Below are 72089 nucleotides of genomic sequence, written 5' to 3'. Positions count from 1 at the left end.
AATTTGGATTTCCAAATCTGATAGTCCGAGTCCGGCTGTACAGCCGCCCAAGTGTCCCGCATGATGGCTTCATAATCGCTCATCATTTGCTTAACAAGAGCCTCTCTCTCTTGATCAGCCACGGACTCAAACTTGGACTTCAGCTGATGCTCCTGGTTGCTGAGGCGCTACTCCAGGCGGCCCACCTTCTGCTTGGCTCTCTCGGCCTCTTCTTTGGCATCTTGAAGAGGCTCGAGCTTCTCCTTAAGAGTTGTAATCTCTTTCTTAAGGGAAGTGATGCGCAGGCGGGCCGAGTCCAGGTCCTTCTTCACCTGCATATTGGCTTCCGCCTGCGAATACATCATATCAAGCGTCAGATACTCATTCTGAGCAATATTAAATTGAGCTCGATCCAAGGCGGACTCGGCCCGAGCTTTAGCGGCTGTTACCTCTTTGGATTTCTCCTTGAGGGATTGCCTGAGCCCTTGGACGCGCAGCATGGCCAGCAAAAGAGCCGAATGGTTAAAACAAGGCGGAAAAAGACAAAAAAAAAATAAAATAAAAATTTGCTTGAGCTAAGACTCATACCTCGCAGAGGTTCCCCAAGATGCCATCCAAGTCAAGGGTGCCGACTCCTCTGACAGACGCATTATCGTCAGGATCAACCGCCCTCAGCATGGACTTGGCCATCTGGAATACAGTCGGCCTTTGCACAGGAACTGAGAAGGAAAGAAAGTTAGAAAAATAACTTAAGTACATCTAAATGGAAGAACAATAGAGGCGAATGGGTTTTACCGTCGTCCTTCTGTTCCTCCTCTCTCCCCAGGCTCCTCTTCTCTCCTGCTTAGCCGACAGCAGTGGTGGGTTGCTTGAAGCCACCCTTCGATGCTCTCTGGGCATCCGGTTTGCTGATCTCCTTTTCAGCTTCGAGAGAAGAGGCGTCTGGGCCCTTCTTGGGCTTATGAGCAACGTGCTTCCGGCCGCCCTTGCCGGATGCGCTCACGTCACCCGCCCTAGTCTTTTGGATTTTAGGGTCGGATGGTTTTGAAGGAGATTTGAAAGGCGCACCCTACAACAGTACAAGACAAGCGCAAGTTAGATATCATTCGGGCAAGTTAAATATTGGCCAAGAATGAAAGTATAACAATTTCCTACCTTGGAGGTGCCGCCAGTTCTCTGCTCATCCACTTTGGTGTGAGTGGTTGCTTCTGCCCTGTTTAGGACATTCGACCTGTATCGAGCAGCAGATACAGCCGGTTTCCTTGTGGCCGAGAGCTTCTCCATTGCTTTGTCTGCAAAAATAAACAAGTGTTAGCACCATTAAACATGTACTGAAAAGCAAAAGTAAATTGCATATAAAACAGACGGCCGACTACCTCTCGGCATTTCAGAACTTAGCCCACAAGCAGCTAAGAATGTCCCTTCTTCAAACCACTTATACAAAGGGAGATAGCATTGAGGGGTGACCTCCTTGTCCCCCTCATCATTCGTCCACACGGACACGGTAAACAACCCCGCGTCCATGATCTCCTCCATTGCCCGCCTGGGAATAGGCGGCAATGCGCTCCTGCCTGCTAGGAGAGGTGGATCCTTATTCCACCTGTTATACTTTTGGTTCAGGCGGCTGTCGGCAGACTTGACTATGTAAAACTTAGTCCTCCAGTCTTTCCACTTGTTCTCTTTGCCAACAGCCATCATGTACCCCTTGCAAGTGGTCAAGGTGTACCAGCCCTCGCCGCCCCTAGCAGGCGCCCTGCTCAGATAATGCATGTGGGCGAACGCTTTAAAGCTCGCCTCCACCTGCAGCATCTCACAGGCGGCAACGTATCCCAGAATATTGATCCAGGAGTTGGGTACAAGTTGCCAGATACCCAGTTGGTATCCGTCCAAGATCCTCTCCACGGCCGGATGGAGAGGGAAGCGGAGGCCAGCCTGGAAGGCCGCTTCATAGCAGCCGAATGCTTTGTCTTGATAGCTGGCCAGGCTCGGCCAGGTTATTGTGTCGCCCTCGTTAGGGACCGACAAAGTGTAGCCATAGCCTAGGACGACCTTGCGCCTAAAATTGGCAAGGCCGGATGCCATGGCGCTCCGCCTGCCTGGCGGAACATGCTGATAGTAGGGGGCTCTCTCCAAGCGCCTGGAAGCGCTCGGCTCGGCCCAGCTTTCCCCTCTATCCACTGCCAGGGACTCTCTGGCATAATCTATTTTTGATCTAGCCTCCTCTGAAGTTACGGAGGCATTCTCAGAAGAAGATGACGAGGCCGACTCGTCATCAGAGCTCTCATCAGAGCTAGGGGACCGCCGACTGGTTCCAGCGGGGTCCTCCCCTAGACTCTCTTCCGGCGCCTGTCTAGAAGGCCCGGGTTGATATTCTTCATCCGCCTCCCCCAGGATTCCATCACTGGGAGTTCCACTAGATGTGGGCGAATGGTAATAGGTGGGGGTTGGAGGAAGATAAGAAGGGCTGTCAGGGTGTTCCGACAGCTCACTTCGAGGCACTCTTATTGAGCCGTCTGATTAAACAGTCAACCCGTCCGAATGGTAGAAAACTCCATCGGAGCTACACTGCCTTGTTGTTCTTTTGGTCCGGGCCATAGTGTCCTGCACAGACACGGAAACGGTCGGATTCGGAGAAGTTCGCAAAGCAGGGTCTTTGGCCAAGCATTCGGCACTGCTAGTTCTAGATTCAGCCGTCCCCGGTGACCGGCTGATCACTATCCTACGCCGTGCCTCATGCAATTGGGGAGCCATTTTTTCGAAAACAAAGAAAAAATGAAGAGTAAAAAGAGAAAAAAACAAGTGTTACCTTAGAAGAAGGGAGAAAGACGCCTGGTTGATTTAAGAGCGGTCGGACTGTTGGCCGAGTGTCGGATGCTTGAAAAACGCTTAGCGAATTTTGAGATTCTTTAAGTCAAAAAGTCCAAGATTCTCCAGAGATTCGCCAAGGTGTGAATCCAAGGGGGGGGGGCTCAAACCTTACTATTTATAGGGGGGTAAAACCTTAATTTTTTCCCTCTAGTAATTTTTGAATCTGACCACACAGATACTGACACCTGTCACAGGAGTCACGTGCAAGGCACGTGACCCCTGTGAGGGGCAAATGATTTGGGTATTTCATACCCGGCTAGGTGGCCCAATCAGAAAGAGCCACGTGTCCTCCGTATAGGTGTCATTTGGACCAATGGAATAATGACACGTGGAGGGTGGGCTCTTCTCCGTCCTACGTGGACTGAAGGTCCAGCAAGGACTATTAAGGTGGCGACACGTGTCATACCAAAAGTGCTTCAAAATCCTTTTGGGCACAGTGACACGTGTCACTCAGGCATTGGCCCTGGGATGGTGGCCTTCTAAGGCCCAAATCCCGAGGCGCCGCAAAACGGCGTGACCTATTTCCTAGGTCACCAGATCCTAGGAAGGCACACTTTTCAAAAGGACCCTATAAATAGGGACATTATGTCATTTATGACAGGGAGAGAATTTTGACACGCAATACGAGACAATACGTCACTTATCACACTTTACTTGAGCTTGGAATCCAAGCAGATAACTTTACTTCCGCACGTTTTTTTTCCGAACGTTTGCTGACTTAATCTTCGGAGGCGGACCCCCAACCATCCGGAGGTCCGTTTGCTTTGCAGGTACAGGCGTCCTCAGTTGAATCCAGTTTCAGTGTTGTAACTCTCCCGAGGGACAAAAACCCCGAAACAAACGAGGTAATATTTTTTTTGATGTTGTGCAAAATAACAAATCTGTATGCGTAATTACTAGCTTAACCCCCGTCCAAAAATTTTTGACCTCTAATTATCTTTGTTTGATCAGATTTCGAAAAAAAGGCAACCATCAAAGAGAAGGAAGGTGGAGAAGCCTGAAAGCGTTGATCAACCTACAAAGAAGATGAGTGAACAAGGGTCGAAGAGTGAACAAGTGTCGAAAAAGAATTCTTCGAAAGGTTCAGCCATGCAACCTACTCCACTTGTCGGAGACAATGTCCTTCAATCGCTCACTAAGGATTTAACTTTTCTACACAATCGTTTTAGTCATTTGCCTAGTGACGATCCCATTGAAATTGCACTTCCTAAGGCAATGTTTTATTATAATGAGGATGCAAGTGCACGGTTAAACAAACAAGATGTGAAGGAATTTTTAAGAGGTTCAATGCTTAACATTTCTCTCATTCTAATATTCATGAGGTACGGGCACATGCCACTTAAATTAATTATGTTATCATATCAGTGTTGTTTATCCTTCATATATATGTCAATTAATTTTTAATTGTCCATGCACGCAGAGCACTACGGGAGCACTAAAGAGACACTAATTCCCCTAGTAAAGTTGGGTGGTTATGCCCCGAACAGACATCCGAGACTAGAATCTTACACAACTCCCCCGAGGTGATGTATTATGTTAATCATAGTATTATGGAATCAATGCGTGAAGGGAGAGAAGTTCATATTTGCCCCATTTTATGAGGAGTACGTTTAACCATGTGTAATTCAATTCTTTCTAAATTTTAATTACATGTTGTACCCTAATTATTGATTTGTATGTGTATTGTGAATTTATGTAGGTCTCATTGGTTCCTCATGGTGATTTGTCTTGCTAATAACACAATCTTTCACCTTGATTCAGCTCGATCAACAAAGAAGTACCTCGTAATGTATGTACTATAAAAGTAAATATATCTACCTAGTGTTGATTATCTTAACCTAACTCATTTAGTAGTCAAACTAATCAAATTTGAATTTACATTCCTATAGTATTATGAAGAAAATACATGGTGGTGCTCCACGGGGTCCTACATGGAAATCACCTATGGTAATGCCACATCATATTGTGATTATCTTAATAAACATTGCTAAAATAATTGTGTATTTTATGTGACGTTTGATTCATTTGATTTGTTCCTATGCTAGTGCCCACAACAAGATAATGGAGTTTATTGTGGATTATACGTGATAAGATTCATGCTTGACATAGCGACTCATTGTACCAACACCATACATCTTGATGAGGTACAACCTTAAACTTAGTAAAATGTTCTTTTTACGTGATTTTAAGGCTTAGCCACCTATAACTAAGTATAATTGACATATTATGAGAAACAACATGGTCATTAGTTAAAAAATGTAGAAAATGGGCAAGTAGAAGTCATTTAGGCCTTATTTAGGATATTTAGGATGAAAATGCGTCCTTAAACTTAGTAAAATGCTCTTTTTCTGTGATTTCAAGGCTTAGCCCCCTATAACTAAGTATAACTGACATATTATGAGAAACAACATGGTCATTAGTTAAAAAATGTAGAAAATGGGCAAGTAGAAGTCATTTAGGCCTTATTTGGATATTTAGGATGAAAATGCGTCCTTAAACTTAGTAAAATGCTCTTTTTCTGTGATTTTAAGGCTTAGCCACTTATAACTAAGTATAATTGACATATTATGAGAAACAACATGGTCATTAGTTAAAAAATGTAGAAAATGGACAAGTAGAAGTCATTTAGGCCTTATTTAGGCTATTTAGGATGAAAATGTGACCTTAAACTTAGTAAAATGCTATTTTTCTGTGATTTCAAGGCTTAGCCACCTATAACTAAGTATAATTGACATTTTATGAGAAAGAACATGCTCATTAGTTAAAAAATGTAGAAAATGGGCAAGTAGAAGTCATTTAGGCCTTATTTAGGATTTTAGGATGTAAATGCGTCCTTAAACTTAGTAAAATGCTCTTTTTCTGTGATTTCAAGGCTTAGACATCTATAACTAAGTATAATTGACATGTTATGAGAAAAAACATGCTCATTAGTTAAAAAATGTAGAAAATGGGCAAGTAGAAGTCATTTAAGCCTTTTTTAGGCTAATTTGGATGAAAATGCGTCTTTAAACTTAGTAAAATTCTCTTTTTCTGTGATTCTTGGTGTTTGTCAAGGTACCATTCCTTTTAGGTATCTTGGGGTCCCTCTCTCTTCCAAGAAGCTTACTATTGCTTAGTGTAGGCCTTTGGTGGATAAGGTGACTGCTAGAATCCAAGGGTGGATGGCTAAACACTTGTCCTATGCTGGGAGGCTTCAGTTGGTGAAGAGTGTGTTGTTTGGTATTCAGACATATTGGGCTCAAATTTTTATCTTGCCAAAGAAAATTCTAAAAGAGATTGAGGCTAGATTTAGGTGCTTTCTTTGGACTGGATCCTCTGCCCCTGCTAAGAAATCTTTGGTTGCTTGGAATTATGTCTGTCTTCCTAAAGTCTGTGGTGGCTAGAACTTGCTTTCTCTTCCTGAGTGGAATAAAGCAGCTGTCACTAAGTTACTTTGGGATATTGCTCACAAGGCTGATAATCTTTGGGTTAAGTGGGTCCATATCTATTATTTCAAGCATAAAGATTGTTGGACCACTCCTACCCTGCCAAATGCTCTTGGTTCTTGAAGAAGATTCTGAGTTGTAGATATGTTGTGAATGATCAAGGGGGATGGGATTGTTTCATACAGGGCAACAAGATGAAAATCAAGAAGCTTTATGCTGCTATTAGGCCTCAAGTTCCTAAGGTTCCTAGGAAGAGGGTCATTTGTCATAATTTAGCAACCCCTTAAAGTGTATTTATCTTGTGGCTAGCTTTGTGGGATAGGCTTGTCACTAAGGATAGGTTGCTACAATGGCACATTTCTTGTGATCCAAGGTGTTTCTTGTGCTTGAATAGCAATGAAAGTGTTCAGCACTTATTCTTTGATTGTGAGTACTCTAGACAGGTTTGGAACAAGGTGTTGGGTATCTTACATGTTTCCAAGCCTGTTCAGCAGTTTGGTGATTAAATTGAATGGTTGAAGAAAATCTGTAGAAGTTTCAGATTGAAAAACAAAGTGATCCATGTAGCCTTCACTGAAAAAGTATATGATATTTGGATTCAGAGGAATGAAGTTTTGTTCACTGGTTGTTGCAAGCCTGTTGATGTCCTAGTTAGGGATATTATCTTCCATTCAGCCTGTAGAATCCCAGCAGGAAGCAAATACTTGATTGCTTAGTTGGTTCAGGGAGCTGCTTCTACTGTTCTGTTTTTCTGTTGCTGTTGCTGATCTTTGTTGCTGGATTTTGATTTCTAATTGCTTTGCTGTTGGTTTCTGAATTCTGGTTTTTAATTTCTGAAGGCTGTTGTTGGTTTGTGTTGTTGTTGCTGTTTTTTGTTGCTATTGCTGGTTTCTGTTCTGCTGCTGGATTGTGCTGTTGTTACTGTTGTCTGTTGATGTTGTTGAAATCAGCTGTTGTTGCTGGTTTCTGTTGCTGTTGTTGCTGGTTTCTGTTGCTGTTGCTGACTGTTGTCCTCCTATGCTGTTGCTGTTCTGTTGCTGTTCAGGTCAGCAAATCAGCTGGTTCTGTGCTGAACCTATTGCTGTTGCTGAAACCAGTTGTTGCCGGTTTCTATTGTTGTTGCTGACTGCTGTTCTGTTGTGCTGTTGCTGTTCTGTTGCTGTTCAGGGCAGCAAGTCAGCTGGTTCTGGTTCTGCTGAACCTGTTGCTGTTTGTGCTGCTGTTGCTAAAATCTGCTGCTTTGGCTGGTTTCTGCTGATGTTGCTGGTTGCTGTTCTGCTGGTCTGTGTTGCAGGTGCTGCAAGCCAACTTTACTGTTGCTGAAGTCTGCTTTTGTTGCTGGTTTCTGTTGCTGTTTCTGGCTGTTGTTCTACTATTGCTGATTTTTGGTGCAGTTGTTGTTTATGCTGGTTTTTGGTCAGCACTTTGTTATGATGTTTAGCTTGGCTGTTTTATCTGAACTGGTGTTATTCCTCCTTTTGTCTAGTCCTGTTGCTTTCGCAGCTGAGTATAGGTGGAGGTTTTCTTTTGCTTGAGTGGTGTCTTTATTGCGTGCAGGTCTGTCCTGCTCTGTGTTTGTTTTGTGTTCCTGGGCTTAGTTTCCAGAACCCTTCCTAGAAGGTGGCTGGAAACTTGAGCTCAGGTTGTTCTTGTCTCTTTCTCCTGAACCCTTCCTAGAAGGTGGCAGAAGATTGAGCTTGAACTGTTCGGTGGTTGGTTGGCCTGTTAATTTAGGTCTTGTGGAGTTTGGTGATTGTTATAACTTAGCTTTTGTAAGTTGTAACTTTTCCTTTTGGTAATAAAATTTCTCTTATTTTACAAAAAAAAAAAAAAAAAAAAAACATGGTCATTAGTTAAAAAAATGTAGAAAATGGGCAAAAAGAAGTCATTTAGGCCTTATTTAGGCTATTTAGGATGAAAATGCGTCCTCAAACTTAGTAGAATGCTCTTTTTCTATGGTTTCAAGGCTTAACCACCTATAACTAAGTATAATTGACATGTTATGAGAAAAAACATGCTCATTAGTTAAAATATGTAGAAAATGGGCAAGTAGAAGTCATTTAAGCCTTATTTAAACTAATTTAGATGAAAATGCGTCTTTAAACTTAGTAAAATGCTATTTTTCTGTGATTTCATGGCTTAGCCACCTATAACTAAGTATAATGGACATGTTACGAGAAAGAACATGGTCATTACTTAAAAAATGTATGAAATGGGCAAGTATAAGTCATTTAGGCCTTATTTAGGCTATTTAGGATGAAAATGCGTCCTTAAACTTAGTACAATGCTCTTTTTCTGTGATTTCAAGGCTTAGCCACCTATAACTAAGTATAATTGACATATTATGAGAAACAACATGGTCATTAGTTAAAAAATGTAGAAAATGGGCAAGTATAAGTCATTTAGGCCTTATTTAGGCTATTTAGAATGAAAATGCGACATTAAACTTAGTAAAATCCTATTTTTTTGGAATTTCAAGGCTTAGCCACCTATGACTAAGTATAATTGACATGTTATGAGAAAGAACATGGTCATTAATTAAAAACTGTAGAAAATGGGCAAGTAGAAGTCATTTAGGCCTTATTTAGGCTATTTAGGATGAAAATGCGTCCTCAAACTTAGTAAAATGCTCTTTTTCTGTGATTTCATGTCTTAGCCACCTATAAATAAGTATAATGGACAATTTATGAGAAAGAACATGGTCAATAGTTAAAAAATGTAGAAAATGGGCAAGTAGAAGTCATTTAGGCCTTTTTTAGGATTTTAGGATGAAAATGCGTCCTTAAACTTAGTAAAATGCTCTTTTTCTGTGATTACAAGGCTTAGACACCTATAACTAAGTATAATTGACATGTTATGAGAAAAAACATGCTCATTAGTTAAAAAATGTAGAAAATGGGCAAGTAGAAGTCATTTAAGCCTTATTTAGGCTAATTTGGATGAAAATGCGTCTTTAACCTTAGTAAAATGCTCTTTTTCTGTTATTTCATGACTTAGCCACCTATAACAAAGTATAATGGACATGTTATGAGAAAGAACATAGTCATTACTTAAAAAATGTAGAAAATGGGCAAGTAGAAGTCATGTAGGCCTTATTTAGGCTATTTAGGATGAAAATGCGTCCTTAAACTTAGTAAAATGCTCTTTTTCTGTGATTTCAAGACTTAGCCACCTATACCTAAGTATAATTGATATATTATGAGAAACAACATGGTCATTAGTTAAAAAATATAGAAAATGGGCAAATAGAAGTCATTTAGGCCTTATTTAGGCTATTTAGGATGAAAATGCGACCTTAAACTTAGTAAAATGCTCTTTTTCTGTGATTTCAAGGCTTAGCCACCTATAACTAAGTATAATTGACATGTTATAAGAAAGAACATGCTCATTAGTTAAAAAATGTAGAAAATGGGCAAGTAGAAGTCATTTAGGCCTTATTCAGGCTATTAAGGATGAAAATGCGTCCTTAAACTTAGGAAAATGCTCTTTTTCTGTGATTTCAAGGCTTAGCCACCTATAACAAAGTATAATTGATATATTATGAGAAACAACATGGTCATTAGTTAAAAATGTAGAAAATGGGCAACTAGAAGTCATTTAGGCCTTATTTAGCCTATTTAGGATGAAAATGCGTCCTTAAACTTAGTATAATGCTCCTTTTTCTGTGATTTCAAGGCTTAGCCACCTTTAAATAAGTAAAATTTACATATTTTGAGAAACAACATGGTCATTAGTTTAAAAATGTAGAAAATGGGCAAGTAGAAGTCATTTAGGCCTTATTTAGGTTATTTAGGATGAGAATGCGACCTTAAACTTAGTAAAATGCTCTTTTTCTATGATTTCAAGGCTTAGACACTCATAAATAAGTATAATTGACATTTAATTAGAAAGAACATGCTCATTAGTTGAATAATGTAGAAAATGGGCAAGTAGAAGTCATTTAGGCTAATTAGGATGAAAATGCGTCTTTAAACTTAGTAAAATGATCTTTTTTCTGTGATTTCATGGCTTAGCCATCTATAACTAAGTATAATGGACATGTTATGAGAAAGAACATGGTCAATAGTTAAAAAATGTAGAAAATGGGCAAGTAGAAGTCATTTAGGCCTTATTTAGGCTATTTCGGATGAAAATGCGTCCTTAAACTTAGTAAAATGTTCTTTTTCTGTGATTTCAAGGCTTAGCCACCTATAACTAAGTATAATTGACATGTTATGAGAAAGAACATGGTCATTAGTTAAAAAATGTAGAAAATGGGCAAGTAGAAGTCATTTAGGCCTTATTTAGGATATTTTGGATGATAATGCGTATTTAAACTTGGTAAAATGCTCTTTTTCTGTGATTTCAAGGCTTAGCCACCTATAAATAAGTATAATTGACATGTTATGAGAAAGAACATAGTCATTTGTTAAAAAATGTAGAAGATGGGCTAGTAGAAGTCATTTAGGCCTTATTTAGGCTAATTAGGATGAAAATGCGACCTTAATTAAACTAGGTAAAATGCTCTTTTTCTGTGATTTCAAGGTTTAGCCACCTATAACTAAGTATAATTAACATTTTATGCGAATGAACATGGTAATTAGTTTAGAAATGTAGAAAATGGGCAAGGAGAAGTCATTTAGGCCTTATTAGGCTATATAGGATGAAAATACGTCTTTAAACTTAGTAAAATGCTCTTTTTCTGTGATGTCAAGGCTTAGCCACCTATAACTAAGTATAATTGACATGTTATGAGAAAGAACATGGTCATTAGTTTTAAAATGTAGAAAATGGGCAAATAGAAGTCATTTCGGCGTTATTCAGGCTATTTAGGATGAAAATACGTCCTTAAACTTAGTAAAATGCTCTTTTTCTATGATTTTAAGGCTTATCCACCTATAACTAAGTATAATTGACATGTTATGAGAAAAAACATGCTCATTAGTTTAATAATGTAGAAAATGGGCAAGTAGAAGTCATTTAGGCCTTATATAGGCTATTTAGGATGAAAATGCGTCCTTAAACTTAGTAAAATGCTCTTTTTCTGTGATTTCAAGGCTTAGCCACCTATAACTAAGTATAATTGACATTTTATGAGAAATAACATGGTCATTAGTTTAAAAATGTAGAAAATGGGCAAATAGAAGTCATTTCGGCGTTATTTAGGCTCTTTAGGATGAAAATACTTCCTTAAACTTTGTAAAATGCTCTTTTTATGTGATTTCAAGGCTTATCCACCTATAACTAATTATAATTGACATGTTTTGAGAAAGAACATGCTCATTAGTTAAAAATTGTAGAAAATGGGCAAGTAGAAGTCATTTAGGCCTTATTTAGGCTATTTAGGATGAAAATGCGTCCTCAAACTTAGTAAAATGCTCTTTTTATGTGATTTCAAGGCTTAGCCACCTATAACTAAGTATAATGGACAATTTATGAGAAACAACATGGTCATTAGTTAAAAAATGTAGAAAATGGGCAAGTAGAAGTCATTTAGGCCTTATTTAGGCTATTTAGGATGAAAATGCGTCCTTAAACTTTGTAAAATGCTCTTTTTCTGTGATTTCAAGGCTTAGCCACCTATAACTAAGTATAGTTGACATATAATGAGAAACAACATGGTCATTAGTTAAAAAATGTAGAAAATGGGCAAGTAGAAGTCATTTAGGCCCTATTTAGGTTATTTAGGATGAAAATGCGACCTTAAACTAGGTAAAATGCTCTTTTTCTGTGATTTCAAGGCTTAGCCACCTATAACTAAGTATAATTGACATTTTATGTGAAAGAACATGGTAATTAGTTTAAAAATGTAGAAAATGGGCAAGTAGAAGTCATTTAGGCCTTATTTAGGCTATTTAGGATGAAAATGCGTCCTTAAACTTAGTAAAATGCTCTTTTTCTGTGATGTCATTGCTTATCCACCTATAACTAATTATAATTGACATGTTATGAGAAAGAACATGGTCATTAGTTTAAAAATGTAGAAAATGGGCAAATAGAAGTCATTTAGGCGTTATTTAGGCTATTTAAGATGAAAATGCGTCCTTAAACTTAGTAAAATGCTCTTTTATGTGATTTCATGGCTTAGCCACCTATAACTAAGTATAATGGACATGTTATGAGAAAGAACATGGTCAATAGTTAAAAAATGTAGAAAATGGGCAAGTAGAAGTCATTTAGGCCTTATTTAGGCTATTTCGGATGAAAATGCGTCCTTAAACTTAGTAAAATGTTCTTTTTCTGTGATTTCAAGGCTTAGCCACCTATAACTAAGTATAATTGACATGTTATGAGAAAGAACATGGTCATTAGTTAAAAAATGTAGAAAATGGGCAAGTAGAAGTCATTTAGGCCTTATTTAGGATATTTTGGATGATAATGCGTATTTAAACTTGGTAAAATGCTCTTTTTCTGTGATTTCAAGGCTTAGCCACCTATAAATAAGTATAATTGACATGTTATGAGAAAGAACATAGTCAGTTGTTAAAAAATGTAGAAGATGGGCTAGTAGAAGTCATTTAGGCCTTATTTAGGCTAATTAGGATGAAAATGCGACCTTAATTAAACTAGGTAAAATGCTCTTTTTCTGTGATTTCAAGGTTTAGCCACCTATAACTAAGTATAATTAACATTTTATGTGAATGAACATGGTAATTAGTTTAGAAATGTAGAAAATGGGCAAGGAGAAGTCATTTAGGCCTTATTAGGCTATATAGGATGAAAATACGTCTTTAAACTTAGTAAAATGCTCTTTTTCTGTGATGTCAAGGCTTAGCCACCTATAACTAAGTATAATTGACATGTTATGAGAAAGAACATGGTCATTAGTTTTAAAATGTAGAAAATGGGCAAATAGAAGTCATTTCGGCGTTATTCAGGCTATTTAGGATGAAAATACGTCCTTAAACATAGTAAAATGCTCTTTTTCTATGATTTCAAGGCTTATCCACCTATAACTAAGTATAATTGACATGTTATGAGAAAGAACATACTCATTAGTTTAATAATGTAGAAAATGGGCAAGTATAAGTCATTTAGGCCTTATATAGGCTATTTAGGATGAAAATGCGTCCTTAAACTTAGTAAAATGCTCTTTTTCTGTGATGTCAAGGCTTAGCCACCTATAACTAAGTATAATTGACATTTTATGAGAAATAACATGGTCATTAGTTTAAAAATGTAGAAAATGGGCAAATAGAAGTCATTTCGGCGTTATTTAGGCTCTTTAGGATGAAAATACTTCCTTAAACTTTGTAAAATGCTCTTTTTATGTGATTTCAAGGCTTATCCACCTATAACTAATTATAATTGACATGTTTTGAGAAAGAACATGCTCATTAGTTAAAAATTGTAGAAAATGGGCAAGTAGAAGTCATTTAGGCCTTATTTAGGCTATTTAGGATGAAAATGCGTCCTCAAACTTAGTAAAATGCTCTTTTTATGTGATTTCAAGGCTTAGCCACCTATAACTAAGTATAATGGACAATTTATGAGAAACAACATGGTCATTAGTTAAAAAATGTAGAAAATGGGCAAGTAGAAGTCATTTAGGCCTTATTTAGGCTATTTAGGATGAAAATGCGTCCTTAAACTTTGTAAAATGCTCTTTTTCTGTGATTTCAAGGCTTAGCCACCTATAACTAAGTATAATTGACATATAATGAGAAACAACATGGTCATTAGTTAAAAAATGTAGAAAATGGGCAAGTAGAAGTCATTTAGGCCCTATTTAGGTTATTTAGGATGAAAATGCGACCTTAAACTAGGTAAAATGCTCTTTTTCTGTGATTTCAAGGCTTAGCCACCTATAACTAAGTATAATTGACATTTTATGTGAAAGAACATGGTAATTAGTTTAAAAATGTAGAAAATGGGCAAGTAGAAGTCATTTAGGCCTTATTTAGGCTATTTAGGATGAAAATGCGTCCTTAAACTTAGTAAAATGCTCTTTTTCTGTGATGTCATTGCTTATCCACCTATAACTAATTATAATTGACATGTTATGAGAAAGAACATGGTCATTAGTTTAAAAATGTAGAAAATGGGCAAATAGAAGTCATTTAGGCGTTATTTAGGCTATTTAAGATGAAAATGCGTCCTTAAACTTAGTAAAATGCTCTTTTATGTGATTTCAAGGCTTAGCCACCTATAACTAAGTATAATTGACATGTTATGAGGAAGAACATGGTCATTAGTTAAAAAATGTAGAAAATGGGCAAAGTAGAAGTCTTTTAGGCCTTCTGTTAGACCGTTTTGACCTAAGTATTTAATTTTTTACATATTTATTACTCACATGTTTAACTTAACTAATTTAATTAATTCTAAAATAATTTATATATATTCCAAGTTTTGCAAGGTGCAAAAGGGAGATCCGTTAACAAGCAAGGACCTTAATGAAGTTCGAGACATGTTGGCATCTTTCATCACCTACAATTTGTAAATGTCACATCATTTTGAATTTATACTTTGTTAATTATTAACTTTTAGACTACAATATTGACTAGTTAGTATTGTTTGTATTTATGTATATCACACTTTATTTGTTGTATTGCATTTGGTTTTTATTTATTAATGTCTAAGTATATTTTTTTAATTCTTGTTAGGATTATTAATAATAATTATATTATGGCAGAATTTATAGCAATAATATGGCAGAATATTATAGCAGGATTAGTTGCAGGAATAATTGCAGGCAAAACGAAAAAAAAAAAGAAAAAAAAAATTATATCCCTATTATTGCCACCGGTTAACCGGTGGCAAAAGTCATTTTTCCACTATAAAAAAAAAGCGCGCATTTAAATTGCCACCGGTTAATCGGTGGCCATAATTATTATCACCACCGGTTAACTGGTGGCAATAAAGCTTTTTGCCACCGGTTTTGAACCGGTGGCCTTGCGTGGCTTTATTGCCACCCCCCAAATGACCACCGGTTCAAAACCGGTGGCTTTGGGGGGGGGGGGGGGTTCCAACCGGTGGCCATTATATATTTTCGCCTAGTGTAGAGCAAATAAAGGAGAAAAGGCTAGAAAACCAACGAAATACACAAAAGCTAAAAAATAATAGAGGAAAGGTAAAACTAAGCAACAAAGCATAAAACTAAGCATTTATTGAGCAAGAAAGCTATGAAAAGAGGATGAAATCAACCTAAATGCTCATCAAATGGGTGCCATTTATGACATCCATCAAATGCCCCTAAGCTTATCTTTTGCTCGTCCTCGAGCAAAACGTAACCAAGGGAGTGAAAATGACGAGCTTATTCAAACAAGCCGAAAAGGAGTAGAGACAAGAATATACACTAACTCACTTTCGTAGGAATCACGGTCAATTTTAGCAACTAAAGACAAGCCATTTAAACCCCTAGATCGCCCTAGAGGACGAGTGATGCTCTCGTAAGGGTATCCTAAGAGTTTAACCCATAACTCTCATAATAATACAAACAAGGAAAAGCATGAAAAGAAATCAATAGAAAAGTAAAGCAAACACATGTTTATGAAAGGAGTTTTCCAAATGTACAAGCACAAGTGAATGGAAATCTTTCTAAACAAATAAGGGAGTGCACGTTCCAAGTTATCCAAGGTTGATTGAAACATAAATATGCTAAGCATAGGAACTAGTTATCACACTTCACTTTCATCCCAAACGGTCTTATCATGTTCCCCCTACTAATCTCATATCTCCCCTTAGTGAGCATCTCATAAGTTCCACGAAGGAACCGGAAAAATATAAAATTTATTGCTACTCGACGTCTTGACTACGCATCCCCTTTACTTAGGCTATAACCCATGATTCCCTCCCCCGAACAGTGACTCAACTTCTGGGTCAAAAGGGCTTTCCCAAAGGTTGTAATGTAAGGGCATAAAGAGTGAAGGTGAGCTAAAATTTCAAAATTATTGGTTTTCCTAATAGTGAAGCAAAAAGAACGGGCCCTTTCTTTACACAAAAACCAAGTAAACACCAAACAAAAACACCAACTTCCCCAAGCTTATTCAAAGCTATAAATCACAAACATATACACAAAAAGCGTGAGAACACTTCCCCCCAAGCTTAAATGGAGCATTGTCCTCAATGCTAAAAAAGGGAGAATACTCACATCAAAATATTTTTTAATTTTTTAATTTTTCACTTTTTTTCCTTTTTCTTGCTTAATAGTGCTTTGTCTTCGCCTCTTTTAACTTTGGACGGCTTTTTACAACTTTGCACTTATTTGTCCTTGCCTTTTTTTTTAACATGGACGACTTTTTCTATTATTCATTTGCCATTATTCGCAAAGAAAACATAACACAATCATGCTTTCATAAGAACCAAACACTCGAACTTCTCCACCACAAACTCCATCAAGTATGATCAATTGCTTCACAAAAACCAAGAAAAGAAAGAAAATGAAACAAAAGGCCAAAGATCTAAATATGTGGCTTGAAAAGAAGGTATAAGGCTCAAATGGTTATACGAAGGCAAATGTAAACCCAAAAATAAATATGAAACGAACTATTCTAAAAAGTAAAAATTACCACCCCGAAAAGATGCCTTTGTTCTCCCTAGATGGTTCAGTCTCGGGTTTAAGAATCATAGATCAAGCTTTCTAGATTAGGTCCGCGATAGTCAAGGATCTACGCCGCTCATTCAAATTAGGTTGAAGGCTTGAAAAACAATGAACCTCACATGGATGTAGCAAAAACTCACTATTGGTGTCAAATCAACTATAGGGAGCAACTACCAAGCATGCCACAAACAAGTAGAATCCGGCTTCATGTTCCCACTAGTTCTAACCAACTACCTTAGCATGCTTTATCCTACAATCAACCGAGCATACTCTCAAACCGTGCACACCGTTACCATTTAGGAAGAAAAGCATTCAATTATACAAGTCCAAATGTTATTATGTCAAAAGCAAGAACAAAACAAAACACATTGCAAATTTGCCTTGAAAGAAACAAAATCTTTTTGGAGTTTTTCAAAATAAAAGAACATGGAAAAGCATATACAAAGGTGCATAACATATATGGATGAACATCCAACCAAACATGATAGAATACCCTCCCCCAAGCTTGAATGAGACAATACACTAAAACATAAATCATATAATCCATTGGAGGGGAAAACAAGGACATCAATCAAACCAACTAACATACGTCCAACAAGTCATCATCGACTAGAGAAAGAACAAGGAAGGATATTACCGGATATTAGGTGGGTGTAAATACCCGCAAATGACCCAATAAAACCTTTCAAAGCTAATTTCTCAAGAATTGAACCTTGTTTCCATATGCCAGCAAAAATAGGAGTCAACCTTCCTTGATTCTTGATCTAAATCGAAGCACCAAAGTATATCAACTCATGCACCTAGCAAACGGCACACAAACATTTCTATGAGAGAAAATCTATTCTAAAAAGAAGAGAAAAATCTAATCTAAAACACGGGTTACTTCCCGAGAATGGCTTGCTTAAGGTCCAAGCTTAACCGCTCTAGTAAAATAATAATTCAACGCACGCAAGAGCTTGTCACATGCACTACTACACATTTCAAAAGAGAGAAGGTAGGCAAATGACGGGAAAAGAACGTGCAACAAGATTGTTGCACGCAAGTGAGGAAAGAGGTGCCAAAAGAAAGAAGAAGAAGGATCAAAAGGAAAAACAAGAAAATAAGAAGAAGAAGAAGAAGGGGGAATAAAAGAATGGAAAGAAAAAGAAAAAGGCAAATCCTCCTTACTAAAATATTTTTGGGTGGCAACATCACCCTTTTCCTCAACAATAGAAGAATGAGGGATATCATGATCATCATAGACAAGGGGGTCCCCAATAGGCTCTTTGCGATAGGAAAAAAAAAGGGCAAGAAGGGAAGTGGTGACAAGAGGAAAATGTATGTCGTTATCTACCCTTCCCCCAAGTCAAACAAAATTTGTAAACACCTAACCAACCTTATATGAATATAGGGCAAGTTAAGGGTCGATCCCTAGGGAATGCAATGATGAAAACTAGAGTCTAAGTCAAGCTACCTCGAAGATGGAGTTGAGATTATGATTGGCACTATGGTAAACTAAAACAAGTCTAATCAAGTAAAACAAAGGTCTAAACACTAGGGATATGGGTTCCACATGCAAGTTTAATGATAATGCTAGTTTAGAGCTCAATCAATTAATTCAAGTATTGCAATGGACAAACAATAGTAGCAATCAAGAGAGTTCAAAAGCTATCTCCTATAAGCCAATCTAGGTGTCACTATGAAAGGCAAATCAAGAAGAATGACAAGCAAACCCAATCAATTAGAGCAACTTTCAATTCAATTGTTTATGTCATTAAGAGTTGCAATGCAATCTAGATTAATCTTATAGGTTGATCACTCCTAGTCCGATCAATCACATGTAAAACTATGTCAACCAATTTAATTGCAACAAATCAATCAATCAAAGAGCATCAACTAGAAATTTCATTAATCAAACATGCTTCCCCCTTTCCCTAGCAACTAATCTACTCACTAATCATTGTGAAATTCAAGAACAAATAACTAGAAATTGCATTAATGTTCATTCTATATTAAAATCTAAGAGAAATCAAAATACTCAACAATATCAAATTCAAATCCAAAGAAAAACAAGCAACAAGCATAAATCAAATAGCAAGTAAGTAAGAAATGAAAGAAGGAAGAGATTCTCACTAATAATTATGATTGAAAATGAAGAAATCCAAACTTGATTGATCAAATGTTGAGTTACAAATCCAAAACCAAGAACTTCTCTCTAAATTCTCTCTCTAAAACTAAGCTAATGAAATATTATCAAAAAGTTCCTTTTCAAAAAGGAAATACAATTCTATTTATAGGTAAAGAAGAAACCGTCAAATCCCGCAGTCTCTCTCGATGAATCCGCGGCCGCGGAGAAATGGGTATGGAACCCTCCGCGGGCTTTCTGGCCAGCACCCGCGCCCGCGGCCAAAGATGCCGCGCCCGCGACTAATCCCCTGCTCCCGAAACTCAATCAAGGGGCCGCTGTCTCTCTGAGATGGAGCGCCCTCTCCAGATTTCCCGCGCCCGCGGAGAGCCCACGGGGCAACCGCGGGAAGCTCCTGCCAACAATCTTGCAATTTACTCTTCTTAAGCCCGCGCCCGCGGCTCCACTGACCCGCGCCCGCGGCCTCCTGGAAATACCTTGGAGACCTCTCCGAGGCCTCTCCAAGGCCTCTCTAAGCCCTCTCTAGCCAAATGCTTCTTCCTTACTTGATCATTAAGGCCCCAACTCGATTCCTTTGCAAAGGTGATTCTCCAAATACCTACACAAGCAAACAAAGAAAGGAAATAAAAGGAAAAAGAGCCAAATAAAAGGAATACACGAGTACCATAAAGAAAAGAGGAGAAAGAGAAACCTAAGGAAAAAGGACCAAAAATAAGAGAAGAAAGCATGAAAAAGGGAAAGAAATAACCCTAAAAGACTACCCTATGAGTGCCATAAATGACACTCATCAAATTCCCCTAAGCTAGAATTTTGCTCGTCCCGAGCAAAACAAAGGCTAAAAAGGAATAATAAGGGCTTATTCGAAGCAAAAAAAAAGAGGGGCGATAATTTACACAAAGACTCACTGTCGTAGGAATCACGGTTGTTTTTAGCTACAACAAGCCATTTAAACCCCTAGATCGCTCTAGAGGATGAGTGATGCTCTCGTAAGGGTATCCTAAGAGTTTACCCATAACTCTCCACCAAACCCCCAAGAGGCAAACCAGAAGAGGAAAAGAAAGAGGAAAAAGGAAACAAAATCTTTACGAAATGGGCTTTACAAAGAGACTATAATTCAAATGAATAACAACCTTTCTAAAGTGAATTATGGTATGCACGTTATAAAACATCCTTTTTGACCCTCCCCCCTCACAAAATGAAGGCATCGACCGCGATGCCTATAAACATGCAAAATAGGGAAAGGGGAGAACAAAACGGGAAACAAACATGCATAAGGGGACTATTGGCCACTAGGGCCGGCACCATCATCACCCGTATCCCAACCTCCGGTGTAACCGGGAGGAAAACCATAGTGACCCCGGAATAGGTCAAGTTGGGATCGGGTTAATTGGTCATAGGGCTCAGGCTGAACAAGGGGCTCGGGGTGATGGGGGTGAACATAGTAGTATGCGGGATCACCCAGATAATCACTCCCCCCCGAGACCCTATAAACATAAGGTGGGAAGTCGCGCCTTGGCACATCGGGGTCCTCCACCCCGGGCCAATATGGGTACGTAGGGAGGTTGTCACCTCCCCATGAAGGTACCGGCCCTAGTTGGGGCGGCACATAAGGGTAGTTGACCGGAGGTGTAACCTCCCCCCTACGCACACTAGCGTCATACAAGGCGCTAGATTGATAAGACAAAGTTTGGTGGTCCGAGTACATACCTTGCATGCTCAATTGCATGCGCTCCATGTTGGCTCTCATGGCCTCCATCTCTCTGAGATAAGCATCTTCTTGGAAATCTTGTTGTTGTCGTTGTCTTTGATGTCTCCTTTCTCTTCTTCTTCTTTGAGCATCATCATGAAAATGCTCATGTTGTTGTTGTACTGGCGGTTGTTGTTGCTCTTCATCATATTCTTCTCCTCTTCCTTCCTCCTCTTTCTCATCATTCCCATCACCCCCATCAATCTCATCATCCTCCTCCATCTTATCATCAATCTTCCCATTGTCCCTAGGGACCATCCAAATGCTTCTAGCCTCACGAAGGATGGAGGTGGTGGCCGGGTTAGGGAGTAGGCAATGGTGGGTATTTCTCACTAGCCAAGAGTAAGTGCCGGCTCTCCTAGTACTAGTTATGAAACGCAAAGTGTTAACTTGCTTCAAACTAATCCACACGTCTTCACTCCTTCTAACCGTAATGCAAGACTTCAAGAACCCTTCTTGCTTGAAATACGACATAAGATGTGTCACCATGCCCCAACAATGAATTTCCCCCGTTTTGACCCCATGCATTATCTCCTTACAACAATTCATGAAGATATAGCCAAAATTAATCCTTGACCCTAACTCCGGCTTGGTAGCCATCCATAACACCATAATCTCCTCCCGAGATAACTTCCCCAAATCTTGCTTATTAAAGACTGAATGCCCAAGAATTCTATGAAGGATCCTAAGGGCCGGATGGATAATTTCACTAGCAAGGGACTTCTTCGAATCAAACTCCCTCCTGTTGGCTATGGTTTTCCACCAAGAAACCTCATTATACTCAGTTTGGACTAAGGAGATAAGGGGCTCGAAGATATCACCATTGGGGTTGAAACCAAGGGCTACATTGAACTCGGCTAGGTTCATGGTGTGTTTGACATTGAAGAGTTGGAAGGAAATAATAAAATCGGTTTCCCCCACCTTATTGAACTCAAATGTGGAGAAAAACTCAATGGAAGGCTCCAAATAGGTTCTAGGGGCCGATTTTAGAAACTCACCCAAGCTTAGGTTATCTAGAAGGATGTCAAGGTCATTTTCAATGCCTAGCTTGGCCATATCCTCACGAAAGTAATGCCGAGAGGGTCTAAACTTCCGGTCTTTCATTTTGTTATAGATGGGGGTTTGTTTAGACCGGTTCCAAAATTTGAGAGGGGGTAAAGGAGGAGGAGGAGCATCATCTTGAGTTGTGGAATGCGGTTGGGGTGGAGGGTTTGAGGATTGGCCTTGAGAAGATTGGCCGGGGGATTAGTTTGAGCGCTTCTTGCTACTTTTGACTCTTCTTATCAAATCCATTTTAACAAAATTCACACAATTCACAAGAACACAACAAACTCCCTCAAACAAAACAACTTCCACCAAAAAATACTCACAAACCTCCTTACAAATCCAACCAAACCACCACAAACTACAAGGTACCTGTTCCAATCAACACAACAACCAAAATCCAACAACAAACAACAATATCAACAATCATTCATCAATATAATCATGAATCAACAAGAAAAAGTAACAATCACCCAAATATACCAACTTTCCCATAAATCAACCATAAAACACAAAAATCATGCTCAAATTCAAGGTAAACAAACCAATGTAAAGAAATCAATTGAAATTGACAAAAATATTACAAAGGTTAGAAGTATACCAAGATTGGAGACTCAAATTAAACTCAAAGCACTTCAAAGACCCGAAATTTCCCGAAAAAGCACGAGAAAGAAGAGTAGGAGTGTTGAAAATGGAGGAATATGGAAGAATTTGTGAAACATTTGGGCAAATGTTGAAGAAATTTGTGAGAAATTGATGTTTTGGGGTTAGGGTTTGAGAGGAGGTAGAGAGAGAAAGGGGAAAAATAAGGAGAAGAGGAGGAACTAAGAAGGAGAGAGAGAGAAGAGGGGCGCGCCCGGGTTATAAACCCAGAACGCCGCGCCCTCTCCCGATAATGTCGCGCCCGCGGCAAATCTCCCGCGCCCGCGGAGAGACCGCGGGGCAACCGCGGGGAACTCCTGGAATTTTTAGAATTTTAATACCTGATGGGGGCCGCGCCCTCTCCGATACCTCCCGCGCCCGCAGAGAGACCGCGGGGAAACCGCGGGAAGTCCCTGGAATGGGGTTCAATGTTGCTCAAATTGAGGCCCGCGCCCTCTCCAATCATGACGCGCCCTCTCCAGAACCTCCCGCGCCCGCGGAGAGACCGCGGGGCAACCGCGGGAAGTCCCTGGAAAGAAATTCAATTATGCTTGATATGAGGGTCGCGCCCTCTCCTACTCTTCCGAGGCCTCTCCAGAACCTCCCGCGCCGGCGGGGCAACCGCGGGAAGTCCCTGGAATGATATTTCAATTTTGTTTCAAAGAGGTGAAAATGGGTGACCCCTGCTTTCCAATAAGTGATGATAATGGGTGACCTACAAGACAAACACAAAACCAACTCAAAAATAAAATTAAAAACCAATCAAGGAAAAATAAAAGAAAAGAAAGGAAAGAGAAATGAGATGAGAATCCGGGTTGCCTCCCGTAAGCGCTTTTGGTTAACGTCGTTGGCTCGACGTGCACCACCATCTCATGGTGGCCTAAAAAGAATCATTTTGTGAACAAGTCCAACAAACACTCCATCATAGTACTTCTTGAGCCGATGACCATTAACTTTGAATGAAGATGAGGAGTTTAAAGGAGAAATCTCCACGGCACCATTATAAAAAACATCTTTCACCAAGAATGGTCCACTCCATCTTGACATGAGCTTTCCGGGGAACAACTTCATCCTTGAATTGTAGAGGAGGACTTTTTCACCTACAAAAAACTCCTTTTTCTTAATCAACTTGTCATGAACCTCCTTGGAGCGAGCCTTGTAGGTGCTAGCACAATCGTAAGCATCAAGTCTAAGTTCTTCTAGCTCACGAAGATCCAACCACCTCTTCTCCCCCGCACTAGCTAAGCCAAAATTTATCTTCTTGATGGCCCATAAGGCACAATGTTCAAGCTCTACCGGGAGATGGCACGATTTGCCATAGACAAGGCGATATGGAGTGGTACCAATAGGCGTCTTAAAAGCCGTCCTATAAGCCCAAAGAGCATCATTTAACTTGTTCGACCAATCCTTTCTATTCCTTGCAACCGTCTTCTCAAGAATGAACTTTATTTGACGATTGGAGACCTCGACTTGGCCACTCGATTGAGGATGATATGGAAGGCCGAACCGTTGATGCACTCCATGTTTCCTCAACATCTTTTGGAAGGCGTTGTGAACAAAATGAGATCCGTTATCGCTTATCACAGCCTTAGGCACGCCAAACCTTGGGAAGATGATTTTGTTGAACAACTTCAACACTACTTTGTGGTCATTAGTAGGGGAGGCAATGGCCTCAACCCATTTAGAAACATAGTCCACAGCCACAAGTATGAATTGATTACCATATGAAGATGGGAATGGTCCCATGAAGTCAATCCCCCAAACATCGAACACCTCTAACTCAAGAATGGGTTGTTGAGGCATCTCATTCCTCTTTGAGATATTCCCAACCCTTTGACATCGGTCACATGACTTCACAAAGCCCCATGAGTCCTTGAAGAGATGCGGCCACCACAAACCACATTGAAGAACCTTGGTAGCGGTCTTAGAAACACCCATATGCCCACCACTAGGGTCCGAGTGGCACATCCTTAAAACACTAGGCACCTCTTCATTTGGAACACAACGCCTAAGTAAGCTATCAACCCCTTGTTTGTATAGGATGGGATCGTCCCACAAGTAATGTCTTGCCTCCCTTTTGATTTTCTTCCTTTGGTTCTTTGAGAAAGAGGGTGGAAACTCCCCACATGCTAGAAAATTCACCAAGTCGGCATACCATGGGAGTTCCTTCACCTCTATGGCATATAAGAAGTCATCAAGCATTTTATCCTCAATAGGTGAACCATCATCATGAATTTGATCACCCTCAAGGCGAGAAAGATGGTCCGCCACAACATTCTCTGCACCCTTCTTGTCCCTAATCTCAATCTCAAAAGTTTGCAATTCAAGCACCCATCGAATCAACCTAGGCTTGGACTCTTTCTTGGCAAAGAAGTACTTGAGGGCCGCGTGATCCGTGAAGACTATGGTCTTGGAACCCAACAAGTAACAACGAAATTTCTCAAAAGAGTACACAATTGCTAAAAATTCCTTTTCCGTTGTTGTGTAGTTCTTTTGAGCCCCATTGAGTGTCTTGGACATATAGTAAATCACATGAAGCTTCTTGTCTACACGTTGTCCCAAAACACCTCCAATAGCCCAATCACTTGCATCACACATCAATTCAAAAGGAAGATCCCACCTTGGGGCTTGAACTATAGGAGTGGAGATTAGGGCCTTCGTCAATCTATCAAATGCCTTCAAGCATTTGTCATAAAAAATGAACTCAACATCTTTTTGAAGAAGGTCATTTAGGGGCTTAGCAATAAGTGAAAAATCCTTGATGAATATTCTATAGAAACCCGCATGACCAAGGAACGATCTCACACCCTTGACATTCACCGGAGGTGGAAGTTTCTCAATCACTTCTATTTTTGCTTTATCCACCTCAATGCCATTATTTGAAATCTTGTGCCCAAGCACTATACCTTCCTCCACCATGAAGTGGCATTTCTCCCAATTCAAAACAAGATTGACCTTAACACATCTTTCCAAACACTTCTCAAGATTCACAAGGCACTCCTCAAATGAGACACCCCCCACCGAAAAGTCATCCATGAAGACCTCCTTTTCCTCCTCCAACATATCCCAAAAAATACTCATCATGCACCTTTGGAATGTAGCGGGTGCATTGCATAACCCAAAGGGCATTCTTCGATAGGCAAAGGTCCCATAAGGACATGTGAAGGTAGTTTTCTCTTGATCATTGGGGTGGATGGGGATTTGGAAGAATCCCGAATATCCATCGAGGAAACAATAAAACTTGTGCCTTGTTAGTCTTTCAAGCATTTGATCAATAAAGGGAAGAGGGAAGTGATCCTTCTTGGGGGATGTGTTTAGACGTCTATAGTCTATACACATCCGCCAACCCGTGACCGTCCTAGTTGGAATGAGCTCACCCTTCTCATTCTCAACCACGGTCATGCCCCCCTTCTTTGGAACTACATGCACGGGGGAGACCCACCTTGAGCTAGAGATGGGGAATATGATTCCCGCATCCAATAGCTTGGTGATCTCCTTATTAACTACCTCTCCCATTTGGGGATGTAGTTTTCTTTGTCGTTCGATAGAAGGAAGGGCGCCTTCCTCAAGTGTTATGTGGTGTTGGCACAAGGCGGGGCTTATACCTTTAAGATCATCAATTGTGTACCCCAAAGCACCTTGGTGCTTTCTCAAAACACCACATAACGCTTAAGCTTGGCTCACGCTAAAGGATGCACTAACTATCACGGGATAAGTGGAATGAGGGCCCAAGAACTCATACCTAAGGTGTGATGGTAGAGGTTTGAGCTCTACCATAGGCACACCATTACCTTCCTTTGATGTGGCCAAAGCTTCTTGGCTTGAGATTTTCAAGCACATTTGCTCATCCACTTCCTCCATGCCTCCATTAAGCAATTCTTCATAGAATGCCACTTTCTTGCATGGTGTACCTACTTTATCCTTGTTCAACAAAACATTCTCAAGAGCATCGTTAGAGGTGAGCAAATGCTCATGCATGGAAGACACAACATGATCAAGTGAATCAATCATCATGCAATTTTCTAGAGAAGAAGATGGATATTTCATGCTTTCATTCAAATCAAATTCAATGACCTCATCTCCTACCTTAAGGGAAATCTTTGCACTCCTCACATCAATCATAGCACCCGAGGTAGAAAGAAAGGGTCTACCTAAAATGATTGGAATGGTAGCATATTCATCCATTTCAAGCACAATAAAATCCACCGGGAACACAAACTTCTCAACCCTCAATGGAACATCTTCTACCTTACCTTTTGGAAACTTGATTGACCTATCGGCTAATTGCAAGGTAATGTTAGATGGTAAGAGTTCCCCTAGTTCAATCCTTTGATAAACCGAATATGGCATTATGCTCACACTAGCTCCCAAGTCACATAAGGCATTATCAATTTGCATCTTGTTAATGGCACAAGGAATGGAGAAGTTTCCGGGGTCTTTCAATTTGGGTGGCATTTTGTTCATGATGATAGCACTACAATTTTTCGGTCAAATTGGTAGTTTCCACAACCTCACAAGTCCTTTTTCCACTCAAAATGTCCTTGAGGAATTTGGCATTTGGTTGATCACATCGGTAAAAGGTAGAGAAAGATGAAGTTGTTTTAGCATATCAATGAATCTCCCAAATTGTTCATCCAATTTGTGTCTCATGAATTTTTGTGGGTAAGGGAGCTTGGGTTTTTATAATTTCTTTCTCTACTCTCACCTCTCTTGGTGTCTCAACCACAACCTCATCCAATGATGCCCTATCCCCCTCATTCTCAACCAAGGCTTCCTTAGGAACCTCCTTATCCTCACCCTTCCTAGGTAATCTCTCCTCAAGAACCTTACCACTCCTTGTAACAATAGCATTCACGTGTTTCTTGGGATCAAGACCTTGGGAAGGTAAAGAAGAAGGGCTTGCATGATCTTTCAAAGCATTACCAAGTTGAGAAATTTGGTTTTCAAGCATTTTATTGTGGGTCATCATTTCATTAAACTTCTTATCACTAACTGCCATGTATGTGTTCAACAATTTGGTTTGATTCTCAATTATTTCTTCCAAATTGGTCCTAGGTGAAGAAGGTTGTGAATAGGAATTTTCTCCTTGAGTCCTTGGAACAAATCCGGGTGGGGGACCTCTTTGAGCATTATTTTGAAAATTGCCCTTCCCTTGGTTGTTCCAAGTACCCCTATTTTGATTTTGACCATAACCTTGATTATAGTTACCACCACCTTGATTATGGTTACCACCACCTTGGTTGTGATTTCCATAACCTTGGTTTTGATTACCATAATTTTGGCTTTGATTTTGGCCACTATAACCTTGGTTATTATAGCTACCACGAGAACCTTGGTTCCCTTGGTTTCTATAACCACCACCTTGATTATAGTTGTCAAAATTGCCTTGGTTTTGGTAATTCCTATTCCATTGACCTTTTTGATTATTAAACCTTTGAGCAGTATTATTTGACACATAATTCACATGCTCACTCTCATTGTTATCAAACTCATCAACACATTCATTAGGACAATTACTAGAGTCATGATCATACGATCCACATGCATCACAAAACAAACAACCCATAGGCATATTATGTGAACAGGGAGGGGGTTGAGAGTTAGAAAGAGTACCTCTCCCCTTAAATTGGGAGGGAAGATTCGAAGCTTGGGAAGAAGAAGAAGTGCTCTCCAACTTGGCTTTGATTACGGTCATCTCCTTTCCCAAGTTTGTCATTTGAGAGGAAATGTTGTTGATCGCATTTAGATGGTCCACCGAGTACAATGAAGATTGCTTGCTTGAAGAGTCTCTCTCCCCATCTTGCCAATCTCTATAGTACGTCACCACGTCCTCAATAATGTCCACCACTTCTTCTTCGGTCTTGTTCATGATAGGACCCCTGGCCCCCCCATCAAGGCATGACTTGCCTTGGGGACTTAAACCGCCATAGAAGATTTGGACCACTTGGTATGTTGAGATTCCGTGTTGAGGGCACTCCCTTTGATACTCTTTGTATCTCTCCTATGCTTCGTAAAGGATTTCATTTGACCTTTACTTGAACCCTTAAATCAAGGCTCTTGCCTCCGCCGTCTTCTTTTGAGGGTAGAAGCGGGACAAGAAGGCCTTTGTAACATCATCCCATGTTCTCAAGGAGTTGGGCTTCACTTCTTTATCTAGCCACTCTAAGGATCTTCCTATGAGAGAGAAAGGGAATAACTTGAGGCGTATGAACTCTTGAGAAACTCCGTTGACTTTGATGGTGTTGCAATATTTTTTAAATTCTTTAAGAAGGTTCAACGGGCTCTCATTCTTAGCCCCACTATATTGCCTCCTCTCAATTAAGGCGATCATGGCCGGCCGAATCTCGAAATCATTTGCCGGTGTTGTAGGCGGAGCTATGCCGCTCTCAAACCTATAAGCACCGGGTATTCCTAGCTCCTTCAAGGCCACTCTCGGATTTTCTCCCATGCCTTGCTCTTCTTCAATCTCTTCATCACTCGAAGAACTATACCCCAAGGATCGATTAGCTATTCTTCTCCTTGAGAGAGTCCTTTCGATTTCCGGGTCAAAAGGCACAATGGATCGATCACGAGCTCTATGCATGCAAAACTTCAAAGAAAATATTAGTAGCACGGCTACAAGTGTAGCCTAAAGAAACAAAATCTTTTTGTATTATTTTTTTTTTCAATTAAAATGAAGTAGACTCAACAACAAAAGCTAAGCACCAATAGCATTCCCTGGCAACGGCGCCATTTTGACAAGAGGAAAATGTATGTCATTATCTACCCTTCCCCCCAAGTCAAACAAAATTTGTAAACACCTAACCAACCTTATATGAATGTAGGGCAAGTTAAGGGTCGATCCCTAGGGAATGCAATGATGAAAAATAGAGTCTAAGTCAAGCTACCTCGAAGATGGAGTTGAGATTATGGTTGGCACTATGGTAAACTAAAACAAGTCTAATCAAGTAAAACAAAGGTCTAAACACTAGGGATATGGGTTCCACATGCAAGTTTAATGATAATGCTAGTTTAGAGCTCAATCAATTAATTCAAGTATTGCAATGGACAAACAATAGTAGCAATCAAGAGAGTTCAAAAGCTATCTCCTATAAGCCAATCTAGGTGTCAGTATGAAAGGCAAATCAAGAAGAATCACAAGCAAACCCAATCAATTTGAGCAACTTTCAATTCAATTGTTTATGTCATTAAGAGTTGCAATGCAATCTAGATTAATCTTATAGGTTGATCACTCCTAGTCCGATCAATCACATGCAAAACTATGTCAACCAATTTAATTGCAACAAATCAATCAATCAAAGAGCATTAACTAGTAGTTTCATTAATTAAACAAGCTTCCCCCTTTCCCTAGTAACTAATCTACTCACTAATCATGGTGAAATTCAAGAACAAATAACTAGAAATTGCATTAATCTTCTTTCTATATTAAAACCTAAGAGAAATCAAAATATTCAACAATATCAAATTCAAATCCAAAGAAAAACAAGCAACAAGCATAAATCAAATAGCAAGTAAGTAAGAAATGAAAGAAGGAAGAGATTCTCACTAATATTGATGATTAAAAATGAAGAAATCCAAACTTGATTGATCAAATGTTGAGTTACAAATCCAAAACCAAGAACTTCTCTCTAACTTCTCTCTAAATTCTCTCTCTAAAATTAAGCTAATGAAATATTATCAAAAAGTTCCTTTTCAAAAAGGAAATACAATTCTATTTATAGGTAAAGAAGAAACTGGCAAATCCCGCAGGCTCTCTCGATGAATCCGCGGCCGCGGAGAAATGGGTACGGAACCCTCCGCGGGCTTTCTGGGCAGCACCCGCGCCCGCGGCAAGATAGACCTGCGCCCACGGCCAAAGATGTCGCGCCCGCGGCTAATCCCCTACTCCGAAAACTAAATCAGGGGGCCGCGGTCTCTTTGAGATAGAGCGCCCTCTCCAGATTTCCCGCGCCCGCGGAGAGCCCGCGGGAAGCTCCTGCCAAAATCTTGCAATTTTCTCTTCTTAAGCCCGCGCCCGAAGCTCCACTGACCCGCGCCCGCGGCCTCCTGGAAATACCTTGGAGACCTCTCCGAGGCCTCTCCAAGGCCTCTCTAAGCCCTCTCTAGCCAAATGCTTCTTCCTTACTTGATCATTAAGGCCCCAACTCAAATCCTTTGCAAAGGTGATTCTCCAAATACCTACACAAGCAAACAAAGAAAGGAAATAAAAGAAAAAAGAGCCAAATAAAAGGAAAACACGAGAACCATAAAGAAAAGAGGAGAAAGAGAAACCTAAGGAAAAAGGACCAAAAATAAGAGAAGAAAGCATGAAAAAGGGAAAGAAATAACCCTAAAAGACTACCCTATGAGTGCCATAAATGACACTCATCAAGCGATCAAACCTTTGAGAAAAAGGGGTATGAGAAATGGGCAAAGGGGTAGCTACTCCCTCAACACAAGGTCTCACATCTCCAATGAGAGCATGAAAATCAATCATAGAGTCCTCAAATGAAGATCTCTCACAATCTACATCTCCCTCAAGCTCAAAAACTCCGGAGGAATCAACCTCATCCTCCTTTGCACTGAAAGTAATGGTGTCCTTCGAACAAGTGTATTATTCTGATAGCGGGTTCAGAATTATTAGAAAGCTAATATATTCATTAAGGTCAAGTGATCGGAATGCCTTGGTGGAGGCCGCTTCCGATCAGTAATATTAATATAATTAATATTACAACTTAATCTTGACTGAAACCTTCGGGTCACACCCAAGTAAAATATACGAACCGACTCGACGAATTAATTCAGAAGAAATTAATTCGATCTTAAAGCGTCGAAACCGAGTGTCGAAAGTCGAGTAAAAAATAATAAAAACACGAGACGACAAATTAGTAATAAATCAACAATGACCAAAATACCCCTAGCATCGGAATCCCGAGTGCTAGGGGATTAGCCGAGCTAGCAGCCCGCACCATGTGTGAGACATGCTAGCACAGCACGGCCAGCAGCCCGCAAGCAGTGCGTGGCGTGTTGGCGTGCGCTGCTGCTAGCAGCCCGCACATGTGCGTGGCTAGCTAGCAGCGCCCTCGGCATCAGCAGCCCGCACTGATGTGCGTGGGCGTGCTGGGCCGAGCTGGCAGCAGCTAGCAGCCCGCACGGTGCGAGGCTAGCTGGGCCGTGGGCCTAGGTCGGGTAGAAAGGGGAAGCTAGTAAGTATGCTTGCTTTTTTGGTGTGGACAAGTGTCACAAGGAGAGGAAGGAGTGGGGAGCAAGTATGGTCCCCTTCTCTCCAAGTGGTCCATACTCCTCTTTACATATGACTAGGACACTTGTGGATTTATTACTTGCTTATATATTTAATTTAATTTAGCTTTAAATTAATTTGTGGAATTTCATGAATCCCACATTGATGGGATAGAAATTCCCACTCATACAATCCTCTATAAATACCAACCTTGGGATTTGGAGTAAAGTGCTTTAGTGGGAGTTGGAAAAAGCATTCCATATTTTGGGAAAAACTCTTAAACTCCATTAACACTTGAGTTTTGGTCGGACCTTGCTAACTCCAAGGTAGCGGACCTAAAAAGTCGTGTTCGTCCTTTGTGGGTGGATACCGTTGGAGGCACGGCATTTGCGGTGCTCAAGGCTTTCAAGTAAGAGCCCGTTTTGAGAGGACGAAGCTCGCTTCAACGGTATGATTCGTTCTTCCTTTTCTTGTGTTTATTTATTTATGTTTTATGGTTTTATTAATTACGAGTGGTTCCTTGGGTCGGGGTTGTTTCCGCGGTGAGTCGGACTCACCAAACCCCAACAGCGGTATCAGAGCCCCGCTCGTTTATTTTTATAATCATGATTTTCAAGGTTTATTTTGTCTTATTTTTCTGGTTTAAGTTACTAATTAGATTAGTAGCTCGGTTTTATTTATTTTAATCTAGTTTTTAATGTTGAATTTTGCCCAGAACCCAGATTTTCGCCCAAAAATAGTGAATTTTTGGTGGAAAAGGTGTTCTGGAAAGGTTTTTATTCTTCGGAGCTGTGATTTTAGCCAAACTCTTACCAGAAATGCCTTTTTTGAGGGATTTTTCGTTTTTGACAGAAAATTTTAAGTCTTTTCTAACCTTGAAATTAATGGCATAACTTGTTGATTATGTGGTTGATTATTTGCATTATTTTCTGCATTTTTAAGTTCCCTTAAAGCACACTTACTTGGTAGTATTTGATGGTTAAAGGTTGATTTATTTTCACATAATTGCAAACTAATTGCTTTTTAGTGTGAAAATTTTTGTTTTGAAGCTTCCTAAGTGTTAAAGATTCAATCTTTATTTGTGATAAGTGATTGAAACTATAAAAACCACTAAATTCCATGTTATTTTGTGTTAAACTTTGTTGTTTTAATCATAGAGAGTTGATTGGAAACATAAAGTTTCAATTTTTGTGATAGAAATTTGGTTATCTTCATGTGGGAAGATATAATTTTCAAGGATTCACAAAATTTAGATGTTGGAATTTTCATTTGAACATTAAAGTTCATATTTTTCCAACTTCCCCTTACTTTGTCAAATTCTCAAGTTTAATTTAAATTGATTAAATTAAAAGTGAGAAATTGCCTCTACTTTGTTATTGCACCAAGCTAAACCAATTTAATTAAGAATGGTTCTTGGAATTATTTTGGTTATTTGCACTTTGAAATTTTATTAAGTTAGACTTATTTAATTATTTTTTTTTTTTTTTGCTCATTGAGTTAGTTCTAATATTATTTTAGAATTAATTAATTATGTCTCGCGAAATGGGATCAAATCCCGAGGCAATGGCACGCAAAACGAGGCAAAAAACCACCCTTGGCTAGCCGGGCTGCATAGCAGCCCACATGTGGCTGCCAAGGTGGATGCCCCGCCTTGCGTGCGGCCATATGCGCGGCAGCAGCACACGGCCAAAGCAGCCATGGCTGTGCGTGCGCGTGCGTGCGGCAGTGGCAGCAGCTCAAGGCTGCTTGCCGAGGGCCGTGTGTGCGGAGCTTTTGTGTGTGTATGTGCTTAGAGCGGTGAGGCGAATGGCCGTGGTGTGCTTGGTTTACACGAGCCGCAATTATTCGAGTTTCTTTGGCAAAACGCTTAAAGCGAAAGCCACTTGAAATGCGGTTGGCTTAATATTTGCTTACTTTGCCGTTTTTTTTATTTTATTTAATTTTGTTTATTTTAATTAAAATTTTGGGAGGCTAGGCCTCGGTTTTGAGCGGCATTGGCAAAATTTTATTTTGATAAGTTTGGGTGCTACCGACTTAATTAATTGGATTAATTAAGGGAAATGCGGAATTTAGTGGAGCTTCAATTATTAATGACGTCAATTTCAAATCCCGAGGCCATGGCACGCAAAACGAGGCAAAAAACCACCCTTGGCTAGCCGGGCTGCATAGCAGCCCGCATGTGGCTGCCAAGGTGGATGCCCCGCCTTGCGTGCGGCCATATGCGCGGCAGCAGCACACGGCCACAGCAGCCACGCAGCAGCGTTCATGGCTGTGCGTGCGCGTGCGTGCGGCAGTGGCAGCAGCTCAAGGCTGCTTGCCGAGGGCCGTGTGTGTGGAGCTTTTGTGTGTGTATGTGCTTAGAGCGGTGAGGCGAATGGCCGTGGTGTGCTTGGTTTACACGAGCCGCAATTATTCGAGTTTCTTTGGCAAAACGCTTAAAGCGAAAACCACTTGAAATGCGGTTGGCTTAATATTTGCTTACTTTGCCCTTTTTTTTATTTTATTTAATTTTTTTTATTTTAATAAAAATTTTGGGAGGCTAGGCCTCGGTTTTGAGCGGCATTGGCAAAATTTTATTTTGATAAGTTTGGGTGCTACCGACTTAATTAATTTGATTAATTAAGGGAAATGCGGAATTTAGTGGGAGCTTCAATTATTAATGACGTCAATTAAATAATCGGTTAAACAACTTTGACTAGTTTTAATTAGGCGTGTTAATCGATTTAACCACCTAGATTAGTTACTAGTGCGCGCGTTGTTTAAATGTTTTTTACTTGTTTGATATTGTAAATTGCATGGGCCATTCACGTACAAATAGTGAATGGATTAATGAAATATATATATTCTCTCTCACGAGTTTTATGAAATGGCAAATAGTGGGACCCGATTAGGATAGAAAATACGGACTACGTGCCGTTATGTATTTTCGTAAATCTAAATACGGTCTACGCATCGTTAAGTATTTTTGTACCTTAATATTTAGATTATTCCTAGTCGTAGACACTAGTATTTGCATAGTTTGGTTAAGTCTTGAAGACGGCGTATCTTGGAAGACAAAGCCTTGAATTGCAAATGAAGACCTTTTGAAGATTTGAAGAATTCAAGGGGTCATGCTAGTTGCCAATATGCATCTATAATTTCGCTTTATATTTTATGCTTATATATACATGTGAATTTTTCATTAGATGCATGTTTAGGTTTTCTTTATGTTGCGATGATTAATTAAGTTCACTTAAATCAACCAACATAGAAATCCTAGGTCCCTAATAATATTGAGGTCAAACTTGCCTTTCCAAAACAACACTTACCAACCGAACGAGGGTGATGGTAGGCTACGTCAAAGCGAGGTGCCATCACTTCTCCAAGGCTCATGAGGCATACCGGGTGTGCACGTTGGTTTTGGTTTAACTCATCGGTATGAGTGAGGAGTCCTCACATACCGTGGCAAAAGAGATACATCGTCAAAGATGCAATAGATGCGACGATTATCTAACCAAGAGTGACTTAGAGCCATTAGCAAGGCAATGCTTACCTTAGAAGATTGAGTGTTAAGACAAGCCAAAGCATGCTTAACCACTCTTTGTTTCTTCGGATCTTGGAATCGCCTTATTTTCGCCAAATAGGGACAATTTTTATGCGTAAATAAGACGTTTAATAAGATTTAAGTTTGCATAAATGCTATTAAATTTCAAACTTATTATGTTCTTGATAAATGGTTATACTTTGCACTTATATTTATAGTATTCTAAATCAAATAATATTGTTTCCATGATTGGTAAAGGAAATCCTTGAGAATAGTTCTCAAAGACAGGAAAAGCATTTCTAAAATACAATTCTCATAAATGACTTTTATAACTAAGTCCGAAAGGACGGTTGGACATCATGTATTCAAAATACTAGGTAGTTTTGATAAAACATGAGGTATTGAGTTGCAAACTCAGGATTGTCAATGTTTGACAACCAATGTATCTTTTCGCATCATACATAATTGAGTAGGACTCATTGATGTAGTAATTCGAGTAAGAATTAATGGAAAAGATGGAACTTTGTTTTATGGCGCACTAGGTGGTTGATTATGCCTAACAAAGTATGATAAGAAATATAGGAAAGAAGGAACAAAGAAAAGGAATTAGATTCCATTTCAACTCATGAGTTCATGTTATTGTAGTTAACTTAGCAATTCGTTATCTTCACAAGTATCGGATAATACTTGAGTGTTCCACTATGATAGTGACCTCAAACTATTGAAGTTAAGCTAAGTTATTGACTTACAAGCTTAGAATGAAGCAAGAAGAGCTTCATCAGTTGTAAGGTCCTATGTTTTGTTTAAAGACCTTTTAAGCCAAAGGCTGGAACAAATAATGGTTATTATGTTCCATAATCAGCAATTGATCCGTTTACACACGGAAAGACTCACATTCAAAGTAATGAACAATAGTTGCGAGATTTATTTGAATGGCATGGTTATCTAAGCGTTGAGTCAAGAATGCTTGATTATAAACAAACATTTCCCTAACGTGATTAACTCACTAAGTTCAAGTCATGGGCTTGATTTGCGTTCCAAACATTTAGCAATGTCATATCGACAAGAACGTACTCAAGATTCTATTAGATAGGCTCTTGATAGTTGCTCGATTTAGAATCATTCTAAGACAAGCAAGTCTTAGTTGTTGAAACCGACAAAGTAGAGAGCTATTGTTCTTGGTATAGACAATTGACTCCAAGGCTAAAGAGGAATCAATTACTTCAACGTTTCACAAAGAATTTGAAAGGATATGGCTATATTCATCAAATGTGAACAAACTTGACCTGAGTAGCTCAAGAGTCCAGTGAAGTACAGAATCGGCTAGGCAAGATATCAAAACTTCTAGATTAGATCGAGCAATGTTTGCTTGAGCCAAGCGTGACCATCTCAATGTTATGAATGGAAATTTTCATAAAGAACTCCTCAAAGAACATAGTGTGTCCTCACGGAGACCTCGATGTCATTGGAAAATGACTCAAACGATGATGGTTCACAACCCTTCCTATAAAGTTCTTAAAGATTTGCACAAATGACTTATCTTACACTAAAGAATATGTCGAAGCTAAGAAAGGACGCCATATTCAGTTATGGATAGAATTAACTTCTAAAAGTCTTTTCAAGTATATGTCTAAGGCTCTTAGTCTCAGTGGGAGTTCACTAGCTCAGTGGGAGCTAAGTGGCTCAGTGGGAGCTAGGTGGCTCAGTGGGAGCTGAATGGCTCAATAAAGACTAAAGATAGCTCAAGTGGGAGCTAGCTGTTTGTTTCATAACAAACATTTACCCAAAGACAATATACATGTCTCTTTGTAAGCATTCAAGTGAGACTACGGGCATTACCTCCACATCCTAATTGAGAACATAATGTTTCTTGCTCTAAGTGGTGTCTTTCTGGAAAGTAACACGTTTCCAAAACGACAAGTGGGAGGAAAATGAACTCGATGACCATCGAACTTAGCAACAAACTAGAACTGAGAATCTCGGAAGATCAACATGATAAAAGGTCTTTGAAAGCGCCTTAAAACTCAATGTTTGATGCAATTACCCCGTAGAGGTATAGAATTCACCAAAGGCTTGGATTGAATCCTATAAATTTTCTATTAAGTTAGAAATAAACCTAAGACTTACAAGCAAAGGAATAATGTCTTGTAAGATAACTACGACAAATCCAAATTCCGAATGATGGTTAGAGGCCATGAAAATCCGAAATAGACTCCATGTTTGAAAATCATGTTCGAAACTTGATTAATTTGCATGAAGGATGAAAGATCCATCAATTGCAAATAAGTTTTCAAGGAGAAAACTAACAAATGTGGAAACATATATGCATACATAGCTAGATTGGTTGAAAAGGATATAATTAATTTCAAGGAGTTGATTTTAATAAAAACCTATTTACCAATCGGAATGCTTAAGTCTTTTTGTGATTGATCTAGCAAAATTGCACCTATGAAATATGGCAAAATACATACCAAAACCGCCTTCCCAAAATAGGATATTGGAAGTGACTATGGAATAGTCTAAGGGTTTTGAAAATCTAAATAATGCTATATTTGAAAGCAAGCACATGGAATCCATCATGGGATTAAAGGAAGCATTGCATGAAGGAATTTGAACGTGTTTTCTCGTAAAGTTAATAAGAGGATTGACTTATGGAGAAACATAGAAATTCTGATGAACAAGAAGTTTAGTGGGAGCAAAAGTAATGGTCCAACGAGAAGTTTACGAACTCTATTGTGAAACAACTATCAAATGCTAAATTCTTAGATTTGAAAGTATTATCGACAATGGACCAAGCTAAAGACGATGCTTAGTACATGTTGGGAATTAAGTTCTATGGTATAGACTTAATTAAATGTTTAAATGAGTAAAGGAATTTACCATGTTAAACATGAAGGACTTTGAAAGGCTTTTGACCCATATATGTATGAAGCTAAGTAAATGTTTGAACTAAGTATAAGCTAGGCTAAATACTAAGTCAACCAAGAAAGACTCTAGTAAGAGACTTTCAACCATATCACATAGCGAACATTTTGGCAAGACTCAGTGTAACTGAATGAGCTAAATGTCACATGGATGGAATAGAATTGAGAATCATTCTAGAATTAAATCCATCATGTAAAGCTATGATATGGAATCGTCAGACGACTTACTTGTTTAGAGCATGTGAAGTACGTATATAATACCAGTCGACATTAATCTAAGTATTAGATCATTAGATTATAGTCAAGAACATCCATGGCACTTAAATAAGTAGTTGGATGAGTTCTTGACGCATGGAAACAAATACAACTTGAGTTTTGATGTTGCAAGCACAAACCTTAACAAGGATTAGATCCTTAGCAAGGAAGCCATTTATAAGCATGAGGCAAGAAGTGTTGTGGCTTGAGAATGGTAACATGGATATGCATCCATGTATAATGTGCGGAAATTTAAGATAAATTTCCATGATCGTAAGTGATTTGAGTATTCCAAATCATTGTGAGTCGTTTGGAGTGAAATCCATGCAAGGCATCATCGGAGAGTCTACTAAAACATATGTTGAGAATATTGTAGCCATAAAGGCAATAATAAGATAGATGTTAAATGGAAAAGTTCGTTTTTGAACATTGATGATTGTAGGTTGTCAAGTAGACGGTCTCAAATCATGAAAATGAGTGGGAGCCATTGCTTGGATAATAAATCCTGAATCACATGTAATCCATTAACATTCACAAAATTTTATCATCTTATTATGGAAATGGTGGATAATGAAGATGCTAAGGTTTGCAAAGTAATTATAACTAAACCTATGCAATAAGTGAACGACAACATTCATAATTGCATGAAAGAAATCAAGCATATAAAATATGAGTGTCATTTCTATGAATGTTTTATGAAGAGTACTACTCATAAAACATTTGGGAAAAACCATTTATCATAAGATGAAACATTGTGAAGTTTTATAGTGGAATAAAATATTTCTAAATATTCCACAAAACTATTTAATTGTGGTTTAGAATTAAATAATGAGTCCATTCGATTTTAATAAATATTCAAAATAGGGTATCAAGTCAATGGCTTGGATAAAGAAACACCTATCAAGTGAACATTGAATATTTTAATCGAAAATTATCCCTAATCAAGGTCATATTCTTTGTTGACGAGTAATGACCATTAGAGATTAGTGTGTAGTATGATTTATAGCACCGTTTCTTGTGCTATGAGGATATAAATCATTTGCACAGGTATTGGTTTAGAACCATACTGGATCGACATATGATATTTAAAAATCGTCATAAGTATTTTTCTCATTATTACTATCGGAACTCTTTTCCTTGACCATGAGTAGTGGGAGGTCTCTTGTTTGAGTACTAGTCCGCTTTGGTATCCGCCAAATGTCTGCCGTAACTGGGGATTATAACGACAGATATCGGGCAGCTAGGTCCTGTTAGTAAGAGAAGCTACATTACAAGACTGGAAATGTCCCCCTACTAACAATAGGGAACATGTCTTGTTGTTTACAAGGCCTCTCAAAGAGCGAGACTGTGAAAATGCATGGCCGTGCTCAGATGGATTTTAGAAATCATCTGCTTATTGACAGTCAAACTCGGATTTCGAGAAACACTTCTAGACGTAACAAAGATGACGAGTAGTCTTACTCTGTAGTTCATGAAGAAACATGAAGAGACATAGGAAATGGGCTACACACTAAATGCACACTTGTCCGGAAGGACAAGTGGGAGATTGAAAGGAATGGTGTCCTTCGAACAAGTGTATTATTCTGATAGTGGGTTCAGAATTATTAGAAAGCTAATATATTCAGTAAGGTCAAGTGATCGGAATGCCTGGGTGGAGGCCGCTTCCGATCAGTAATATTAATATAATTAATATTACAGCTTAATCTTGACCGAACCCTTCAGGTCTAACCCAAGCAAAATAAACGAACCGACTCGACGAATTAATTCGGAAGAAATTAATTCGTCGGCCGAGTGTTAAATATTTAGACGTCGGTAATTCGAGCTTGGAGCGTCGAAACCGATCGTCGGAAGTCGAGTAAAAAATAATGAAAAGACGAGACGCGCAAAATAATAATAAATCAACAATGACCAAAATACCCCTATCATCGGAATCCCGAGTGCTAGGGGATTAGCCGAGCTAGCAGCCCGCATCATTTTCGATACATGCTAGCAAGGCGTGGCTAGCAGCCCGCACCATGTGTGAGGCATGCTAGCACAGCACGGCCAGTAGCCCGCAAGCAGTGCGTGGCGTGCTGGCGTGTGCTGCTGCTAGCAGCCCGCACATGTGCGTGGCTACCTAGCAGCGCCCTCGGCATCAGCAGCCCGCAGTGATGTGCGTAGGCGTGCTGGGCCGAGCTGGCAGCAGCTAGCAGCCCGCACGGTGCGAGGCTAGCTGGGCCGTGGGCCTAGGTCGGGTAGAAAGGGGAAGCTAGTAAGTATGCTTGCTTTTTGGTGTGGACAAGTGTCACAAGGAGAGGAAGGAGTGGGGAGCAAGTATGGTCCCCTCCTCTCCAAGTGGTCCATACTCCTCTTTACATATGACTAGGACACTTGAGGATTTATTACTTGCTTATATATTTAATTTAATTTAGCTTTAAATTAATTTGTGGAATTTCATGAATCCCACATTGATGGGATAGAAATTGCCACTCATACTTTCCTCTATAAATACCTACCTTGGGATTTGGAGTAAAGTGCTTGAGTGGGAGTTAGAAAGAGCATTTCATATTTTGGGAAAAACTCTTAAACTCCATTAACACTTGGGTTTTGGTCGGACATTGCTAACTCCAAGGTAGCGGACCTAAAAAGTCGTGTTCGTCCTTTGTGGGTGGATACCGTTGGAGGCACGACATTTGCGGTGCTCAAAGATTTCAAGTAAGAGCCCGTTTTTAGAGGGCGAAGCTCGCTTCAAGGGTATGATTCGTTCTTCCTTTTCTTGTGTTTTTTTATTTATGCTTTATGGTTTTATTAATTACGAGTGGTTCCTTGGGTCGGGGTTATTTCCGCGGTGATTCGGACTCACCAAACCCCAACATGCACCACAATAAACAATCTTTCCTTCAACCAACTCAAAACCTAAGTCCTCAAAACCGTGCATGAGAGGAGGTAGAGTCATAGTAAACTCATCTAAATCCCAATAAGCTTTCTCGATGAACTCATCCAAAAATCTATAAATTTTCATATGACTCTCACAAAACAAATGGGACATTACCTCAAAAGAGTCTATTTATTCATATATTAAAGGCTCACAAACATACACTTGAGGCTCATCAAGATGGGAAAGAGGGTTAGGATTTTTAAATTCAACTCTCTCTTCATTCTCAACTCTTTCACCATCACTCATATTTTCATCAAAGGTATCCTCACACTCTCTTGCTTGCTCTAAAATATCATTATCATCCTTAACACAAACATTGGATTTGAAATTTTCACACACAAGCATCAAAGATGACAATTGACTTTCCAACTCTTCTCTTCTTTCAACTCTGCATTCAAAACACCTTCACACTCTCTAATCTTCTCCATTTAGCTCCTTAAAATTTCTATCACTTGTCTCTCCAAGGGCCTAAGATTGGGATTCATCTCTAACTCCATCAAAGATTCATCAATTTTGCTATAGGGGACCAAAGACTCATCACAAGAGTTTGGAGAATGAAAAGGTGAAGAGGTTTGAGGATCAAGAGTAGAAGAAGAGCCACAACCAAAGGTAGGATCATCATCATTACAAACATGAGAATTTTCATTATATAGGGGAGTGGGGGCACTATCAATCATATGAGATTTGTCAACTTGAGCATGCACCTCATTATCATGAACAAAAGAGGAAATAGAATTGGAAGCATTTGCTCTAGGTTCAACTATGGGATCATATGACACATCATGGGAAATTATGCTAGCATTAGGAGAATTAATACATTGCACATCAAAATTAGAGACATGATTACCCCTATTATAAACATCCCAAGTAAACTAAACATAAAAATCCCAAGCATCATTAATTGACAATGCTCTAAATCTACCATTATGCATGCATTCAACTTTATCCCTAGTTTGTTCATTCAAACAAAAATAACAAATCTGACAAGCCTCCCAAAGACTACAACGATTATATTCAAGAAATCCCTTAAGTCTATGGAAATATTCACAAAAAGGCTCATTGTTATATTGAGGAAATGAGAAACATGCCATTTTTTACAAAGAAAACAAAATTCAAATAAAAGAAAAGTATATACAAAGACCTAGACTCAAGCAATCAAAAACACACAAACATAGACACCATTCCCCGGCAACGGCGCCATTTTGACAAGGGTCGGAACTAGGTCGTTGAAACTAACCCCTACCCTAGGCCAAACAAAATTTATAAATACTTAACTAACCTAAATACAAGTATAGAGGTAAGTCAAGGGTAGAACCCAAAGGAACGGTAATGTCTAAGTGATTTCAATTTGGGTGCCTAAGCTAGGTCGAAGACAAAAAAAAGGAGGTGACACTAAGGGCCTGTTCTAATTGACTGAACTCTGCTAAACTGAACTGAACTGAACTAAATTCAGCTGAACTGAACTGAAGTAAACTGAACTGAGCTGAACAGAACTGAACTGAAATGAAATGAATATTTTATAAGAGAAGGAAATTAGGAGTTGAGCTGAACTGAACTGAACTAAACTGAACTGAACTGAACTGAACTGAGCTGAACTAAACTGAACTGAATTTCAACGTGAGAGAACAGGCCGTAAAACCTACTTAAACAAAGAAGCCGAACAAATAAAGTGATAGGGATTAGGATTCACATATAATAGCAATGAACATAGCAAATTGGGATAGGAAGTTGACTAAGTCGAGTGATGCGAGGGAAAACCAATCATGCAACCAAAAGAGCATATCAAGCTATTTTCCTAGAGGTCTAACTAGCGTCAACTACGATAAACTCTAGCTAGGAACGTCACAAGACACCTCAATCGTTAAATGCAAGCCACAAATCAATTGTTCGTATCAATGTGAACTTACAAAGCAATCTAGTGCAACAATCAAAGTTGGCCATTTTTTAATCAATTACACACATGCACATGATCAATCGACCAATTTAATCACATCATCAACTCCATCAATTATCCCCAATTTACATCAATCCATCAGATCATATAAGCTTCACCATCACCCTAGCAAGCAAACTACCCTAACAACATCATCAAATCAACAAACAACTATAGAAAACAAGAATCAACACCTATCAAGATCAATTACTCTAATCAAAGATCAAACATCAAAATCCAAAAAAATCCCTTTGGCACTCTTAGTACCCAACACAGCACTTGGCCGGTTTATTTAGTGATCTACAATTTGCCTCCTTGGTTATGTATGAAACGGAAGTATATAATGCTTTCATTGCTAATAATGGGGCCTAGGCAACCTGGAAATGACATAGATGTTTACCTTGCGCCACTAATTGACGATTTGAGAAAGATGTGGGACGAAGGGGTTCTTGTTTTGATGCTCATAAGAACGAGGTGTTCACATTGCGTGCAGCCCTTATGTGGACCATGACTGACTTCCCTGCATATGGCAACCTATGTGGGTACAAGGTTAAACGGAAAAAAGCATGCCCCATATGTATTGATGAAACATAAAGCATATACCTTAAGAATTCTCACAAAGATGTGTACCTAAGGACTCGAAGGTTCCGTAGGCGTGATCACCCATACCGTAGACAAAAAAAGGCTTTTGATGGGACAGTGGAAGAGGAGACTGCGCCTAGGCCGTTGACCGGTGTTGAGGTTTATGCTCGAGTTAAGGGTATACGAACAGTGTTTGGAAAATCTGAAAAAGCTCCGGTCTCAACAGCTATTTTTAAAAAATAATTAATTTTGTGGAAGCTTCCGTACTGGAAAGAACATAATCTTAGGCACTGTCTTGATGTGATGCATATTGAGAAGAATGTGTGTGATGCTCTTGTGGGAACACTTTTTAATATTTCAAGCAAAACAAAGGATGGAAAGGGTGTACGGTTAGATTTGCAAGAGATCGGGATTCGTCCGGAATTCTGGCCTCAAGACAAGGTTACAAAGGGGAAGGACAGAAAGGGAAAGGAACCGGAACAAGAAACTGTAAATGTTTCGAAAAAAGAAAAGGGGAAGAGCAAGGGAAAGGGAAAGGCCGCGGATGATTCAAAGAGTAGAGATGATGGTGAAGGCAAGGTTGAGAAGAAGTATTTACTACCGGCTTGCTACACATTGTAAAGGGTAGAAAAGCGGATGCTTTGTGCATGTCTTTACGGCATTAAGGTTCCATCTGGGTACACATCTAAGATGAAAAGATTTGTATCCTTAAGTGAAGCTAACAAGTATGAAATCCCATGATTGTCACATGTTGATGCAAGTATTTCTACCGATTGCAATACGTGGTATTTTACCGAAGCACGTGAGGGAAGCTATTACAAGCCTATGTTCGTTTTTCAGTACAATATGCAACAAAGTGCTTGATCCTTGTACACTTGATGCTTTGCAAACGGATGTGGTTGTGATTTTGTGTAAATTTGAGATGTATTTCCCACCCTCATTTTTTGACATAATGGTGCATCTCATTCTTCATTTGGTGTGTGAGATTAAGTTGTGCGGTCCAGTTTTCTTGAGGTGCTGCTATCCTTTTGAAAGACACAAGGACACATTGTAAGATAAAGTAAGGAATCCGGCTCATCCGGAAGGAAGCATGATTCAAGGGACCGTGAGTGAGGAGATTGGTAATTTTGTGGCCGACTATTTAGCCGTTGCTGAACCTACTGGTCTTTCTGCTTCTCTACATGAAGGGAGACTGGATGGTCATTTCACAATTGGGTCGAAACGAATGTCACCGGATCGAGATCAGTTCTTACAAGCACACCTTTATGTGTTGCATTATGTTGCAGATGTTCACCCATATTTAGATGAGCACATGGCTAGTTTGCGCGATGAATTTCCATCGAAAGGTGAAAGGGCACTAATGCAGTTGCATAATAAGAGGTTTGTGAGTTGGTTTAGTGAACGAGTAATGAGTCTCTTGGATGATAGTGTCACCGATACAGTAAGGTGGCTTGCTTATGGTCCTAGGGATGATGTTCGCTCATTTGAGGGATATGACATCAATGGGTACACTTTTTGGACTGAGGGTCGGGATTTGAAATCTTTGTCGACCCAAAACAGTGGAGTAACGCTTTTGGCATCGTCAAGGGAGTTTGCAAGTGTTAAGGATAAATCACCTGACGATGCAAAATTGTCATACTACGGCTGAATTCAAGAAATATTGGAGCTTGATTATTGTAACTTCACGGTTGCTCTTTTCAAATGTAAGTGTGTTGATATTATCAGGCGTAATGTCAAGTATGCTGACTTTACTCTTATAGATCTTGGCCACTTAAATGATAGTGCGGAACCGTTCATCCTAGCATCTCAAGCTAAGCAAGTGTTCTATGTAACTGACCCGGTCGATTCAAAATGGTCCATTGTGCTAGCTAGGAAAAGAAGAATCCTAGGCATTGGAGATGTTGAAGATGAGGAAGAACACGATGCGTTTGATGATTCAGCACCTTTCACTGTTCCTAGACCTATTGCATCAAATGACATAGACGACCAGACATGTTATATGCGGTCAGACCACAACGAAGGAATATTAGAATAAGGTACTATAGCAGTTAATTTAAAATTGTAAGCAATTAAAAGTATTATTAAATTTAATAAGAAGTTAGGTAATTTTATGAATAGTTTTGGGGAAAATGAATGATATTGTTATCTTAGTTGCTAAATTTTCACAAATTCTTGTTAATGAATGAAGTATATCTCAAAATGCGTCAAATATGATAGAATTTAATTTTTTTTAGTGTTAACAATACTAGAAAATAACAAATTACGTCAAAATGCGTAAAAAATGATAAAATTAAATATTTTATATGCTAACATGTATTATGACCTATATGTCAACATTTTTATCTCTTATGGACCTAATATCGTGTTATGTTTGTAATGACAGGTGTTTATAACTCATGGAGGACGATTATGACCCACTAGTAGAGGATTTGGAGGATGATGATGATGGCTATGAGGGTGAGGATGAGGACAAGGACGAGCCATATGATGTCAACAAGGACACTGATTTGGGTGAGCCAGAAGATCATGAACAAGATGCTTTTGAGCGCAGGCTTGATGAATTTGAAATTTCAGCTGAATGTGTGCCTCCTGTTGATTCTTTAATTATTGAGATTATTGGTGAGAACACTACTCCTGAAACTCAAAGCGAAGGACAGGAGCAATTGAACAAAGGTGGTGGAGTAGGGGTAAAGGCACCAGCTAAGAGAAAGGGTAGGTGTCCGACAACAAGTTTTAAGAAGCCAACCGGTCCCATGGTGCTGGAGTATGACAAAAGAGGTCGACCTACTGGCCAATGGATTCGGAAATATGCAAACCAAGTTGGCATATGTACGCGCAAAATCCCCATTACACTTATTTGGCGGCAAGTACCTCCAGGCTTGATTCAAACATTTTGGGATGATACCAGGGCAAGTGTTTTGTTTAAATGCACATTTACACAAATACAAATAATTTCACCTAATGGTTGTTTGTAAATGGAAAATAATAATTGCTTGTATTTGTGATCGCACAAGCTGTTTAATATTTCTAATGATCAAGAGAAGAGAAGGGTGTTTGATTCTTTACTAGCGGAGAGATTCAAAGGCATCAAGACCCACTTGACCAGTGGATGGATCTATAAGAAGAAGAAAAACAAGAAGAAAGCTTCCAAGGGGAATGATGGTGAAGGTGGAAATGAGGAAGATGTTGAGGAACAAGACCCACCGTGGAAAAAAAGGCCAAGCGTGACGAAGGACGAGTGGAAAGACTTTGTTATTAAAAAAACTCGACCCAAAGCAATTGTAAGAACTACTAAATCTAATGAGAATTGTATAATATATTGACTCTTTTTGCAGTAATGATGCTAACATTTCTTTTTATGTAGGAACTTCGAGAGCAAAACAAGGCAAATGCATTATAGAAGGAGTACCGCCATCGTACAGGGGCCAAGACATTTTGTGAATGGAGGCAAACATGGAAGAAGGAGGGCATATACCCCACTTTGAATCAAGGGTCATCCGAAGAACCCTCCAATTCCACGATCACTACGTTGGTTAGTCGTGCTGGCGATTTCATTTGTTCTCTACATTCCTTTGATAAGGACACCGGAAAATGGGTCATCCAGGAACCGAAAAAAAAAGTGGCTGATAAACTTGTAAGATATTTGAAACTTTAGCATAACTTTACCATACAAAAACATTATATGTATTCATGTTAACATTTTTTTCTTATGCTACAGCTTAAGTACACTATAGAAGTTGTTGAAGGCAAGCTGGTCCCGACTATAGAGAAAGACCCTTTCACCTTATCTTTGGGAAAGCCCTACAATCCAGGTCGGGTTGTAGGTATGGGAGGGACGTTGCTAGGATGGGAAAAGTTGATGGGTTCAGAATACACAAAAATGGGAAGATCTTGAGCAAGTGTTAACTCACCGGAAGAACTGGATGCCAAGGTGGCATCCATCAAGGAACAAGTACGCAATAAGTTAATAGGTATGAAAGGAATGGTGTCCTTCGAACAAGTGTATCATTCTGATAGCGGGTTCAGAATTATTAGAAAGCTAATGTATTCAGTAAGGTCAAGTGATCGGAATGCCTGGGTGGAGGCCGCTTCCGATCAGTAATATTTATATAATTAATATTACAGCTTAATCTTGACTGAACCCTTCGGGTCACACCCAAGCAAAATATACGAACCAACTCGACGAATTAATTCGGAAGAAATTAATTCGTCGCCCGAGTGTTAGATATTTAGACGTCGGTAATTCGAGCTTGCCCATATTCCCAAAATACCCCTAGCATCGAAATGCCCCGAGCATCCGAATGCTAGGGGCAAAAATATCCAAGCATAGACGGCTAGCAAGCGCACCAAGCCGAGCCTAGCATGGCTGGCTAGGTGCGTGCTAGCGCACAATGCTAGCAGCAACGCACAACAGCAGCTAGCAGCCGCGTGCACGTGGTGCGTGCAGCAGCTAGCTGCCGCAAGCTAGGCGTGCTAGCAGCGCACGCACTAGCAGCCACGCACAGCAGCAAGCCCGCACCAAGTGCGTGGCTTGCGTGCACAGCAGCAGCCCGCATCGTGGTGCGGGGCTGGGCTCGTGGCTGGGCCATAGGGCCGATCACTACGGGGAAATTTGAGGAATATGGGAGCAAGTGGGTAAGGACATGTGGCACAAAGAGAGTATTGAGTGGGGAGCAAGTATGGTCCCCTACTCTCCATGTGGTCCTCAATCACCAACCCATTTCACATGGTAATGCCACTTGTAGATTTATTATTAGTTTGCAATTTTAATTTAATTTAGCTTTAAATTAATTTGTGGAATTTCATGATCCCACATTGATGGGATAGAAATTCCCACTCATACTTTCCTCTATAAATACCAACCTTGGGATTTGGAGTAAAGTGCTTGAGTGGGAGTTAGAAAGAGCATTCCATATTGTGGGAAAAACTCTTAAACTCCATTAACACTTGGGTTTTGGTCGGACCTTGCTAACTCCAAGGTAGTAGACCTAAAAAGTCGTGTTCGTCCTTTGTGGGTGGATACCGTTGGAGGCACGGCATTTGCGGTGCTCAAGGCTTTCAAGTAAGAGCCCGTTTTGTGAGGGCGAAGTTCGCTTCAAGGGTATGATTCATTATTCCTTTTTTTGTTTATTTATGCTTTATGGTTTTATTAACTACGAGTGGTTCCTTGGGTCGGGGTTGTTTCCGCGGTGAGTCGGACTCACCAAACCCCAATAGCGGTATCGGAGCCCCGCTCGTTTATTTTTATAATCATGTTTTTCAAGGTTTATTTTCTGGTTTAAGTTTCTAATTAGACTAGTAGCTCGGTTTTATTTATTTTAATCCCCTTTATAATGTCGAATTTGGTCCAGAATCCAGATTTTCGCCCAAAAATAGTAAATTTTGGGTGGAAAAGGTGTTCGGGAAAGGTTTTTACCCCTAAAGGCCTGTGATTTTAGCCAAATTCTGACCAGAAATGCCTTTGTCGAGGGATTTTTCGTTTTTGACGAAAAGTTTTAAGTCTTTTCTGACCTTGAATTTAATGGCATAACTTTTTGATTATGTCGTTGATTATTTGCAATATTTTCTGCATTTTTAAGTCCCCTTAAATCACACTTACTTGGTAGTATTTGATGCTTAAAGGTTGATTTATTTTCACATAATTGCAAACTAATTGCTTTTTAGTGTGAAAATTTTTATTTTGAGGCTTCCTAAGTGTTAAAGATTCAATCTTTATTCGTGATAAGTAATTGAAACTTTAAAAACCACTAAATTCCATGTTATTTTGTGTTAAAATTTGTTGTTTTAATCATTTAGAGTTGATTAGAAACATAAAGTTTCAAGTTTTGTGATAGAAATTTGGTTATCTTCTTGTTGGAAGATATAATTTTTAAGGATTCACAAAATTTAGATGTTGGAATTTACATTTGAACATTAAATTTCATATTTTTCCAACTTCCCCTTACTTTGTCAAATTCTCATGTTTAATTTAAATTGATTAAATTAAAAGTGAGAAATTGCCTCAACTTTGTTATTGCACCAAGCTAAACCAATTTAATTAAGAATGGTTCTTGGAATTATTTTGGTTATTTGCATGAGGCCACACGCACGACAGCAGCACACGGCCGCAGCAGCCACGCACCAGCAGCCATGGCTGTGCATGCGCGTGCGTGCGGCAGTGGCAGCAGCCCATGGCTGCTAGCCGTGGGCCGTGTGTGCGGAGTTTTTTGTGTGTGCATATGCTTGGTGCGGTGAGGTGAATAGCCGTAGTATGCTTGGTTTGCATGAGCCGCGATTATTCGAGTTTCCTTGGCAAAACGCTAAAAGCGAAAGCCACTTGAAATGCGGTTGGCTTAATATTTCTTATTTTGCCGTTTTATTTATTTTAATTAATTTTGTTTATTTTAATTAAAATTTTGGGAGGCTAGGCTTGGTTTTGAGCGGCATTGGCAAAATTTTATTTTCACAAGTTTGGGTGCACCCGACTTAATTAATTGGATTAATTAAGGGAAATGCGGAATTTAGTGGGAGCTTCAATTATTAATGACGTCAATTACATAATCGGTTAAACAACTTTGACTAGTTTTAATTAGGCGTGTTAATCAGATTAACCACCTAGATTAGTTACTAGTGCGCGCGTTGTTTAAATGCATTTTACTTGTTTGATATTGTAAATTGCATGGGCCATTCACAAATAGTGAATGGATGAATGGAATATATATTCTCTCTCACAGGTTTTATGAAATGGCAACTAGTGGGACCCATTTAGGATAGAAAATACGGACTACGTGCCGTTATGTATTTTTGTAAATCTAAATACGGTCTACGCACCGTTAAGTATTTTTGTACCTTAATATTTAGATTATTCCTAGTCGTAGACACTAGTATTTGCATAGTTTGGTTAAGTCTTGAAGACGGCGTATCTTGAAAGACAAAGCCTTGAATTGCAAATGAAGACCTTTTGAATATTTGAAGAATTCAAGGGGTCATGCTAGTTGCCAATATGCATCTATAATTTCGCTTTATATTTTATGCTTACATATACATGTGAATTATTCGTTAGATGCATGTTTAGGTTTTCTTTATGTTCCGATGGTTAGTTAAGTTCACTTAAATCAACCAACATAGAAATCCTAGGTCCCTAATAATATTGAGTCAAACTTGCCTTTCCAAAACAACACTTACCAACCGAACGAGGGTGATGGTAGGCTACGCCAAAGTGAGGTGCCATCACTTCTCCAAGGTTCATAAGGCACACCGGGTGTGCACGTTGGTTTTGGTTTAACTCATCGGTATGAGTGAGGAGTCCTCACATACCGTGGCAAAAGAGATACATCGTCAAAGATGCATTAGATGCGACGATTGTCTAACCAAGAGTGGCTTAGATCCATTAGCAAGGCAATGCTTACCCTAGAAGATTGAGTGTTAAGACAAGCCAAAGCGTGCTTAACAACTCTTTGTTTCTTCGGATCTTGGAATCGCCTTATTTTCACAAAATAGGGACAATTTTACGTGTAAATAAGACGTTAAATAAGTATTGAAAATTTGCATGAATAAAATTCAATCTTATTTAAGTAATTTTGAATGGTTTTTCATTAAAATTCTTTCAATTGTAGAATCATGTCTTCATCTAATGACAACGACCTTATGTACCCGGAACTTCCCGAAAAGTTACCATTTTTGCTCAATTTGGTGAACTTTATGGAATGGGAAGATGAACTCCGAAAGACACTCAGAAATTGCTACCTATAGCATATCTTAGACACTCCGATCCCCAGTTTCTACTCGAAAGGGATCATGAGTGATGAAGCTCATAAAGAATGGAGCATGGATTGCAAGAGAGTTTCGAAACTCATGGCAAACTCCATCCCGGTTCAATGAAAGGAGGTTTTCTCCGGCTATTTTCCGGACATGATGCTCAAAGCTCTTGAGGATGTAGTCAATTTGAGGGTCACCAAAAGTGCTAGGGGCAATTATGATGGTCACGTGGAGGATGTGACTAGGTCACTCTCCAAAATGAGGATCAAGCCACCGCAAAATGGTTGTCTCTCGAAAGAAAGACAAGAGGTGTGGGGAAAAGTCTACAATGCGAGACTTTGGCCCGGAATGCCACTTCAAGCTCATGTAATTAACATGACAAGGCTATTCAACCATCTGGAGCTAACTGGAAAACCAGTGGAAGACGAGCAAGCGGCTCACATGCTTCTTAGCTCTCTCCACTCGAGATATGTGGGGCTTAAAATGCGTCTCACCGCCAATAGGGATACACTGTCCTTAAGGAAAGTCATCCAAGAGCTCCAAAAGACCTATTCTTGCAAGAAGGCTAACTTTGCCCTTAGACCAAGGAAAAAGGAGTTCAAAGACAAGAGGAAGATGCGCTGTTTCAATTGTGGTAACCCCAAAACATAATGCAGCAAGTATCTGGATGATGAGGCGAAAGGAAAAGTAACTTCAACCTCAGGTATCATCTTATACACTTGAATATAAGCAATTTCAAAAGGTATTAGATACCGGAAAATTGACTCACAATACACTCCTTTTTTAGGATCAAGTGAGCGGTGCTTTTTGATGTGCAAATGAGTACGCACGTAGGATGAAGGTGATCTATCCAAGAAAACTTGTAATCTCATATTTTGTCTAAAGAAGTAGAACTTATTTAGTTTTATGCACCATACTTTTGATGTATTTCCGACGTTGGACGTCGTTTTCATCAACCAAGACTTTTGTTTTGATGTCTTGAATATATTTATGGAATGACACTTTCACGTGTTTTTAGACAAAATGTTTGATACCAATGCAAATAAAGCTAAGACTACACCGTCTAGTCAAACTTACTTGTGGCACTGTCGTCTTGGCCACATTAACATCAAACGCATCAAGAAGCTTCTTCAAGAAGGTATTCTTGACTCATTTGATTTAGAATCCTTTGAGAATTGCGAAGGATGTTTATTAGGCACGATGATAAAGCAACCATTCTCCAAGTTGGGAGAAAGGGTCGGTGACTTGTTGGGACTAATACACACCGATGTATGTGGGCCAATGAGTACACCCGCAAGGAGTGGTTATCGGTATTTGATAACCTTCACGGATGACTATAGTAGATATGGTTATGTCTATTTAATGTCGTACAAATCTGAATCGTTTGATAAATTCAAGGAATTTCATAACGAAGTTGAAAACTAACTCGGCAACAAAATCAAAGCGCTTCGATCGGATCGAGGTGGCGAATATTTGAGCCAAGAATTCGATGACCATCTGAAAGATCATGGAATACTTTCAAAGTTAAAAACTCCGGGAACTCCTCAATGGAATGGAGTATCTGAAAGGAGGAATCGAACCATGTTAGACATGGTCCGATCGACTATGGGTCTTAGTGAACTTCCAATCTCTTTCTGGGGACATGCACTTTTAACTGCGGCACTTACACTGAATCGTGCTCCGTCAAAGGCAGTGGAAAAGACTCCATATGAATTATGGACAAATAAACCTCCAAGGTTGTCTTTTCTCAAGATTTCGAGATGCGAAGCATATGTCAAGAAACTCATTTCTGACAAATTTCATCCGAAATCTGACAAGGTTTACTTTGTGGGTTATCCAAAAGAAACCAAAGGGTATTACTTCTACAACAAATCCGAGAACAAAGTGTTTGTTGCTCGTGATGGTGTCTTTTTAGAGAAGGAGCATCTCTCCAAAATGACAAGTGGGAGGAAAATCGAACTCGACGAAGTTCGAGAGGACGAGCAACAAGGACAAGTTGACAATCAAAGTGCTCACGAAGCATCTATTGCCATTGGTCAAAGTCAAACCGACAATGCAAATGCTCAGTCCATTACCCTACATAGGTCAACTCGGCCAAGATCTCAACCAGACAGATATCTCGGTGTTATATTAACCGAAGATCAGGAGATCCTAGTAGTGGATGTAGATGAGCCGGAAACCTACAAGCAAGCTATGACGAGCCCCGACTCTGCAAAATGGCAAGACACCATGAAATCCGAAATGGACTCCGTGTTTGAAAATCAAGTACAGAACTTGGTTGATTTAACCGTAGGTTACACACCTATCGGATGTAAATGGATTTTCAAGATGAAAACCGACAAAGATGGAAATGTATTCATTTACAAAGCAAGGCTGGTAGCAAAAGGTTACAGGAAAATTAACGGCGTTGATTATGATGAAACGCTTTCTCCAGTAGCTATGCTTAAGTCCGTTCGAATTCTTCTAGCGATTGTTGCATATTACAATTATGAAATATGGCAGATGGACGTCAAGACTCCCTTCCTCAATGGAATTTTGGAAAAAACTGTGTACATGACACAACCTGAAGGTTTTGTCGACCAGAACAATCCAAAGAAGGTATGCAAGCTTAAGAAGTCCATTTATGTATTAAAGCAAGCAAGCAGAAGTTGGAATCTGGGATTTGATGAAGCCATCAGTAAATTTGGTTTTATCAAGAATCCAGATGAGTCTTCTGTTTACAAGAAGGTCAGTGGGAGTGACATCGCCTTCCTAGTCTTATATGTCGATGACATTTTGCTCATTGGAAATAGCATTCCGTTGTTAGAGTTTGTAAAGGCTTGGCTCGAGAAATGTTTTTTAATGAAAGACTTGGGAGAGGCTCAATACATACTAGGCATCAAGATCTATAGGGATAGATCAAAGAGGATGATAGGAATGAGTCAAAAACTTACATCAATAAGGTACTAGCTCAATTCCAAATGGAAGGAGCCAAGAGAGTGCACCTACCCATGTCACATGGCATAACCTTAAGCAAGAAGCAGTGTCCAAAGACACTAGATGAGCGAGAAAGGATGAGTCGTATTCCATATGCTTCGCTTATTGGATCGATCATGTATGGCATGATATGTACTAGGCCAGATGTATCGTAGGCCTTGAGTGCTACGAGCCGATACCATTCAGACCCAAGAGAGGCGCATTGGACTGCGGCCAAGAATATTCTGAAGTACCTAAAAAGGAACAAGGATAAATTCCTGGTCTATGGCGGTAAAAATGAATTGGTTGTTGAGGGATATACCGACGCAAGCTTCCAGACAGACAGAGACGACTCCAAGTCACAATCCGGATATATATTCTGTCTCAATGGAGGAGCGTTTAGTTGGAAGAGTGCAAAGCAAAGCACAACCACTGATTCTACAACTGAAGCCGAGTACTTGGCAGCGTCTGAGGCAGCCAAGGAGGCAGTTTGGATTCGCAAGTTCATTGATGAACTTGGTGTTGTACCCTCCATCAAGGGTCCAATAGACCTCCATTGTGACAACAATGGAGCTATTTCTCAAGCTAGAGAGCCACGAGAACATCAGAAGGTCAAACATGTCAAGAGGCGATTTCACATGATTCGAGAATGGAAGATAGAGGGTGAAATCAGAATTTGCAAAGTGGGAACGGATGACAATGTAGCCGATCCACTTACTAAACCCTTGTCTCAAGTGAAGCACAACAAACACATTGAGGCAATGGGAATAAAGCATGTCGCGAACTGGCTTTGATTTCCATATTATAGTGTTTTAAATTTTGGACAATGTTAATGTAAAGCACTATGATGAACCATTCAGTTTTTGGAGTAATTAAAATTTTTCATGTAATTTAATTCACTCCGTCTCTATTTAATTGTGGTTTAGAATTAAATAATGAGTCTATTCGATTTTAATAAATATTCAAAATAGGGTATCAAGTCAATGGCTTGGATAAAGAAACACCTATTAAGTGAACATTGAATATTTTAATCGAAAATTATCCCTAATCAAGGTCATATTTTTTGTGGACGATTAATGACCATTAGAGATTAGTGTGTAGTATGATTTATAGCACCGTTTCTTGTGCTATGAGGATATAAATCATTTGCACAGGAATTGGTTTAGAACCATACTGGATCGACCTATGAGAATACTTTAAGAGATTTAAAATCGTCATAAGTATTTTTCTCATTATTACTATCGGAACTCTTTTCCTTGACCATGAGTAGTGGGAGGTCTCTTGTTTGAGTACTAGTCCGCTTTGGTATCCGCCAAACGTCTGCCGTAACTTGGGATTATAACGACATATATCGGGCGACTAGATCCTCTTAGTAAGAGAAGCTACATTACAAGACTGGAAATGTCCCCCTACTAACAATAGGGAACTTGTCTTGTTGTTTACAAGGCCTCTCGAAGAGCGAGACTTTGAAAATGCATGGCCGTGCTCAGATGGATTTTAGAAATCATCTGCTTATTGACAGTCAAACTCGGATTTCGAGAAACACTTCTGGACGTAACAGAGATGACGAGTAATCTTACTCTGTAGTTCATGAAGAGACATGAAGACACATAGGAAAGGGGTTATACACTAAATGCACACTTGTCCAGGACAAGTGGGAGATTGAAAGGAATGGTGTCCTTCGAACAAGTGTATTATTCTGATAGCGGGTTCAGAATTATTAGAAAGCTTGGAGCGTCGAAACCGATCGTCGGTAGTCGAGTCAAAAATAATAAAAAGACGAGACGCGCAAAATAATAATAAATCGACTATATTCCAAAAATACCCCTAGCATCGGAATGCCCCGAGCATCCGAATGATAGGGGAAAAAATGTCCAAGCATAGGTGGCTAGCAAGCGCACCAAGCCGAGCTTAGCATGGCTGGCTAGGTGCGTGCTAGCGCACCGTGCTAGCAGCCACGCACAGCAGCAGCTAGCAGCCGCGTGCACGTGGTGCGTGCAGCAGCTAGCTACCGCAAGCTAGGCGTGCTAGCAGCGCACACACTAGCAGCCACGCACAGCAGCAAGCCCGCACCAAGTGCGTGGCTTGCACACATAGCAGCAGCCCGCATCTTGTGCGGGGATGGGCTCGGGCTCGGCTCGTGGCTAGGCTCGTGGCTGGGCTCGTGGCTAGGCCATAGGGTCGGTCACTATGGGGAAGCTTGAGGAATATGGGAGCAAGTGGGTAAGGACATGTGGCACAAGGAGAGTATTGAGTGGGGAGCAAGTATGGTCCCCTACTCTCCATGTGGTCCTCACCAACCCATTTCACATGGTAATGCCACTTGTAGATTCATCATTAGTTTGAAATTTTAATTTAATTTAGCTTTAAATTAATTTGTGGAATTTCATGATCCCACATTGATGGGATAGAAGTTCCCACTCATACTTTCCTTCATAAATACCAACCTTGGGATTTGGAGTAAAGTGCTTGAGTGGGAGTTAGAAAGAGCATTCCATATTTCGGGAAAAACTCTTAAACTCTATTAACACTTGGGTTTTGGTCGGACCTTGCTAACTCCAAGGTAGCGGACCTAAAACGTCGTGTTTGTCCTTTGTGGGTGGATACCGTTGGAGGCACGGCATTTGCGGTGCTCAAGGCTTTTAAGTAAGAGCCCGTTTTGAGAGGGTGAAGCTCGCTTCAAGGGTATGATTCGTTCTTCCTTTTTTTGTTTATTTATGCTATTGTTTTATTAATTACTAGTGGTTCCTTGGGTCAGGGTTGTTTCCGCGGTGAGTCGGACTCACCAAACCCCAACAAGGTGAATTCAATGCTTGGGCGAAGCAAATGAACTTACCGTTGTCGTTCCCCGCAACTACACCGGTCGACTCAAGTAGTCACCCAAAAGGACAAGGAAAAGATGAGAGATATGGAGAAGAGGAGATACATGAGGTAGTTTTCTATCTATTAGTTTTGGCCTAGTGAGTTACGTGAGATCTAATGTGGCATCATTGATTAATTATTACAGGTTGTTACTCCCACACATGCGGACTCGAGGGAGGTTGATAATACAACACCCCATGAATTTCCAGATTTAGAGGTGAATTTAGGATTCGAGGGAGCGTGTTTGGTTTTAACATAGTGAATTTCGTTACATAATCAATTGTGTAAGAAAAGACCCTTTTTGATAATTTCTGTTTTTACAAGTGAATTTCGTTACTGGTGTAGGTAGAGACCGAGTGTACACTTCTAGCCCCAAGGATATCAAATGGAGGAGAGTTGCATTTGGTGGCGTATGGTAGTGCACAAGCGACGGCCGGTGATACGGTCCATTTCCAATCGCTTAGGCCACAACATTACTCGGTCGGGATCAATTCTTCCATTGCTGGGTTCGAAAACATCCCACTACCGGAGCCTATAGTGGATGATGGGATTACTCTTCTTTGGGAAGCAAAAGGTAGTTATGTGCAATGGCTACGTGCTTGGGTAAGGTTGATTAATGAGGTAATATTTTTTTTTGATGTTGTGCAAAATAACAAATCTGCATGCGTACTTACTAGCTTAACCTCCGGCCAAAAATTTTTGAACTCTAATTATCTTTGTTTGATCAGATTTCGAAAAAAAAGGCAACCATCAAAGAGAAGGAAGGTGGAGAAGCCTAAAAGCGTTGATCAACCTACAAAGAAGATGAGTAAACAAGGGTCGAAGAGTGAACAAGTGTCGAAAAAGAATTCTTCGAAAGGTTCAGCCATGCAACCTACTCCACTTGTTGGAGACAATGTCCTTCAATCGCTTACTAAGGATTTAACTTTTCTACACAATCGTTTTAGTCATTTGCCTAGTGAAGATCCCATTGAAATTGCACTTCCTAAGGCAATGTTCCATTATGATGAGGATGCAAGTGCATGGTTAAACAAACAAGATGTGAAGGAATTTTTAAGAGGTTAAATTCTTAACATTTCTCTCATTCAAATATTCATGAGGTACGGGCACATGCCACTTAAATTAATTATGTTATTCATATTAGTGTTGTTTATCCTTCATATAAATGTCAATTAATTTTTCATTGTCCGTGCACGCAGAGCACTACGGGAGCACTTAAGTGACACTAATTCCCCTAGTAATGTTGGGTGGTTATGCCCCGAACAGACATCCGAGACTAGAATCTTACACAAATCCCCTGGGGTGATGTATTATGTTAATCATAGTATTAGGGAATCAATGCGTGCGGGAGACAAGTTCATATTCGCCCCATTTTATGAGGAGCACGTTTAACCATGTGTAATTCAATTCTTTCTACATTTGAATTATATGTTGTACCCTAATTATTGATTTGTTTGTGTATTGTGAATTTATGTAGGTTTCATTGGTTCCTCATGGGGATTTGTCTTGCTAATAACACAATCTTTCACCTTGATTCAGCTCGATCAACAAAAAAGTACCTCGTGATGTCTATACTACAAAAGTAAATATAGCTACCTAGTGTTGATTGTCTTAACCTAACTCATTTAGTAGTCAAACTAATCAAATTTGAATTTACATTCCTATAGTATTATGAAGAAGATGCATGGTCGTGCTCCACGGGGTCCTACATGGAAATCACCTATGGTAATGCCACATCATATTGTGATTATCTTAATAAAAATTGCTAAAATAATTGTGGATTTTATGTGATGTTTGATTCATTTGATTTGTTCCTATGCTAGTGCCCATAATAATATAATGGAGTTGATTGTGGATTATACGTGATGAGATTCATGCTTGACATAGCGACTCATTGTACCAACACCATACATCTTGATGAGGTACGACCTTAAACTTAGTAAAATGCTCTTTTTACGTGATTTCAAGGCTTAGCCACCTATAACTAAGTATAATTGACATGTTATGAGAAAAAACATGGTCATTAGTTAAAAAATGTAGAAAATGGGCAAGTAAAAGTCATTTAGGCCTTATTTAGGCTATTTAGGATGAAAATGCGTCCTTAAACTTAGTAAAATGCTCTTTTTCTGTGATTTCAAGGCTTAGCCACCTATAAATAAGTATAATTGACATTTTATGAGAAAGAAAATGCTCATTAATTAAAAAATGTAGAAAATGGGCAAGTAGAAGTATTTAGGCCTTATTTAGGCTATTTAGGATGAAAATGCGTCCTTAAACTTAGTAAAATGCTCTTTTTCTGTGATTTCAAGGCTTAGCCACCTATAACTAAGTATAATTGACTAGTTATGACAAAGAACATGGTCATTAGTTTAAAAATGTAGAAAATGGGCAAGTAGAAGTCACTTAGGCCTTATTTAGGCTATTTAGGATGAAAATGCGACCTTAAACTTAGTAAAATGCTCTTTTTTCTGTGATTTCAAGGCTTAGCCACCTATAACTGAGTATAATTGACATGTTATGAGAAAGAACATGGTCATTAGTTAAAAAATGTAGAAAATAGGCAAGTAGAAGTCATTTAGGTCTTATTTAGGCTATTTAGGATAAAAATGCATCCTTAAGCTTAGTAAAATGCTCTTTTTCTTTGATTTCAAGGCTTAGCCACCTATAACTAAGTATAATTGACATTTTATGAGAAAGAACATGGTCATTAGTTAAAAGCTGTAGAAAATGGGCTAGTAGAAGTCATTTAGGCCTTATTTAGGCTATTTAGGATGAAAATGCGTCCTTAAACTTAGTAAAATGTTCTTTTTATGTGATTTCAAGGCTTAGCCACCTATAACTAAGTATAATTGACATGTTATGAGAATGAACATGGTCATTAGTTAAAAAATGGGCAAAGTAGAAGTCTTTTAGGCCTTCTTTTAGACCGATTTGACCTAAGTATTTAATTTTTTTCATATTTATTACTCACATGTTTAACTTAACTAATTTAATTAATTCTAAAATAATTTATATATATTCCAAGTTTTGCAAGGTGCAAAAGGGAGATCCGTTAACAAGCAAGGATCTTAATGAAGTTCGAGACACGTTGGCATCTTTCATCACCTTAAATTTGTAAATGTCACATCATTTTGAATTTATACTGTTTTAATTAATAACTTGTTTACTACAGTATTAACTAGTTAGTATTGTTTGTGTTTATGTATATCACACTTTATTTGTTGTATTGCATTTGGTTTTTAATTATTAATGTCTAAATATATATTTTAAATTCTTGTTATGATTATTAATAATAATTATATTATGCAGAATTTATAGCAATAATATGGCAGAATATTATAGCAGGATCAGTTGCAGGAATAATTACAGGCAAAACGAAAAAAAAAGAAAAAAAAATTATATCCCTATTATTGCCACCGGTTAACCGGTGGCAAAAGTCAGTTTTTCACTCTAAAAAAAAACGCGCATTTAAATTGCCACCTGTTAACCGCTGGCCATAATTATTATCACCACCGGTTAACCGGTGGCAATAAGGCTTTTTGCCACCGGTTTTGAACCGGTGGCCTTGCGTGGCTTTATTGCCACCCCCCAAATGAGCACCGGTTCAAAACCGGGTGTATTTGTGGGGGGGGGGGGTTTCAACCGGTGGCCATTACATATTTTCGCCTAGTGTAGAGCAAATAAAGGAGAAAAGGCTAGAAAACCAACGAAATACACAAAAGCTAAAAAATAAAAGAGGAAAGGTAAAACTAAGCAACAAAGCATAAAACTAAGCATTTATTGAGCAAGAAACCTATGAAAAGAGGATGAAATCAACCTAAATGCTCATTAAATGGGTGCCATTTATGACACCCATCAAATGCCCCCAAGCTTATCTTTTCCTCGTCCTCGAGCAAAACGTAACCAAGGGAGTGAAAATGACGAGCTTATTCAAACAAGCCAAAGAGGAGAAGAGACAAGAAAATATACACTAACTCACTTTCGTAGGAATCACGGTCAATTTTAGCAACTAAAGACAAGCCATTTAAATCCCTAGATCGCCCTAGAGGACGAGTGATGCTCTCGTAAGGGTATCCTAAGAGTTTAACCCATAACTCTCATAATAATACAAACAAGGAAAAGCATGAAAAGAAATCAATAGAAAAGTAAAGCAAACACATGTTCATGAAAGGAGTTTTCCAAATGTACAATCACAAGTGAATGGAAATCTTTCTAAACAAATAAGGGAGTGCACGTTCCAAGATATCCAAGGTTGATTGAAACATAAATATGCTAAGCATAGGAACTAGTTATCACACTTGACTTTCATCCCAAACGGTGTTACCGCGTTCCCCCTACTAATCTCATATCTCCCCTTAGTGAGCATCTCATAAGTTCCACGAAGGAACCGGAAAAAGATCAAATTTATGGCTACTCGACGTCTTGACTACGCATCCCCTTTCCTTAGGCTATAACCCATGATTCCCGCCCCCGAATAGTGACTCAACTTCTAGGTCAAAAGGGCTTTTCCAAAGGTTGTAACGTAAGGGCATAAAGAGTGAAGGTGAGCTAAAATTTCAAAATTGGTGGTTTCCCCAATAGTGAAGCAAAGAACGGGCCCTTTCTTTACACCAAAACCAAGTAAACACCAAACAATAACACCAATATCCCCAAGCTTATTCAAAGCTATAAATCACAAACATATACACAAAAAGCGTGAGAACGCTTCCCCCAAAGCTTAAATGGAGCATTGTCCTCAATGCTCAAAAAGGGAGAATACTCAGATCGAAATATTTTTGAATTTTTTCATTTTTCACTTTTTTTCCTTTTTCTTGCTTAATAGTTCTTTGTCTTCGCCTCTTTTAGCTTTGGACGGCTTTTTAGAACTTTACACTTATTTGTCCTTGCCTTTTTTTTAACATGGACGACTTTTTCTATTATTCATTTGCCATTATTCGCAAAGAAAACATAACACAATCATGCTTTCATACGAACCAAACACTCCAACTTCTCCACCACAAACTCCATCAAGTATGATCAATTGCTTCACAAAAACCAAGAAAAGAAAGAAAATGAAACAAAAGGTCAAAGATCTAAAGATGTGGCTTGAAAAGAAGGTATAAGGCTCAAATGGTTGTACGAAGGCAAATGTAAACCCAAAAATAAAGATGAAACGAACTATCCTAAAAAGTAAAAACTACCACCCCGAAAAGATGCCTTTGTCCTCCCTAGATGGTTCGGTCTCGGGTTTAAGAATCATATATCAAGCTTTCTAGATTAGGTCCGCGATAGTCAAGGATCTACGCCGCTCATTCAAATTAGGTTGAAGGCTTGAAAAACAATGAACCTCACATGGATGTAGCAAAAACTCACTATTGGTGTCAAATCAACTATAGGGAGCAACTACCAAGCATGCCACAAACAAGTAGAATTCGGCTTCATGTTCCCACTAGTTATAACCAACTACCTTAGCATGCTTTATCTTAGAATCAACCGAGCATACTCTCAAACCGTGCACACCGTTACCATTTAGGAAGAAAAGCATTCAATTATACAAGTCCAAATGTTATTATGTCAAAAGCAAGAACAAAACAAAACACATTGCAAATTTACCTTGAAAGAAACAAAATCTTTTTGGAGTTTTTCAAAATAAAAGAACATGGAAAAGCATATACAAAGGTGCATAACATATATGGATGAACATCCAACCAAACATGATAGAATACCCTCCCCCAAGCTTGAATGAGACATAACACTAAAACATAAATCATATAATCCATTGGAGGGGAAAACAAGGACATCAATCCAACTAACTAACATATGTCCAACAAGTCATCATCGACTAGAGAAAGAGCAAGGAAGGATATTACCGGATATTAGGTGGGTGTAAATACCCGCAAATGACCCAATAAAACCTTTCAAAGCTAATTTCTCAAGAGTTGAACCTTGTTTCCATATGCCAGCAAAAATAGGAGTTAACCTTCCTTGATTCTTGATCCAAATCGAAGTACCAAAGTATATCAACTCATGCACCTAGCAAAAGGCACACAAACCTTTGAGAAAAAAGGGTATGAGAAATGGGCAAAGGGGTAGCTACTCCTTCTACACAAGCTTTCACATCTCCAATGAGAGCATGAAAATCAATCATAGAGTCCTCAAATGAAGATCACTCACAATCTACATCTCCCTTAAGCTCATAAACTCCGAAGTAATCAACCTCATCCTCCTTTGCACCACAATAAACAACCTTTCCTTCAACCAACTCAAAACCTAAGTCCTCAAAACCGTGCATGAGAGGAGGTAGAGTCATCGTAAACTCATCTAAATCCTAATAAGCTTTCTCGATGAACTCATCCAAAAATCTATAAATTTTCATATGACTCTCACAAAACAAATGGGACATTACCTCAAAAGAGTCTATGTATTCATAGATTGAAGGCTCACAAACATACACTTGAGGCTCATCAAGATGGGAAAGAGGGTTAGGATTTTTAAATTCAACTCTCTCTTCATTCTCAACTCTTTCACCATCACTCATATGCTCATCAAAGGTATCGTCACACTCTCTTGGTTGCTCTAAAATATCATTATCATCCTTAACACAAACATTGGATTTGAAATTTTCACACACAAGCATCAAAGATGACAATTGACTTTCCAACTCTTCTCTTCTTTCAACTCTTCATTCAAAACACCTTCACACTCTCTAATCTTCTCCATTTAGCTCCTTAAAATTTCTATCATTTGTCTCTCCAAGAGCCTAAGATTGGGATTCAACTCTAACTCCCTCAAAGATTTATCAATTTGGCTATAGCGGACCAAAGACTCATCACAAGAGTTTGGAGAATGAAAAGGTGAAGAGGTTTGAGGATCAAGAGTAGAAGAAGAGCCACAACCAAAGGTAGGATCATCATCATTACAAACATGAGCATTTTCATTAGATAGGGGAGTGGGGGAAAAATCCATCATATGAGATTTGTCAACTTGAGCATGCACCTCATTATCATGAACAAAAGAGGAAATAGAATTGGAAGCATTTGCTCTAGGTTCAACTATGGGATCATATGACACATCATGGGAAATTAAGCTAGAATTAGGAAAATTAATAAATTGCAAATCAAAATTAGAGACATGATTACCCCTATTATAAACATACCAAGTAAACAAAACATAAAAATCCCAAGCATCATCAATTGACAATGCTCTAAATCTACCATTGTGCATGCATTCAACTTTATCCCTAGTTTGTTCATTCAAACCAAAATAACAAATCTCACAAGCCTCCCAAAGACTACAACGATTATAGTCAAGAACTCCCTTAAGTCTATGGAAATATTCACAAAAAGGCTCATTGTTATATTGAGGAAATGAGAAACATGCCATTTTTTACAAAGAAAACAAAAATTAAATAAAAGAAAAGTATATACAAAGACCTAGACTCAAGCAATCAAAAACACACAAACATAGACACCATTCTCCGGCAACGGCGCCATTTTGACAAGGGTCGGAACTAGGTCGTTGAAACTAACCCCTACCCTAGGCCAAACAAAATTTATAAACACTTAACTAACCTAAATACAAGTATAGAGGTAAGTCAAGGGTAGAACCCAAAGGAACGGTAATGTCTAAGTGCTTTCAATTTGGGTGCCTAAGCTAGGTCGAAGACGAAAAAAAGGAGGTGACACTAAGGGCCTGTTCTAATTGACTGAACTCTGCTGAACTAACCTGAACTGAACTGAACTGAACTAAATTGAGCTGAACTGAACTGAACTAAACTGAACTGAGCTGAACTGAACTGAACTGAACTGAACTGAAATGAATATTTTATAAGAGAAGGAAATTAGGAGTTGAGCTGAACTGAACTGAACTGAGCTGAACTGAACTGAACTAAATTTCAACGTGAGAGAACAGGCCGTAACAACTACTTAAACGAAGAAACTGAACAAAATAAAGTCATAAGGATTAGGATTCACATATAATAGCAATGAACATAACAAATTTGGATAGGAAGTTGACTAAGTCGAGTGACGCGAGGGAAAACCAATCATGCAACCAAAAGAGCATATCAAGCTATTTTCCTAGTGGTCTAACTAGCGTCAACTACGATAAACTCTAGCTAGGAACGTCACAAGACACCTCAATCGTTAAATGCAAGCCGCAAATCAATTGTTCGTATCAATGTGAACTTACAAAGCAATCTAGTGCAACAATCAAAGTTGGCCATTCTTCAATCAATTACACACATGCACATGATCAATCGGCCAATTTAATCACATCATCAACTCCATCAATTATCCCCAATTTACATCAATCCATCACATCATATAAGCTTCACCATCACCCTATCAAGAAAACTATCCTAACAACATCATCAAATCAACAACCAACTATAGAAAACAAGAATCAACAATCTATCAAGATCAATTACTCTAATCAAAGATCAAACATCAAAATCCAAACAAATCCAAAACAAATCAAACATGAATATTAAACAAAGCAATAAATGAGATAGAGTTTAGAAATGCACATTAATAATAGAGAAGATCTCCATTACAATTGTCACCATTAAATCTTCAATTTCTCAATCACCATTGAAATTCCTCACTTTCTCTCTCTAAAATCTACTCCTAAAATTAACCCTAAAAATAGAGAGAGAAGGTCTCCACTAAGCTAAGAATATGATCAAAATGTAATATGAAACTTGCTTTCAAAAATTGTGTTCAAAAGGGTATTTATAAGTGGCGCAAAACGAAGAAGATCGAAGCCGGAACCCGCAGAGGAGCGCCTGCGCAGCTACAGTGCGCGCCCGCGCATCAGGCCTGCGTGCCCACGCTCTTTTGTGTTTCTTCGGATCTTCTTGCGGCTTCGTGCGTTCTCTAAGGTCGCACGATTATGATGGTGATGAACACTAAAGTAGGCAGTAGCTTAAGCTCTAGATTAGTGGGTACACCACTTCTTAATGGTAGCACGACATGAGAGCACAAGAGCTAAGACTTGGAATTTCCACTTCCTTGCATCTTGAGCTTTCCAAATGTCGCGAGCTTGCTCCAAAAGATTTCTCCACCTTAGTAGATCACCAATATCAAGACCGAACCTCGTACAATACCTACAACCACGGAAATAGAGCAAATAAAAGAGAAAAGGCTGAAAACCAACGAAATACACAAAAGCTTCAAAATAAGAGAGGAAAGGTAAAACTAAGCAACAAAGCATAAAACTAAGAATTTATTGAGCAAGAAAGCTATGAAAAGAGGATAAAATCAACCTAAATGCTCATCAAAGGGATGCCATTTACGACACCCATCATTAGCTTACCTAGCCTAAAGAGTCACCATCATTTGACTCTTCTTGAAATAATATTTTCCCACACACTTAGCCCTTGCGGCCTTACTTTAGCGTCACTTTCACACACTGCACAGATACATGACACTACTAGAAAACAGGGAAATAACGACGGACTACTTCCGACGGACCAATTATTCCGTCGGAAATATCGAATTTTCTGACGGATTTTAATTCCGTCGGATATTTCCGACGAATTCTACAAATCCGTCGGAATAAAAATCCGTCGTAATATATGTGCTTTCCGACGGATATTTCCGTAGGAAATTACTTTTTCCGACGGAATTTTCCGTCGGAATTTATTTAATTTTTTTTTAAAAAAAAAAAATCAACTCCTACAAACCCTAACACTCCTCTCTTTCCGCCTCTTCTCCTTCTCCTTATCTTTCCTCTTCTCTCTCCTCCCCTTCTCTTTCGTTCTCACTCCTCTCTCTGAATCTCACTCCCCTTCTTCTTTTTCGATCTCCGAATCTCACTCCCCTTCTCTTTCCTTCTTCTTTTTCCATCTTTCCTCTACTCTACTTTCCCCTCAAATCTCCCACCATAGCCAACACTAACCATCGACATCAACAACGAACAACACCAACATCAACAACACCATCGCCGGCATCAACATCCACAACAATATTCATCTTTTTCGCCTTTACTCTCTCTCTCTTCATGCTTAAAACAAAGGTTTTTGGGTCAAATTCGACCATGAAAACTCTAGATCCAGAGTTTTTATGGTCGAATTTGGCCTCTTAAACCCAATTTCGAGGTTATGCGTGGTCTAATTAAGGTATGTATTTCGTTTTTTTCAATTTTAATTTGATTTTGTTGTTTTATTGGTTTTTTTTTTTACAATTTATGGTGGTGGTGGGTGGTGGTTGTTAGATGGAGATTTTGTTTGTGGGTTGCGTTCGGATTTTTTTTTTTTTTTTTTTTGTTAATTTCTGGGTTGTGATGATTTTTGGTGGTGGCGGTGGTGATTTTAGGTGGGTGGTGGAGTGGTAAATATGGTTAGGTGGCTGTGGCGGTGGTGGTTGTAGGTGGGTAGTGGGGTGGTGGATCTGGTGTAGGTGGCTGGTGGGTGGGGTTCTTGTGTGGGTGGTGCAACGGGCTAGTGTGATGGTGATACGGTTGGTGGGGTTGGGTGTGGGTAAGGTCACTTGGTGAGTGGTTGGCTGGTTGTGTGAGGTGGGGGTAGGTGGTGTAGGGTGACGGCTTGCGGTGGTACAGCGTGGCGGTGGCCATTTTTTTTTTGTTTTTTTTAAAGCATTTTTCGACGGAAATTCCGTCGAGAATTTACGACGGAATTCAATTCCATCGGAATTTTCCGAGGGACTTTGCCGGGCTTGAAAATACTCTCGGCGGACTGAAATCCGTCGGAAAACCCATTTCCGACGAAAATTCCGTCGGAAAAGGGTGTTTTTCCGACAACAACTTTTCTGACAACCGGTTACGACGGAATTCCGTCGGAAATGGGTTTTCCGACGGAAAACAAGGTGTTTCCGACGAAAAATTTCCGTCGCAATTAACCTGTTTTCTAGTAGTGTGACCAAATAGTTTTTTTCTTAGGAACCCTTTGTCATGAAATCTTAACACAACGCTGAAGCTTGCCTTGTCATGTCAAAATCACTCATCAATCATCATTGCATCACGAAGTATGAAGTGCTTAGCCTCCGCGCCTAAGTTACCTAAATACTTTCATTATCGATACAACTAGGATAGTCTAAGATGTTACAATCCTTGTATTATGAGAGACAATGTTAACGGATTAAGCTCATTCAACATGCACGTTCAAAACTTTGCTTCTTTCTTTTTTCGAGTCTTTTTTTTTGGGAGACAATCGGTACCCTCAACAAAAGTGATGAATTTTTTTTGCTTTTTTGCATTTTCGAGTCGCACGATCACAATTCAATGCACACACGGGTCATGAGTCACACGTGTCAAGTCACCTTGGGTCAACCTCAAGTCAGTCAGTCACGTTGAGTCAACCTCAAGTCAGTCAATCACCTTAGGTCAACCCTAAGCAAAAACATCAAGCCTTAGGTCAACTCTAAGAAAAGCGCTAGCAAAGTCTTTTGGCAATCTTTTGATATTTACAAGATACAATCATTCAGCAAAGCCCCTGTTCGCAGCCAACCGAACGATCGCAACAAACATTTAAGCATCAAAGCTTTATTGTTCAGAGACGCGTGGACATATCATCAAAGCTCCTTTGTTCAGAGACGCGTGGACATATCATCAAAGCTCTTTTGTTTAGAGACGCATGGATATATCATCAAAGCTCTTTTGTTTAGAGACGCGTGGACATATCATCAAAGGTCTTTTGCTTAGAGACGCGTGGGCATATCATCAAGCTCTTTTTGTTAAGAGACGCGTGGACATTTCTTCCAAAAAGCTCCATTGTTCAGAGACGAGTGAACAATCCTTAAAAGACTCCATTGTTCAGAGACGCGTGAACATATCCAAAAAAGCTCTATTGTTCAGAGACGAGTGAACATCAAAACAAGATGGCATTCCATAGATTGTGGAAGGTTGTCACAGCAACAAATGCAACAACAACAAATCGGTTACCATAGAGACGTGGGCTCAACGGTGAAAGATACGCGTTTCTTAACTCTCTTATCTGTTTTATCTAACGCTAGTTTTGCAGGTATCGACGTTATAAGAGTGATTTAGGATAGCATAACGTTCTGAATCATTCTCCGTCCCGATCGATACTTTGACTTTTGTTTTCAAAACTTGCGTTTCTCCAAACTAAGTCAAAGTGGGGGCTTCAGTAGACACCCATTTGTGTCTCCCCAAAACCAAACCCAGTGATGAGTACTTTTTACGTCAAATCATAATCGAATGAAGTGAAAGTGTGGAAAGACTAGTGTTGCGGATAATTTTCAATTCTTTTCTTTCTCTCTATTTTGAAGACCTATTTAAAGAAAAAAGCCAATCTAGTTTGTGTTGATATATAGAAAGGGTCCAATAATAGTTTAGTTGTATGAGGCTTGAAAAGAGCTTTCCAACGATATATTATAAGCCCAATTACGATGAATAATGGGGAAGTTATGGCCAAATTACTAAACTGGGCCCGGTTTGATCTTTATGTGTGCGGCCCAGTGATCTAGAGGAGGGCCTAATATTGATTTATCATTCCTAATGCAATTAGAATTGATTTTCGTCTTTTGGCTTCTTTTAGAAGGTTCTTTTCATTCCTAATTTAATTAGCATTGATAAATTGACTTTAGTTGACTTTTTAGAGTTTTAATCAGAATAAAATAGGTGTTTTTAAGGAAAATACGTTTTTGCCCTTCTGTACGGCTAAATTTTATAAAAATAAAGAAAATGCGTGAAGCTAGTTCCTAGCGCCTGACGACAGGATTAGTGCCTGACGCTAAGGCTTGGCATCTGGCGCTAATGTCCAACGCCTGGCGCCAAGTCGTTTTATTCTTTTCGAAACTCTGATTCGTTTTTCTATCAGTTCGGCTGATTTTCTCTATAAATAGACTCCTAAAACCTTCGTTTTCAATCATCAATTCTCATCAATAATCAACAACTCTCTAATTCTAATTCTCTCTCTCTCTCATTTCTAAATAGCCTTTTCTCAAACAAATTCCGCATTCACAAGATCTAGACACACCTTGCCAAGTTTGAAGATCCCTTCACCCTAGGCGTGAAAGGTTTTAATTATGAGGGTTTGGTCCCAAATCTCGCATTCAATTATTTAATTTGATTGTTTTGTTGTTTATTATTTTCATTGAAGTTACTAACCTGTGTATTTTGTTATTAGAAAGAGGTACGAGGCATCTAAGTAAGTGCTTTAATTGATTTATTGATCTTATGATATAGAAATCATGCTTAGATTGTTATTTTGATTCCTAGTATCATGTTAGGATGTTTTATTGATTCTTAGTATCATGTTTAGGATATTCCTAGTATCATGTTAGGATGCTTTCTTTAGTATGATATTTAAGGTGATTTTCTTATATCAATTATGATTTCTATGATGCTTCCTAATTTCTTTCCAAATAGCATGTTAGTATCAAGTTAGGGCTAAATCTTTGATCTTTGATGCTTTGTGACATGCTAGGGTTTGTTATTAATCTTGTTAGTATCATGCCTAGGATCTTGTTATAATGCTTTAACATGATGATGATGATTATTGATTATAATTATTATTGTTTTTATAATTATTATGATGATTATGTTGCTTGATGTTGTTTATTATTATTGCTTGATCACACCATTTATGCATGTTAAAGGGAATTGGTACTTGTAATCACGCTTAATAAGATAATTAATAATCTTGTTTAGGGTTAATATGTTTATAATTCAAGTGATCGCCAATAATAGTTTTATTTGTGCATTAATATTCAACCAACATAGATAAACAGGTCTAGGGTAAACCTATTGATTGCATGTTAGTTAGAAAGCGCACATGAATACAATCAGAATAAAATAGAGGCCTATTATTAGGGCAGGTTTAATCTCTTTTAGGTTGGATTTGTACCTTCATCCTAGAACTACCAGTCATGGTTCCAGACCTATTGGAGTTGACGATCTCCTGGATCGTTAAGCGGTGTAACCTTCACCTCATGAACGGTTTACAAGTCCCTAAAACTTGTTGGCAACTCTTTTGCTCTAGCTTCCTTCCCTTAGGACGCCACCATGCTTTAGTGTATGATCACAGTGGGGTTCAAGTTTAGGGATAATGATTGAAATATTCTCTACAGTCTTCTTGAGGCTGAAGTAGTCTTTTGTGTCATGGCTGACATCCTCATGGTAATGGCAGTGTGTGTTTTTGTTCCGATTTTCAGCGAACCTTTCATAGTAGTCGGCTTCTCCAAAGTCATCCGATCCTTTATCTCTATGAGGATGGAGTAGCTGTCCTTGTGGAACTCGTACCTTGGAACGTACGACTTCCAATCTTTCTTTTTCTTCTGGGCCGGCTGATCGAAGTTATCAACCGCCCTGTAGACACCTAAAAATGTCTCCCCAAAACCAAACCCGATGATGAACAACCTTTCACCTCCATTATTAGTCGGGTTGAGTATTTAACCTTTTGAGTTCTTCAATCCATGTTTCCATTCAATATATTTCATGAACCAATCCATTTCCTAGCTCATTTCCCTAAACCATAACTTGTTTTCCACTTTTCGTGTTCACATCGCAAAACCTATTCCGATTTAAAACGAAGAAGATATTTCCGATTTATTTGGTTGGATAGGCCTTGAAATAATATTTCCAACAATGTTTCATAAGCCCAATTCCGATTTAAAACGAAGAAGATATGAGCCAAACAATAAACTCGGCCCAAAACCGACACCCTTCTACTAAAACGGCCATTTTTAAATATTTACAAATTATTTTGACCTGATTACAATTGGGGTGGAAATTAGACTTGATAAGCTTTCTAATTATATATTATTTGCCTTATTCCAAGTTACGGATCAAAAGTTATCGTAGTTATAAAAACACGTAAAAACCTAGAATTACCGCAGATTAACTAAAACTGTCGCGTCACGGGAGATGATG

Source organism: Chenopodium album, chromosome 3 (genome assembly GCF_948465745.1).
Source record: "Chenopodium album chromosome 3, dcCheAlbu1.1, whole genome shotgun sequence".
In the NCBI taxonomy this organism is placed as follows: domain Eukaryota; kingdom Viridiplantae; phylum Streptophyta; class Magnoliopsida; order Caryophyllales; family Amaranthaceae; genus Chenopodium; species Chenopodium album.
This window is presented reverse-complemented; position numbering follows the sequence as displayed.